General features: G+C 38.9%; 2 protein-coding genes and 1 long non-coding RNA gene across 3 annotated transcripts; 2 read left to right on the top strand and 1 right to left on the bottom strand.

Annotated features, from left to right (window-relative positions):
- Positions 1-54,160: 54,160 nt before the first annotated feature.
- On the bottom strand, positions 54,161-57,307 carry LOC108166549 (uncharacterized). Its single transcript, XR_001776900.1, has 3 exons — positions 56,559-57,307; positions 54,350-54,432; positions 54,161-54,240 (listed from the first exon to the last, which is right to left on the bottom strand). It is a non-coding gene; the product is annotated as an uncharacterized LOC108166549 (long non-coding RNA).
- On the top strand, positions 55,184-61,681 carry LOC108166548 (arrestin domain-containing protein 3-like). The gene is made up of 6 exons (XM_017306465.1): positions 55,184-55,558; positions 57,315-57,372; positions 57,487-57,634; positions 59,088-59,184; positions 59,572-59,828; positions 59,955-61,681. Exons 1-6 carry the CDS (start codon positions 55,303-55,305, stop codon positions 60,567-60,569), a joined length of 1,431 nt encoding a protein of 476 aa, XP_017161954.1. The 5' UTR covers positions 55,184-55,302; the 3' UTR covers positions 60,570-61,681.
- A 533-nt stretch (positions 61,682-62,214) lies between these two features.
- Positions 62,215-65,406, top strand: LOC103470654 (arrestin domain-containing protein 3-like). Its single transcript, XM_017306620.1, has 6 exons — positions 62,215-62,595; positions 63,494-63,551; positions 63,652-63,799; positions 63,890-63,986; positions 64,401-64,657; positions 65,011-65,406. Exons 1-6 carry the CDS (start codon positions 62,340-62,342, stop codon positions 65,308-65,310), a joined length of 1,116 nt encoding a protein of 371 aa, XP_017162109.1. The 5' UTR covers positions 62,215-62,339; the 3' UTR covers positions 65,311-65,406.
- The last annotated feature ends 6,683 nt before the right edge of the window (positions 65,407-72,089 follow it).

The following is a 72,089-nucleotide window of genomic DNA, read 5'->3' as shown; positions in this document are numbered from 1 at the left end:
AGTTATGTTAATGTCCTCCGTGTGAATGTAACACTTGGATGGGACAAGATTTCAGCAATTAATTTCTACAGTCAGCGGAGAGACAAGCAAATTTATTTTCCCCCTCTCAGGGAATTGGTGGTGGAGGGAGCGGGGAGGGGAGAGAGCATTCTGGAGCAGAGAACAAGCTAAACACAAGACCTAAATAAAGCCTGAACAATGGGAGCCAATGCCTCCTCATTCATTCAATTGACAATGTTTTGCAGCTTAAACCTGTTTTATTAATTATGTTTGACATTTCCTTAATTAGTTTCATTTACACCAAATCAATCCCTGCTGCTGAACAGCGTCATTTATCATTTTAAAAAATTTGCATAGCCAGTGCTGACTTTTTCTACTTAATTATACATTAAAAGTGTCAGCCGTGCTTGCTGCCTGGCATTATCTGAGGCAGAAAGGTTTGTGGCTGGACGGGGGTGGCATTAATCATCAGGGCGGGAGCGGGCAAGGGGTGCTCCCGGTCGCCAGCGGGAGAGCCAAGCGGGGCTTCTCATTTTCTTTGCTTTGATGCTTCCGGGGCAACTGTGACCTCAGTGACCAGCGGGGAGAGGCAGACAAATCAACGACCTCCAGCTGCAAAAAAAAAACAAAGCAAGGGAAGGGAAGAAAAAAAAAAGAGCAACATCTTGTTTACAAATCATAGCAATGGGAAGTAGGGAGTAGAACCAGTAAGAGAAAAACTGGAAAGATGTGTAGCCAAACAGAAAATACCGGTTGAGCTACAAAGTGTAGTATGTAGGCAGTAAAGTGCAAAAGTGATCCTACCCCTTATACCTTTTTTTTGTTACATAAATACCCATTAATTTGGTATAACTTACGAGGAGTTTTTTTTGTAATAGACAAACACAAAGTAATGTGGTTATACTAACGATTTCAAAATGTTTCATAATTAAATATCTGAAATGTGTGGAGTGCCTATGTACAGAGAGCAATAATCAGAGAAGCAGCCTAGCCGTGCTAATAGCAGAGAATCAATTTATCTTTAGAGGAAAACTGTTTATCCAGCATCATCAGTGGCCATTGTAACTGGCTTGTGCATTCAAAACATGCTCTACTTGGAGAGCAACACATACAAAAGGGCGATTGACAGTGCTAAGATCTTCCACCTGATTTTGGAAGGTATTCTGGAAATACACTGGAAGTGGTGTATTTCTGCAGATGCCAGTAGGAATACAGAGAGGGAGCAGAAGAGATAGATTTTTTCACACATTATCAATCTCACATTCTACTGCCAGGACATAGTTTTATCAAACATGTAAAAAATAAAAGTTACATACTGCAGCTTTAAAGTTGCATGATGGAATACAATGGTGCACACTTAGCTGTGCACATAAATATTCTGAGGTTTATAATAAGCACCCAAACCGGAAGAACTCTTCCAACAATTTTTAGTATGAATTTGAGAACCGTTTCGCTACTAGAGATCAATATGTGACAACAAGAAAAGTTAGATGCAAAATATTTCTGGAAAAATACAGTACAACAAAATACTTTAGATTACAGCCTGTTCATGAGTCACAATGGCCCAATCAGCGTCCATAAATAAAATAAAAAGTGGCAAAACCTGAACATTCTGTTCAAGTCTGAAAGTTAAAATTTTCACACATAATAAGATTAGTCTTATCTTGTGTGAAATTAACTTTGCTACTCATCTTACTGTGAAACATTCTGAAAGCCATATATAATTTGACTTCCACTTCACAATTGTGCACCCGTTTGTCTTGGACTACCAGATAAAATTCCAATATTATACAATGAAGTTGGATTGTTGTAAGGTGACAAAATGTGAAGACTCTTCCAAAGCCCTCTAAATGTCTTTAGATTATTCAGGTTCTATTTGTCATCATGCACACATTTAAATACATTAGTCATTTTAAATGTATCCACATTTGTCAGCATTTGAATGTATTGTTTTTCAAAATGAGAAAACATCAGCTCTCAAAATACTTGTGTCGTAACAATGAAATGATGCCAGTTTTCATTGGTAAAGCTCATGGATCAGCACTAACAACCATATGTATTCCACTGCAAGTCCAACAGCAACTCAGCTGGCTGAGCAAACGGGCTGAGTATAGCTATTACTTTCCCTTCAGCAAGTTTGCGAACACAAAGCAAACTGACAGCTCAAATACCTGGCAAGCTCACTCCTGAGTAAATCTTCCGAGTGTTGAGGTGAACATGGCTTTACAAATCACCCATTCAGGAGCCGAGACCGAAATTGGCAGGTAGGCAGAGCCGCGGTGTCGGGAGCGAAAATTACTCTGAAATGCGAAGCAAAGTGAGAGGCTGAGTGAGTGAGTCTCTGACTGGTGAAAGCTATGGGTGTCTCAGTGCAATGTGCTCACCTGGCAAATCAAACAAGTGGTTTTCTGGAGGTGAGTCAACACTTTAGTACTTCGGGAGATGGAAATATTTTATGTCGGGTTAGGTTCTGAAACACATGCAGGGCTGCAGAGCGTGCTCACACACGTTATGAATACCTGGATTTATGTTTTAAATGTTAGAATGCAAAGTAAACAATTGATTGCATTATGAGAGGAGGTGATAAGGTCAATAGGAAGAGAGCTGATTTTGGGTCCAAAGCCTGAAAAAGTCCCAAAGCAAGTGAGTCCTCCAAGTCGGTTTGAATTGGTTGTATCAAGATGTCCAGGGGACTGTGTCCGTGGCGTTGCTTGAAGCAGCCTCAAGGGCAACACAAAAGAGAGGCAGACAACAAAGAACCTGATGAAGTGGCTAATGCTCTGGCATGTCCCAGCAGAAGAAGCAGAGGGGCGGCCAGAGGCGGCTACATCTGCACGCCTCGCTGCTCCGTTCAGCCCCTGCTGAAGTGCTCCCTGGGTCATTAGATTAAGAAGTGCAAAACAAGGGGCTACAGCTGTGATTGCAACAAGCTAGGTCAATATTGGAAGAGACAAAGAGGTAAAAATCAGGAGAAAGTAAGGCCATCTAATCGACTGGGAACTGCTCAAGAACGAATTCTTAAAATGTGGTGGGTAAAGCACCAGAGTATAGCATCATCATTATTCAAGGAAGCCCCCAATCAGCATATTAATGTTGGAACACCGAGTGCAAAAGTTTCTATTACTTCATTGTGGTTGAAATAAGACTTTTTCTTCCACAGATAAAAAATATTCTAATTTATATAAGTGATCACTGAAAAATAGAACTCCTCAAGCTCTACAACTCCCTCTCCAATTCCCCGGCCGGAACCCCTTAAAATGGAAAACATTTTGACTATCAAGGATTATCCTTCTTTTCTCGATATATGAAGCGCTCTTTAAGAAAGCATAATGATGAATTCATGGACCTAAAACTCTAGGGTGGTTTCTACCCTGGCACAAAAAGAATCACAAGTAAAAGAGGGTGGGGGAAAAAAGTGCCTGTTTGGATGGCATACATTGCCATTACTCTTGTATTGTGTCTCCACTTTTCATAATGACGGGGATAAGTGTCCTGCTCCGAATGCGTATCCGCTGACAATAGAGGCAGACATTACTTGGTTAAAAGCTCAGGGTCCTGTGGGTAAAGAGGCCCAGAGAATAAAGAGTATCCGTCATGGCTAACGAGCTATAAGGATAGCACATTGCCTTTATAAATCACAAGATCTTGCTGTTTATTTAAATTCATTGGTGCCTCATTATAACTGAGCTATGCACCTTTAGGTCCGAGTTGATTAGGAGTGCCATAGCTCAAAATGGCTTTTAATTCAGTGAAACGTAGCTCTGACCTTGGTGCCGTAACCCTGACTAAAACACGCCACGGCTCCCACATTAATAATGATGCTACCTTTACTGGGCCGGAGAGCTGTGCCGCTGCTACTTAAAATATGTATTATTAGTTACCAGCGACGGCACATTTATCACACCAAATTACCCTTCGATGTAAAACTGCTTAATTCTGGGTCCCTGTACCCCTCTGCACTATTACCTGCTCTTTAGAAAGGCCTGGAATTAAATGTAGGGATGAAATGTCAGGGTAATGGGGAAGAGGATGCGGGTCGATGGGATGCACACTTGATCATTCCCTGGTGGCCTTCTCCACATCCAAGCGATAGACTGAACGTGTCTTCCTCATAAACGAAGTTTCACTGCGTGCCTTGCTTTGCAGACCTTTGAGAATGTAAATGAGGAATATTACTTTGAAATACACTTTATGCTGTTCATTAAAAGTGCATGCAAAAATAAAGGGAATCACCATGGGTGCCTAATGAGAACTTTTGGTTATGTTTCAAAATGTGAATCATTTTACTATCTAAAAAAAAAAAGTATTATTTAGCTAATATTTATATCAATGCCAAAGGCAATTGTATAATTTGAGACTAATGATCAGCTGACTTAACAGCACATAGGGTGTCATGCAAAAATGTTCACACCTCTTGAACTTTTTCAGATTTTGCCATGTTGATGAAGTACACTTCAATTTATTCTAATATAATAATTGTAAAATACCAAAACAAATTACTGTGTAATTTCAAAATGGAAGATTTATTTTATTTTTTTAGATTTTTTTCCCCTCCTTCTTTTAATCAAATATCTCAAAATAAAATTCAATGAAATCAATCGTCTTTGGCTCCACAAAATGCAATGTTTATTGCATGTTACGCAATTGGTTACTGTATTAATAAACTTGATTTGAAACTTAACTTCAGACGTTAACTAATTAGTAATTAGTCGCTTAAAATCTCCCCACTGACTCCCTGTACTACACCACAAACTATAAAATCCAGATTTTCACATTCAGAGCGTACAAATAAAGTAGGGAGGAGTTTAAAAGGTTGCACAGGTCTGCCTTATTAAAAGATATTTTGCAAAGTTTCTAGGTATTGATTGGGAAAAAAATTTGCATAAAATATAGTAATTTCTGAGCAATAAAATCAGGATTTAGGTCACTCTTTCATTTGGTGTACTTACATTTAATAAATTAGTTAAAAGTAGATTTGGGTGGAGCAAAGTAACATTTTGATTAAAAGTAATTTTGTCCCAAATAAAAATAAAATATCTCTACATTAAACACCTGTGCTTAGGGGTTAATTTGTACCACTCTTTAACTGAGGTCAGGGTCACACGCAATCAGCCGAGGGGCAGCACTTTGCAAACCCTTACTATCTGAGTATTGTGCAAATGAAAACAACAGGTGGCACTGGAGAACTTAGTAGTAGGTCCAGAGTGGCACATTTTCCCATGTGAAAGAAGGTGCCCTGATCATTGTACTGAACAAATCATTCCCTTACATAAACATGGTGGTGGCAGCATTATGCTGTGATGATGGTTTGGATGAAGAGCATGGATGGAGAAAGTTCAATGAGCAAAGCTGATAGAATACAAATGCACAGCACAGTTTGATTTTAAATTAAACATTTGATGTATCAGTTTGCTTATATTTCAAAATTAGATTCTACTTTGTGTTGGGACACCACATAAAAAAAATCTTTGAAATACACAAACGTTTGTGGTTTAATGCGACAAAAAGTAGAACAAAATAAATAAATAAAGCTGTGGGTACTTTGTCAAGGTAATGCACAGAGCATCTTTATTTGTCAGGATTCCTCCTTTACCATTCTATGACACATCCAGAGGGGAAACCAGCCTGCAGCAACTCACCACATGTCATTGTTTATCCCATGTGTGTCCACCGGAGACTGATAACTCTGACCAATCGGCTAAATGATTAGATCAATTAAGTACTTGGGAGTGGGCATCAACATTAGCCTGCCACAGCTTCAAGACCTGTGGGAGTTAGCCCATCAGAACTGCTTCATTAGCTCTCTGGACTCTACCCAAAACTAACCCACAAAGACAAAAAACAGAGGGCTGTTTGGTATGGCTGCAGAAGATAATGCCAGAAAGAGAAAACTAAACTTTAAGAAGTGAATTATATTCATTTCTACATCAGTTCACCTCTGGGGATCAATTGTGTTTATGTGGTGCAACATCTCAAGAACACGTAAAAACAATACAAAGCGATCTAACAGATACATAAGTGAGAGTGTTTTGAGTGCTAGCCATATTATCTATTGTTTTAGGACCAGTGGGATTGCACTGGTAAACAGAGTTTAGTCTCTCTGAGGAAGACATCAAACAGTCCAGTAATAATTCAGATTGCCAGGGACAACACTACATGGGGTTCGTAGATGAACACAGACAGTGCTGGCATAAACACATTTTTCGTATCAAACGTAGCAGCACAGTACATAAATACACAACGCGCACAATGCATTCATAGTTCCTGCTCATCTGAGCAAGTGGCGCGGCTCGAGCAGCCGGGGAAAAGAGATGTTACGCGCATTCTATCAGATGTCGAATCAATTAGTCACGACCATCTTTCCAGAGTCAGAAATAACCACTCGTCCCTCGTGTCTCCAGGGAGTCAGGGATAGGCCTGGGCAAGGGAGAAGAGATGGGAAGAGATCCAGAAAGTCCCAAAGGAGAGTAAAAAGGAGGAAAATGGGAGAGAAAAAAAAAAGGATAAATAATGCTGTCTGTTTTAGACAGCACATTACTTCCATGAGAGTTCTGTGCAAATACACAATTGCTCATCCACATACTTTGCATATCAGAGGACACTGTTCCCACACAGCGGAAACTCTCCGGTCATTAACATGTGATGGCATTATCTCTCTAATAGCAACATAAGATCCCCTTTTATAATCCTGCAGCATCAACTATAACACAGCCTCAAACCCATTTTGACACTATCACGGCATTCAACGGAGGCCTGTTTGTGTTGTCTTCCTCGCCACAAAGCTTTTAATCTTTTAATCTGAACCATAAACCGCGTATATGCAACACAGACTACTTTGCTAAAAGGTAAAGAGACACGATTAGTCTGCATAAAGGAGGACACAATAGAGATCGTTTCCCTGCAGGCTAAAAATAATTTAATCTGTCATGTAGATGCACAAATAGCGCTCTTACACCTGAATAGCATTTATTATTACCAGGCTAGAAAAGTCATAGCAGACAAATCGGTTTCTGCCGCTCTGCAGTGGTGCCGAGAAGAAAAGCCATTGTGTGTGTGCTCAGATTTTCTTCCTCCTCTGGTAATCTCTGAAAGGCACCAGATTTGAGCAATTTGCGTTAAAGACAATCATTTATCGACAATTCTTGTAATAATTTCTGCAGTGTAAAGAGATGTGTAAAATGGATCATCTGTCGTGTTTACAGCTGAATTGTATTCTTCAATACTTTTTTAATAATTATACAAGCTGGACAAACAATACAGTTCCACTGCATAATACAGACATACCACAAATTGTCACAGTGGATAAATTCAGAGTCACACAAAGGCTTTACAAGGCCCCAAGCATCATTAAATGTGCGATCCCACTTCCTGTTAAGCCAAACCAAAGCATCTCTGACCTCCATTTCATATTTTCCACGTTTGATCTTTTATTTTTAGCTATTTATCCATTTGTTTATCTTTACCTTTTTTGCCCCTCTGGACCCGTTAGCCACTGAGCCAATTGTTAAATTGACAATATTACAGAATATGTAAAGCTTGGCAAAATGATACTTATTAAATTACAACCCCTTAAAGTGCTTTTTCAGAATTTCATTCCATGGTAATATCAGTTTTTTTTGTTTTTTTTACAGTGAACAGAAAGTACGAGAAAAGTGTTGCATTCAAAAAGGCTATTACTCTTTCATTTATTTACATGTAGCCAGGCATGGTGTGTTTAAAATGATTTACTAACTCGAACACAATTTGCATAAATTATTTAATTTTATTTACATTATGATTCTGTCATAACTTTCAAGCTATGAAGGTCCTTTAGAGGTACACCTAGGCCTGTCACAATAACAAATTTTGCTGGACGATTAATTGTCTAAAAAATTATTGCGATAAACGATAATATTGTTTCAAGACCTTCTGACACTGATTTAATGGAAATTACGTAATACTGCATGCTATTTCCTGCCATAGATAGATGCACTTTATTTTCAAAAGAACACATAACACTGGAACTGATAAACTAAACAAACAAAACAACCAAAAATAAAATGTATTCTCAGTCTCCATAATGTTTATTCAACATTTCGTGCAAAGAATATAGAAATGACAAGGGGAGGAGTTGGAGCCAACTGCTACCGCAGTTGATGAACCCGTTAAGTTTTCAGCTGCTCTTCGTTGACTTGACAAATAGGTTATAATGATTTTCATTCAGTCAGGACTTTACGCTAACTCTAGCCACATGCGTCACAGGTAGATTCTAGTAAAGCATTGATTAATGCCTCATTTTAAAATTAGTTAACTGGACTAGTAGCCATTATTTTGTGCCCAKGTGGCTGGACACCACACGGCACGACGAACCCGATCGAACCATTATACCTAGGATTTCTGTCGGCTAATGTGTCTCTCAGGTTTTGAAAATGGGCCGACAGTCAGCCGACAACTCGTGTAGTGTGCGCTGAACATTACACTAAGGAAATGAAGAAGGGAGGGTCAGTGGAGAGCACCGGAGGTGAGCCTTTTTTTATTCAGTGTCATCAACAGAAAGAAAAAAAGGCAGGAAGAGACGATAAAGCCGATAATTAAAATGAGCTCGATAGGTTTAATTTATCGTGCGATTAATCGATTAATCGATTTATCGTTTATCGCGACAGGCCTAGGTACACCTCAATAAATTAGTATATAATTGAAAATACACTATTCACTTTAGATTCATTACCCAGAGTGATATAGTTCAACTGTTATTTCTAATACTTATGACGATTGTTGTCTTACAAATAATGATTATCTAAATTAACTTATTTTTGAAAATTATAATATTACATAAGGCCAAAAAAGAAAAGTTTAAGACAGAAATCTCTAGCAGACAGCAGCAGACAGTCCTTGACGCCCTCCACAAGACACCTAGACCACATACAGACATTGCTAAAGAAGCTGTCTGTTCAAAGAGTGTTGCGTCCAAACCTACTAAAGGGAAGTTGAGTGGGAGGAAAAGTTGTGGTTGAAGAAAAACCAAAAAGGTTTACAAGCGACGGGTATAACTATTGATTATTTTTGGAAGCAAAATTTTTGGCTTCTCTGCAAGTTATAATCATTGACATAAACTATTAACTATTTGCCTTTTTGAACAGAATGACTGAAACAAAGAACTTTTAAATAATTAAATTATTGACATGCTCCTGTATATGTATACATCTATTGTGTCTGTCAATATTTGTAAAGGAAATCTGATCTGTTGCAACCTCCAAAAATGGAGGGGGTCATAAACAGCTGTAAAGTTCACTTGGACCTCTGGCCCACCCAGGATAAATACCATCCTTATTTACATTAAACCTCAGTGTCTTCTGGTTGTTCAATTTTTAATTCTTAGACAAATTTTTTTTTTGTTCTACACACCAGGAAGATAGCAAAGTATGACGTAATGCAAACCTGCGTTGCTTTCTGTTCAGCCGTGACGTCTGCGTAAAATACACTTGGTCATCTGATCTTGCCTACTCTTAAGACATTTGGTGAAGGTGAAGATGCAATCCAAAGTTCTGTGAGCACACTGACTGCATGCTGAAAAGGAGAATATTGTTCCTATTCAAGAGTTGGCAAAAAAGCAAACAGCAGATAAATGACATATCAGCAATCACGAATAGAACAAACAATGAGACAGCACAGTATGGAAAGATGCACAGTTTAGATCATTTATCTCTCAAGAACTAGAGGAACAAAAAGCTGCATTTGTTTCATTCTTTTTTCCTTTCTGTGTAGAAACTAGTGCTTCGTCAACCCCCATGAGGCTATAGTGAAAACTGTAAATCTTTGACTATAGTACTGTGGTTCAACCAACCTAAAAATAGCATGAATACCTGCATGTTAGTGTCAGCATGCAAAGAGCTTACATGCAGATGCTGGGAGATCTGTTCAGGTCTCAACACTGTTCAGCTTTTTCATGGTGAAACTGGTTTAATAAGCCAAAGACAGAAGACTCCCCCCTGAAAACAACAAGCCAACCCTCTGGGTATAAGCATTGTTGGCTGAACATGGCCGAAAGCCCTAGAGGATGTAAGGAAAATGAGGTAGGAAAAGCAGCAACAGCAACATGTGCTCTCTAAAAAATCACCTCCAAAGAGGCCACAGACACACCTCAATCCCCTCTGATGTCGTTATTTGTCTTAGTTTGTGGAAGGCACTTCTTGTTGCAGGGGGCTGGCGGAGGCGGCGAGTGGCATCAGAAAAGCCCCAGTCCCCTGTTCTGAATCCACCACATTAGATGGTGTGTTTGTGCCCTAGGGATTGTGGCGCCTCAGCCTCTGTTTGGGGTACTTTGTCAGATGACTCGGTGTGTGTGATTTATGAGCTCAGGAAAGGTTGCATTTCCAGCACGCATGGACGTCCGCATGGTAAATGGAGAAATTCTGAATTTATTAACATACAATGAATGATGATTAATGTTTTTTGTATAGATCATGCTCTCTTTTCAAATGTCTCAGTGTGGGGGTGATAGATGCTGTAATAAAGTTTGCATGAGCGTTAGGCTCGTGACTCTTGCGTACATGTACAGTGGACTCGTTTAGTAACGGTATCGCAGCATTTCGCAACCAACGTGCACAAAGAACAACCCTTCTTGGGCATTTACCATCTTCTTCGAAAGGTAAAGTTTTCCTTTCTAAGGCAAAAGCACCTGTGCGTCGTCAATGAGAAAATGTATAAATTAAAAACACACACAAGCAAAAAACTGTGAGAAAAAGAATGCAATTTAGACCCGTATCAGGGTACATTTAGAAAGCCATTCATCAAAATCCCCTCCATTATTAACTTTTGTATTCTACAACACATCTTGTGTCCCCCTCATCAGCTTTTTCAATATCTTCTCAAATACATTACTGCCAGTGTTGAGTGGGTATGTTCACCCAAGGCCAATTACTGCAGTGAACCATAAAGGTAAGCAATGCTGAGGAGGGCTCTGTCACATATTTGCCTTTGTGTCCCAGCCAGACCCCCACAACGGCAGATGGGAAGAAATACAGCCAATGTCAGACATCTTTTTAATCACAATGACAACTGAAGAATCAATATGCAGAGGCATGTTTCTGACAGGTTTTGGGAAATAGGCGAATGTGACTCAACCCACATGTTTGCATCTCAAAATGGTGAAGCAAGGTTGACTTCTGCTTATGCAGTGACCTTATCATTTCACCCCTGGAATAAGGTTGAATATTGCCCTATGCCTGCGTGTGAGGAAAGTATAAAAAAAAAAAAATGACAGGAGAGATGAGCAAATAGTTGGAGGGAGCATTTTGTTTGAGAGCTTGAAGTGTGTGCATGCATACCTTCATGTGGTTGCAAATAGATAGTTTGCAAATGTGTGGCATGCATGTGGAGCTTGTGTTCTGTGCAAGTGTGACTTGCAAGAATACACCGTGCGAGCGTATGCACGTGCCTGTGAGCTAACTTTACATGTATACGGTTGCTGTCAGAAGAAGCTGACTGGTGATGAGGGATGGAGAGAATCAGAAACACATTGGGCTGGGAATGGGGTGTGAGCCGCAGGGTCGCCCTGGCACCAAACACAACTGCCTCTCACATCATTACCCTCATTCCCCTAATGCGCACAACACTTAGAGCTACAAACAGGCTTGACTCCAGAGCACACATATAGGCACACAAATCTACAGAGCTGCACACTCACACAGCATCCCAGACTCAGACATACATATTTTCAAGCACATACACAAAGACTTTTGCAACAACCAGCATCTTGCTGTGAAGTGCTTAGACACAACTTTCCTTCATGTATAAGAAAATCACAAACTCTAAATTTGGCCCAAAATTGAGATGACTGATTCCCATAACCTCACAGACATTAGTTGATTCAATTACCAATTACAAAAACAACTTCACCTTCCTCCAAAGTATTCATTCACCTTGAATGTGTTTCACTTTTTGTGTCATTGCAACTTCTAACTTCAGTTCAGTTTTTTTGGATTTAATGTGAAAGACCAAAATAAAGAGTTGTAAGGAATATGATTAATTGTTTTTACCTTTTTTGTAGCTTAAAATCCCTTAACTGTCGCCCAAAAAACATTTACATGCAAGTCAATGAGACCATGAAGACAACAATGTCCTCAAGACAGTTAAGGGGTCTTTAAAGGTCTGGCAAACATTTGCATTAAATCCTCTTTACCCTGATACCCTATAAAGTCTAGTGTAAAATCTAGAGTTTCAGAAGTCGTACAATTTCTAAAAATTGTACGACTTCTAAAAATCGGTCGTTAAGTGCGTGGTATGCAGCCACGCAGCAGGAGCAGCATGGCACACATGAACCGATTTTACTCGTTCGCATTCAGATGTCAGATGGGAAATCTTGCAAAACCTCTTCAAGACCAAATGTAAGTTCAGATTGAACAAAAGTGGCCGACTGAAAAGAAGCAGTGGCGACAGCTTGTGGACTATATTAAACAGAAAAAGAAAACAATAGAAAAAGACATTCCCAACGTACTGGTGTGCCATGGCAGTTGTTTTGTTATCTTTATTTTGAATTCCCCACCATGTTTCCGTCATTTCGTTTTTTGATTGGCCAAACATCACATTCGACGAGCTACGTTCTCGTTTGTCCCCATGAGAAACTTCACACGTGGTGCGACATTGGGCCAAGACAATGCAACATGTTAAATATTCCCAATTTTATCACGGATTGGTCTTGATATACTTCTGAGCACACCAGATCAAGCATGAATACTTTTGCAAGGTATGGTCTTTTTCCTTTTCACACTTAAATACAATTACAAAATACCGTTATAGCATTTTAGACAAGTACAATATAACTGAGTACTACACAAGGAAACAAATCCCTATTCAAGTACAGGACCCCCATAAAATCACAACAATTTCACAGTGCCTTCCTCCTTTCTTGCTGCATGAGAGGTTTTAAGAATAGTGGGATCAGGGAGCGGTTGAGCAAAAAGAAAAAATGGAAAAAAGGTAAAGAGAGGAGAGCGGAAGATGCGATGCAGAAGAGTGGAGGTAGGAGGTAACCCAAGCATAAAATAACTTCAATCTAACATCCTTTCAAAGTGGTGGTAGGAGGCAAATAGCAATCCGACCAATGCCACGCACTCAAGGGGGCTTCCCCCCACCCATCACTGACCCATGGAGGAGAGGATCATGGGAGAGAGGGGATGAGACAAACCCACTTCAATTAAGCCACGGCGACGTCTCGTCAGCACAGCAGATGAGGTGTCAGAGAGTTCAGCTATGGATGGATCACAAAAAAAAAAAAAACACTTTCTTGGCTCAGCAGAGTTACGGTCTTGAACCTTTCCTTCCATTACCCTATTGTCTCCTTCGCCTCCGTTTCACCTTTATTTTATCCAAATTTCTTCCTGCTTTCCAAGCGGATCGGGTTTAGCGTGGATGTCAGAAGCCTCTCCTCGCAGGCCGCAAGGATAGCAGGCCTGATAAACCTGTGATCACATTTTTATGTGTTAGTCGCCTTCTGTCTGATCACACCTGGAGATGGGATTTAAAAGGTCAAAACAACATGCGCATCATTGCTTGGGGAAGAAAACTAAATCCAATTATGTTTTTAAGAAAAAAAAGAAATAAAGAGATGAGTACAATAAAAACAAAGCCAAGTTGCCAAGTAACCATAGTACACATAATGGATCAAACATTTGAAGATCCACAGCTGTGCAGGGAGAATTTCAGTCCTTAGATTAAGAGAGGCTGGAAAGGGGGGCGAGTGCATGAAAGGAGAGGACATTCTGGGAGACCCAAAGATAGTTGCAGGGAGGGTGCTCTTGTCCGGGCTTTCTAGAAGATATCTCTTTCTGTGATTAGAACATTACCATAATATCGGCTTTGTCACCTCGCGAAAATGTTAAGAAAAGCGCCATCCATTCCTCTATTTTACATGGAGGCGTCAAGAAGGCAAAAAGGCATCCTGAGGTACTGAGGCAGCTTTCTGCACTCTCCTCATCCCCCCAATCCAATAAATATCTGCTTGGGAGATACAAGCTGGATTTGGCTCACATTCTCGCCTCTTCCCCTAACGCCGCATGGCTGCCGGGTGTCGGAGCGCCAACTCTTCCAGCCCAGCTGCACTGATTAGCACAGGCAGATTATTAGCCCTGCATCTCCTGGAAGTGCTGCATGGTTCTTTTCTTTTTAGCCCCTTTTTTGTTTCACTTTCAAAGAGGCATGTCCCACCCAGTGTTCCTAATTCGCCTAATCGAAGCATACAAAAGACAAAAGTGAAGGACACATAAAAAACGCACACACAAAAAAAAGCAGGCAATTAGTCCCACACGTATGCAAGCGAAGTAGGAAGAGTGAGGTGACACTAATTTGTTTTTCGCTGCTTGTGGATACACGAGCAAAAAGTGATTCATCAGCATTGTGAAAAGAGCTCTCTCATCTTTCATTCCTCGTCTTTCTTTCTTCTTCCCTCCCTTCCTCCACCCTCTTCCACTCCTCCATTCTCTAGCACCTGTCCTGCTGCCAAAATTTCACCTCCCAAAACCCGGGACATGGACATCCCGCTCTCGAACTTGTGCTATGCCTTATCTGTACTACACACACCAACATCCAGCATCTGAGGCATCCTTCTCCCCGTGCCAGAAATATGTCGGCATCTCCCTCCCTCTCTCACGCTCTCTCTTTCACCCAATTCTCCGTCATGTTCTTTTCTCTCTCTCGCTCTCTTCCTCCCTCTCCAGAGCTTTGCATTTGAAATTGAACAGACACACAGCCAATTTATCATAGGCTGACACGTGTCATGTCCAAGGCCTAACCACAGGGACTTACAGTAGGCATTGCATTTATCCCCTTTGTTGTCAGCAAGGACCAAGACAATACCAGCAGCTATTAAAAAAAAGGGATAGGGAAAGAGTAAGGTGGAATGAAAGTGATGAAAATGTATCGTTAAATGTGAAGCATACCCCTTCTGAAAGGTTACAGACCCCTGCAAGGTTGAACCCAGCACGTTTCCTCCTAAACCAGCAGTCAAAAGTATGGTGATGCAAGGCATCTGTGCATAACCCTCCGATACAAAGCCAGACAGGCTTCAGATGGATTAGATGGAGAGTTAGCACAATATGGAATCCGACCTTTGTGCTGCCATTCGCAGTGCAGTTTAATCCCAAGTAAAGATGGCTGACCAAAAAACACCGCTGGGAAAAACATTTCGAAATAATCTTCAAACAAGAATGTCCGCACCTGGTTTCCACTCAGCAATTATAAGCTACAATAAAGAAAAGGAGAGATACTGGAAGCTAATCATTCTGAAGACGAAAAAGCGACAAAACTGCCACTGCGCATCATATAAAACCTTTCCCCCCCTCACCCCCCCTCAGTTTAATCACATTATCTCTGTGTTATCATTCCCTTCTTTGAATGGATTCTTTAAAATAACACACGTCTTTATCGTGGGACTGCGAGAAGAAGGCAAGAAAGATGACCCTGGCTGATAATAGCCGCGCAACAAAGAATGTGTATTCTCAGTACGCACACTAGGTTTTAAAAGATCAGGAGAATTTGGATGGAGGCTAATGACGTGAGGGTGGAGTGTGTCTTTTAAAGTTACAAACTACAAGGTTTTAATAAGCTTCTCACACACTGACTTCAATTTCTTTCACTTTCACAATAATTTTATCAGAGTGCATGTTAAATAGGCAGCCTAAAGGGAAATTATTATTCTAAACAATGCCTGAAAGAAAATCTTCACAATGGTCACAGTAAGTACTTTTTTTAAAGATATTTTGGGGTCCTAGGTGCATCAGTTGTTTAAACAGGTGTACCATGTACACAGCTGTCCCGGGTTCGATTCCCATACGCTGTGTGTCTTCCTCCTTCTCAACGCTCCTGTCAATTGGCTGTTCAATAAAGGCTACTAGGGTCCCCTTCTTTCAGTTATCATTAGGGATGGGACTTTTTTTTTTTAAAGGTTTTGTTGGTTCTAGTGGCCTTTATTTGAAAGTAGTTTGATAGGAAAGAGGGCAATGAGAGTGGGGGAGACATGTGGCAAATGTCACCAGGCTGGGAATCGAACCTGCAACCACTGCCACGAGGACCAAGGCCTCAATATGTGGGTTGTGCTTTGCCCCTGTGCCACCACAGCACCCAGGGGTGGGACTTTATTAAAAAGTTTTAATCATGTCACATCACTAATCATAACTAGGTCTGTAATTGATTAAAAACTAAATGTACAGACAAAATGAGCAACAATTAAAAACCCTTTTTCTGCTAAATTAATGAATAAATGGACGAGCTCAACAAGTCACAAATAGAGCAGACTAAAAGAAATCAATATATTTTTTACTTAGAACAGCATACACATGGTACATAATCATTCAGTCCTAAATACTCTGAAACTCTACAACCCCAAAACGAAGTTCAATGCAAGCAGGTGATTTGATCTAATTACAAATGTAATCTTTCTATGAATAAAGTTCTGCGAAGACGTCTGAGGATGTTACGGCTCAAACAGCCTCATGAAGATCAAAGAACACAGCAGATAGGTCAGAGAAAGGGTTGGCTCAGAAATTTAAAATCATGGCTAGGTTGTAAAATTAAATCCCAGGCTTTGAACATCCCACCGACTGCTGTTGAATCCATTATCTGAGAGTGGAACAACTCTAAATGCACTAAGACATGACCGTTGACCTAAGCTGAGAGGCAATTCAAACAAAGAAAGCATTAATCATAAAAGCAGGCCCTCAGTAACTTGGAAAGAGTTGCAGAAGAACGACTCCTCACATTGCTCAACCACATTATGCCACAGCTGAAACATGGTGTTGGCAGTGTCATCCTGTGGGGATACCTTCATTAAACCACAACAGAAACGAGGGGATGGTGAATGGAGCTGCATACGCAGCATTCTTGGAAGAAATCCTGCAACAGACGGAGGGAGACAATCACACTGCAGCAGAACAGCAGCCTTAAAAATGGCCAGACATACAATTAAACGACTTGCATCAAAGCATAGTAATGTCTGCTTATGAAATCAAACCAAAAGATATCAAAATCTGCAGCTATCATAAGACAGAATGTACATAAAAATAAAAGAAGTTATAAAAAAACTACTGGAAAATACTGGAAGTATGATTCTAATATTGCTTTTGGCTAAATGTATGATGTTTAACTTGACATCATACAATGAGAATGAGAGGAAAAATAAAAATAAAAAATAAAACAAAAACTAGGGATCTCTGGTTTAATGACGAATGTTTTCACTATAAAAGCACCAAGGCTTTCCTACCAGCTCCATGTTGAATCATGATTCAAATAAAGTCACCAACAGCCGGGTCATATTGGTTTAAGAGAGCAGGCGAGACTTGATTACACATCGCCCAATACACTACTGAATTATTCTACTATCATAGCGCTGTATATTTACCCTATTTTTTACTTTCATAGCACAAAGTCTGATGTTGACTGCTATTAAATTTCCCCCGAGGGCACACTCCTTCACTCACAGGCTCCTATCAAATGAGCCAACAAAGCATATCAGGGTGTCGTGTCTGTGAAACACTGCATCACCTTTGTTCACTCCTCATCAACCCTCCGCCCCCATGCTATTACCTCAGAACTATTCCCTATTCCCTGCTTAACCCTTGTCTACAGGGCTGGTGTCACACGGAGCGCCACTCCGCTGCTCTCCATATTCCACAGTTTCTCACCTCTGCTGACATCTAACACTCGCCTGTCGCCTCTGACATGAGCGCATGCATACAAACGCGCTCTAAAGCACAAGCCACACACACTAATTGCATTAAAACGCACACAGGCACACTGCAAATTAGCAACACACAGTGGTAACTTTACACATGGGCAATGTGCCTGTGGAGGGTTTGATGTCTCCAGATCTTTGCCCTTCATAACAGCAGCAGCACTTGTCGGTCCCAATGAACTCTGGCCCTCGTGCTCCTCCCAACACACACACATACGCAGACACGCGCACCCACGCAAACACACCCACGTTCTACAAACACATAGAGAGGAGAGTGAACTGAAACTGCTTTGAGTTAACTCTAGAGGTGGCAGGAGAAAGTGGCACGGAAAATGTCTGTGCCAGTTGCCTGCTAAAAGCACCTTTGGGACTGGTAAAGTTTGATTTGATGGCTTTGCTTGTTAATTAGGGTTTGGAGGTGACTCCTGAAATAAAAATGGGCAAAACGCTCCCAAAAAAAAAAGAAGAAAAAAAAATGAATGTGCCAATTCCCACATCTCTTCCAACTCCACCTTCCAAAACATGCGACCCATATACAGGAGAACCAGATGAAGAAAGTAGAACAATCAAGTCATTTGAAGTTATAGGCCACTCCGTGTGTGTGTGTGTGTGTGTGTGCGTGTGTGTGTGTGCGCGCGCTCTTGTGTCAGTGTGTCTGTATGAAGGCAGTGCCAATGGAGGCAGGGCACCCGAGTCAAAATAACGACGTGAAATGAACTGAAACTTGCATGTGAACAAAGTCAACAACAAATAAGAGAACAAAGACGAGGATGTTTCCTCCTTAATTAATCACAGATTTGCGATTTGTTCAAGCACATCATTTTGCAGGTCATCTAGCAATGCCCCCTGCTGGCCTGGAGAAATGTTGCACATGGCCATTTCTACCTATTTAATACTGATTGGCTTAAAACAAGGTTGGACAGGGGGCTAAAAAAGGCTAAACGCAATAAGGAAACAATTTTTTGGAAAAGGAAATAAAATGTAAGGCATGGAGTATTTAATCTCCAAGTTGTCAATTTTGCTATTTGATCTCAGTTAGAAAATGTCCTGCTTCTCTCTGAGAAATCATTCTACTTCAGGCTGCAGGTTGCAAGCGCCTTTTTACGACAGAGAGGGACTCTTAAAGCACATCCAGAGCTCAGCGGTCCAGCTATTTCTGATTTACTGTGTGCGTGCCGTCCTCCATTTTATTTTACAGCCGGCTGGCATGCTGCTGGAGAAGCATTCTGCAAGGGAGAGGAAAAAAAAAAAATCACCAAGGTCAGGTTCCACCGCCACTAAGCTGAGACGCACTCATAATAACAGATACACATGTTCTCTCTTTATTGTGCCCATCCAACCTCAGTGCTTATTCTGCTCTGCCTTACTTCCCTCTCAGGTTGATTTCAATTCATTTCAGTTTATTTATGCGGCACCAATTCCTAGAAAAAAAAAAAAATGCCATCTCATACATTCCTTCATAAACAAGTTCAATTTATATTCGGAAATGTATAATTAAATCATCACAATACAAATCAAGATTATAGCCTTATGCAAATTCAGTTGCATTCTTTCCGGTTAGATGCTAGTTACAATACAATGCAATCAATTTCAGTTTATAATGCCATTTGTAATGGAAAAAAAGGTATCTATGCAAAGAGGCTCAGCTGATTGCATTGAGTCACTGATTTGAGTTTTTTTTTCAGCAAAGTTTAATTTAGTTAAGTTGTAATGCACTTTAATTTTCAGACAATTCACAACAGTTGGACACATCATTCAGAGACTAATGGCAACACAGAGCAAAAAGTGCAATTAGCTTTTCTCTCTCATGTACATTTATTTATGTTTTTTTTTTTTTATGCGAGTTTCCCTTCGAATTATTTTTTTTTTTTACCAAATTTTAGAAAGTTTACTAAGCCTCATTTTTTAATTTGAATTAATTTATTGTCGTTATACTCGTAAACAGTGATATCAAGTTTACTTTTATCAATCATATTTTTATAAACTGGTTGCATTCAAATTCTGAAATTACATCATGCAGAGTTAGGAGAGGGTCAAATCAGTAGAAAATGCATAATCCAGAAGATGATATACATAAGGTACAGTTATGATGGGGGCGGTCAGGAACTAACATTGTGCTGACAGCATGTAGAGCAGTCACTAGATATCTTTAATCAGTGAAATGTATTTCCCTCCTGCTCTGCCGGGGAATTGTTCGGCGGTCAGACCTGCCGGGGCGACACAAATGAATCTTGGCGGAGGTGAGGACAAAAGGCGGCCGTAAGGTTATGGCATGTAGATGATTGGAGCTCGGCCGGGCTTGTGAGGGAGCTGCCATGTCCCATGGAGCAGGTGTCACTGCCAGATGATAGGGAGATGGCACTTCTCTGCATCAATGTGGATTTGTCTCTGCAGTTATATATCTCCCTATGTTCATTTCCAGTTAGAAAATATTTTTATATGCAAAAGGAATAACGCAATCAAAAGATATAAAACAAAATCAGGATTTTTATGTCTTTTAACTTTTCCTCAAGTTAGAATTTGCAGTCCTAAAATGTGTAAAATTAGTTCATGTCAGAGCACAATAGGGGAAATTATTCTCACTTGTTCATTAATGCAACAACAGATTTTATTAATGAGTGAATTTACAGCAGTGCGTTTAGTCTTAGCTGGAAGCAGTGGATTACCATCATCTCATTCTGATTATTTAGGTGAAGGCACATTGTGCTTCGCTTTGCTGCTCACTTAACCAATCAGAATCCAAGGGGGAGTGGGAACCAGCGCTAGAGGGGTGTGGCTTTGGATGCCCCATGACCCAAGCCCCTCAAGGCTCCCTGCTCCAGCGAACGTCTGCTGCACTATCCTCCTCAGTCCAATTTCTATTTGATTTCAGTGAGAGAAAGGGGAAAAAAATTGTTTGTAAGGCAAAAAAAAATGCAGCGCGGCCCAGAAAGGTTTCATCAAGCAGTGATTCACAAGGTCTCCCTATTCAAGGCAAAAGAAAATTTACAGGTCGAGAAAAAGGCCAACGCACCAGGTGTGGTAAAAAACTGTGGTTGAGCAGGGGAGGATGGCAGAACGGAGATGAGGATGAATAGTGTGTGGTTGTGTGTGTGCGTGTGTGTGTGTGTGACTGAGAGAAAGACAGAAAGGGAAACTTGGTGATTGTGTGCTGAGGCAAGAATGTTCTTAATGGGATACAGGTGACAACATGCTGACCAGAGCCACTGAACAATGATTACTCAGGGAGCTGGAGGTCCATGTGTGAATGTGTTAGAAGGTGTAGGCGTGAGTGCCAGGGAAAGAACGGTGAGGCTTGAAAAACAAACCGGCCAAGCTTACAAACCGAACGCCGCCAAGACTGCGAGGAAGAAAAATCATCAGAAGCAAAAAGGAGAAACTGTGTTATAAATCAGCGAGGAACTACTCACCATTAACAATTTTGCTATAAAAAATTTTTTTTTTAAAAACTATGCATGCACGTAAAATTATTATAATAAAAACATTGTGGACAAGTAGTACAGAAAGTTATGTATGATGAGATTGCTGTCTTCTAGTTGCCCTCAGCACATTTAGGCCTCAAACACACATCCAAAGTCACAAAAATCAGAACTTAGAAAGAAAAGGAGCTCTACAACACGTAGCATTTCCCATAAAAGTCCTGCAAGGTTTCTTGCAGAAACGCACAAGTGAACTCAAGTTCAGCCAAATTATTTGCAATCTGTGGACAATGCAGTTTTACACAAAAAATTTGTACCTATGTCTTAATGATTGCTATGAATTTTATGAGACATTAATTAAATATATACATAATTTTTGATCATATTGATTTATAGTACATTTATATAGATGTGTATGCTTATTTTGTATTCTGCAAAATCGCAACAGATATGATTGTCAATGATCCGACAAGAAAACATTAAGTAAATTATTGACACATTTAATGTTAATAGTTAGGGTGAATTGTAAAATGTAATATTTGATGTAAAAGTTTAGTTTCATATACATATTAAATTAATGACTAAAGTCTGTTGACATAATGTGGAGTTTTTTTCTCTTCCTTTAACCTTAAGGTAATTTTCCTGTGTAAGAAAAGTCATTTCCAAACTACTCAATCATTCTGCAGTCCAAAAAACCTACTTAAAAAAAATACATGCTGTAATATGGTTTCCATAAATTTCAAAATCAGTTCAAAATCGTTTTAATGTATATTGTAAAGAACTGATGTAAAATGTTATCGCCTAAACTAATTTAAGGGGGACACATTTGTAAAACAGCTTGTGCTCTTTCTGACTTTTAAATAATCCATTTTGACATTCAATCTGATTGGTTAATTGTTTAGTTTGATTTTTCTTCAGCTGATGAGAACAAGAACTGTAATGAGTAGATAAAACAAGTGCTCGTTTCCATTAGGCTTTCCTTTGTGAGTACCTTGACCTCCGTTTCTCCCGCAGTCATTTCTCCTGAAAAGAAAATAATTCAGCTGATCTACTAGCATAATAAATTCTTGTATCATCTCTCATTGTGTGTTTTATTGTTATTGAAGACTTGTCAAAATGTATTAAAACATTTTTTTGTAACTTTTTCATTCTACCAAGTTGTGAGAAACGTGTTGTGGGGTTAAAAGCATATCATTTATCAGAAGTCTATTTTCTGTAAGTGGTCTCGCTAAAATTGAAACAGCGTTACATGGAACACTGGTGCCCCCTAGTGTTAATTATAATGACCTTTGATTGGTGCAACTGATTGTTAAACTATCTCCAATCAATAGCAGCTGCCAGAAAATATAGACTGCATTCTTTCTGTTTTAAGCTTTTCTGTTACTTTTTACATTTATTAAATAATAAAATTATCAAGCAGTTTTCAGCTTGTTTTACTATTTTTTTTCTATAAGTTTCAGACAGTTTTGAATTTCCTGACTTCAAAATTTGTTGATTCTAATATCTCTAAAATCTTAGGAAGATTTAAAAAAACATTTCACATTAATTTTTATAAAGGCGATGGAATAAGAGTTGTTGTTTTTTTTTTAATAAAACCTCATATACGTGTAACTTTCACAAATTTACAATTTCATATGGTGCATATGTTTAAAAATGTCAAATTTAAAAACAAAGAAGTCAATTGATAGCTTATTATCTGTTCCTTTTTGTTTTATCATGTAAATGTTGCTTTTCATACAAGTGTATATATGTTTGTTAGTGTACTGCTGGATGAGGCTTTCTCCTGTTTTCTGCTGTTATTAACTTTTAACAGTGCTATTTATAAAGTTATCAATATTTATAAGCAAAAACAAATCTGATTGCAAACTTGAAAGATGAACAAAACATACAATGGTGTTTACCTCTTTGTGCCCCGTTAAATGGCACATTTTAACCCAGTAGACTTAGGAATAAAATAAAAAATAAAAAAAAATAAATCTGGTCACCAAATAGTGTTTTTGATGTGCATGAGGTAATTTTTCATATGGACAGACTGTGCCTGAGTGGGACTGCATTTTGAACTTCTACCCTCAGCTTGAAGCTGTGGAAATTAAGTTATTTTCATCTTGCAGCCCTCTCTCCCCTCCCTCATCGCCCTCCTTGATCACAAAGAAGCCGTCGAGCTAAAGATGTTAAAGCACCCCAAAACCACCCCAGGCCCCCCTCTGCAAAGCATGCCATGTTTCTTATGCAAATGTCAAAGTGAAGCACTTTACAAGAGGACTTTTAAAAAAGTATGGAGACCCCGTCAGAGCAGCTGGGCTTTCTAACACTTACTCGCTAATTTCTCTGGGTCAGCTGTGGAGGAATGGAGCTGCCAATCATTTTCACATGTAGCAAAAAATTTTGCCCGTCGACCAACAGGCTTTACTTTGCTGTCGCTATGGAGACTAATCCGAGTCCACAACTACCGTTCCCCCTGGCACTTTCTGTCTGTATTCTGTGTGTTGACACCATCAGTCAGTTGCTGAAACCAACTGATCGCTTTTTCTTTTTTTTTTTTTCTTTTTTTTTTCCAGGGGCTTACTGAGAAGTTCTCGAATAGAGTTCACTGTAAGAGTTCACCTAGAGGGCTTTGACAAGCTTTCTAACTTTTTTTCTAATTACTTTATACTTTTACAACCATTAGTGCATAAACTAATCTTTTATGGAGAAGTTTTGTTAGTATCTGTAACTTGGAAACATTGGAAATGCTCAAAAGACGAGGAGCATTTTCATCCTTTTTCAACATATCTAATTGTCACTGCTTTCTACATAACATTTGAAGAATAGAAACAAACAAACAAAAAAATAAATACCTGAGCATGCCAGTCAGAAGTACACAAAGAATTTGCTCAAACTTGTAAAACAACTCCTTTCTACCCACCTCATTTTGATTCGGCCTAGGGGACATTTCATACCTGCACATAATATATCCGTCTGTCTGCCTAAATCTTTATTTAGCCCACTGTTTGCAATAAAAACACACTGTTTCAAACTTTAAAAATGTTTAATGCTCCAATAATGCTTCGAGAATTGTCTATTATTGCATCTTCTTCAGTTAAGTCATGGTTTCAACTGGAATCACAACTAAAGTAAATTAAAACATGAGTGTATATTGAGATTTTTTTCTGGGATATTTTATCTGTGAAATAAATAAAAAAATAAACGTGATTTGTTACGAGTATAATTTTTTTTTTTCCCCCCTAGAAATAGCAACACATGAAATGAAAACTCCATGGTACAAACTCCAGAAGGGTTGAAATTCACTGTGAGCCAATAAAAACACACTACTAACTCAACTAACTTACATAACGTTAGGCTCGCCTGTACTAAAAGGTTTAATTAGAAGTGTGACAGGAAGGGACGAAATGGCAGACCGTGTTTTCCTTATAGTCAAATTCTGATTCATATTTCGTAAACTCACAAATTCCACATAAGCAGAATTTTTCCAATCATCTGCAAAAACATTCATTGAAGAAAGCTACAGATCTGGGGGATGGACAATTAAAAACCAACTAATTTACATACAAGCAAGTGTAAACGTGTTGATTTCCAACAGAAGCATTCTGCGGTCATCTGTTTAAAATGCTGTGCATAGATCCTATAGCTTCTCTCTGGCAAATCAAATATTCATGCACTACCTTGTTGTCTCTCATCCTCTGGGTAGAGATGGAATTACATATGCCCCACACGCATCTTCATGAATCATATATTCCTGTATACCTAGACATGCTTATAGAGGCCATTATGGAGTTCATACGCAAATACACGTGCAGATACAGATCTACGTGTGAATACAACTGTCCAGCTTTCAAGTTTAACTCGGAGCCTCTGGAAAAGAAGTTGGGATTTATGAGAATGGGAACAAGTGGCTAAAGGGATGCAGGATTTATTTCAGGGCAACGAGAATAAGTATGGAGGAGTGTTTGTCACATTTCCGAGACGATGGCCTTTTCTTGGTGCTATCGCTGCAGCCCCCTTCAATTAAGCAGGAAAATTGATGTGTATCATTAATTATGTCAGTAATATCATAAATCATCACTGGGTGCAGTAATTAATTATTTTCTAGTCGTGTGAAGAACATGACAGAGTAGAGATAAATAAGGGGCCAAGAAAGCTAAGGAATTGAAGGGGAAGGAGGATGGAGGAGGGAAAGGGGAGGGATGGTAGGCCATTCGTCCGTCAGTAACTTAGGAGGAGGGGTGGGGTGGGGGTGCGCTCTCACACGCTCTATTTACCGGACCATTGGGATGTGACGGGAACGTGACAGCCCCCACCACCACCCCACCCTTCCTGCTCTCACTTACCAGCCTTCTCATGGAGGAACGACAATTAGGCCTGAACGAGACGGGCACTTCCTGGAACAGATGCTGGCGTTCCCCGTGAAAAGCGACCCTCGTCCTGCCTGCGAGGTTAAGGTGTGTGGAGCACAGTTACCGTCGCCTTTAAACGAACTAACAGCCTCGTGATGGACCATTTATAATCAAAGGGCAGCCTTACAGAAAAAAGTACGCCTGTAAGGCCAGTGGAGCTTGTCTGAGAAGCTGAATGCATTTTATTGTTCAAGTCCTGCTCACCATTATAGAGTGGAAACTTTTTTTCTTTTTGAGGCTCGTATGTGATAGAGGTTTACAAAGCACGTTTCGCAATGAAGTTTATGTACAGCTTGATGTGGTTTTCCAGGTGGTCGAGTCAACACGAGCAAATACATGCAAAATGTCAATTTTTTTTATTTTATTTTGAATATTTGATAAACTCTAAATCCCAGCACTATGACAAGAGTAAAAGTGACATCATTAAAGTAGAGGAACTAAAAAGTCCATTAAAAGTATAATTTAACTTTTTCAACATATCGAACTGTCACTGCTTTCTAAATAACAGTTAAGGAATAGAAACAAAAAAAAACACATGAGAATGCCAGTCAGAAGCAGACAAAAAATAAAGAGGAAAAATTTCATTATTGAAGTAGAGGAACAATATTTTAATTGCAAGGTAATTTTGACAAATTACTGAACATGAAAGAAAACGGTTCGAAAACTTAGTGTATTTATTCTATTTAAACAGTAACTTGTAAATAAAAAGTCTAAGCTACCTTGGATCTCAGCTTTTGTTAGTAAAATACTACAACAATCTGTAAAATCCGTTATTCTGACTTGTTTTCTATAGCAGCAGAATGATAACTAATTGTGTGAGATTTTACACAACTTTCAATCGAGTTCCTTACAAATATAATTCTACTCACTGTTCCCCTTATGTTTTCTGAATAAGAACTGCGGTGTACATTTGCTCTTAGCTCCCCTGACTCAGTACTTTGTAGAATTTACATTTGCAGCAAGTCTTTTGGGGTACACATCTAGAGACTGAAAGCTTTAACCAGAAGTTTTTGCAAAATAGTTTGAGTGTCTGTGAATCGGAATTGTCATTCCTTGCCACTGATTCTCTTTAGATGTTGGTATGGACTTTGACTATGACATATTAAATATAAATTTGCTTTGATTTAGATGATTCTAAGCTGTATGTTTAGGCTGAATGTTCTGCTGGAAATTGAATGCCCAGGTCTCTGGCCTTTTGCTGCACCCAACAAGTCTTCCACCAGGATTGTCCTTCATTTAGCTCCATCTATCTTCCCACTAACTCCGATCATGATGCATGCCGCCTCCCATCAGGTCTTTCTTTTGGGATGGAGAGGTCAAATTCTTTTGTCAAATAAATTTTTGACCTAGTTTTATGAAAGTAGTTCAGTTTGGTAAAACTACGTATAGTTTTCATTCCACGTTTTAATCATGCACTACTTTGTGATGGTCCACCACATCAAATACCAGTAAAACACACCGAAGTTTATGGTGGAAAATGTAGAAGTACAACGGGTGTGAATACTTTGCCAAGGCACTCTCTCTGCCTTCCACCTACATTATATAAACTCTGCATCTCACACGGCACAGACTCGCTAAAGTGGGAGGAAAGGTGATGGAACACGAACTGTACCCTGGGAGATTTCAGCCTCCACTGCCTTTAGCTCAGTAAGTGTTGACTGACTCACATGCTCGCATGCCTTCTCGCAGACCTTTGTGGATGCAGAGTATTGATCCAGAGGATGGGGAGGAGATGAAGGGAGGGGAACCTGTGCTGAGAAAAAGTAAACATCGCTCCAGATGACAAAACACTGATCACCCCGGAGACCCAGACCTTCCCTGCTCTCTCTTTCTCTATCATTTATAGCGACCTTCGGCACCCTAAGCTAAAGAAACGATCCGCCTTGCTCTTGTGCCATCCGAGTCGATAGCCTGGTGCGTTTGTGCCCATATGCGTCCAGTCAGGGATGCTGGCAGCAGAAAAACACATCCTGTAACTTCCTCATGTGAGGGAAGGTAGTAGCAGCGTTGAGTTAAGAGTTGTTTGGGGAACATAGGCGTCTAAGCCAGTGTTTAATACAAAAGTGTGTGCCACAGATTTTAATCAATACCAGGCCTCTTTTGTTCATAGCCTGCTGAGGAGAGAGCGGCGGCCCTTCTCTCTCAGAAAGGTTAATGCTGGGGGTCAAGTGATTTCACACCCACAGCAGAATCCTCCGTGTCACAGCAGCTACCACGCCTCCAGCCGCCATGACACCCAAGCATCGTGATTTATATGTTGTGAGAGAGCAGTGGGATTGGAGGTTAGGGTGGGCTGTGTTATCGTATGATAATGCTGTCCCTCTGCACTCCAGAGAGAGGAGGGAAGCAAATGAGAAAACACGGTAGTCTCAACCATACTGGAACACACGTGGGTGTTGTTTTTCCTCGTCTTTCCTCCGTCTCCTTTGACAAGAATCTTTTGTTTCGGTCAGCACAAACTGCAACAGAACTGGAATTTCTGGAACGACTGGTGTGAATCTGCATGTTCATCTGCGTAAAGGCACGGATGTTTAGCGAAAACATCTTTAAATTACAAGTAGAATCAAATTGCTTACACTGCAAGTAATACACGACGAACACCTCGCAGAACTTTTACATATTTTAACCACCAACAACTTTATTGTATTTTCTTGAGATTTTATGAGGCTGACCAACGACCTGCAATGCATAAAATGTATCATAAAATAGAACTGTCTTTAAAATGTTTAGAATAAAAGTCTTACCTGAATTCTTGGTCTGACACTGCCAGTGTCTACCACATTTGCAAATTTATATGCAAATGTGCAATTTCTTCATAATAAATTAGCTCAAGCTTTGTCAGAATAGATTGAAATAGTTCGTAAACAACTATTGCCTTCTTTTTCTTTAGGTCTGGACTTTGACTGGGCCATGAATAGGATTTATTCTGAAAATTAGAGGCACATTTAGTGTTGAAGTTCTACTGAAAGATGAACTTTACCCCTTGGGTGTTTTGCAGCCTTTAGCAGGTTTGCCCTGTATTTAGCTTCATTCCATCAATTCTGGCACTCTAAAAAGCTCACTTGTTTTCCTATCCAAGCAGAGAACCTTCTTTTTGAAAAAAATATGTAAATAGACTTTTTTTTTTTTTTTATTCGGTGCTTTTATCAGAACGTGATCCAAACATACTTTTCAGATCCAAAGTACCTTTAAGCAGGTTTTAAATATATTTTTCACTAAGCCCACATTTCTGTATTAACATGTGTCAGTCTAATCTAATGTTCTTAATATTATTACATGTGTTTTCATTAGCTGCAAGAGGAAAATCTCTATAATTAAAAGAACCATAGGCTTGAAGCATCAGTCTGAGTATTTCATCCATATGCGTTTTACATAGCTAAGTGAATAAGTGACATGAACTTTTCCAAAATATTCTAAATTACCGAAAATCATGGTGTCGATCTGTTACAATTCAACAGCAATTCAAAGTCTGAAAAGGTATGGTGGATAAACTTATACATTTGTTTGAAGCTATGTCAGAAGTGTTCATGATGACCAATATTTTTTATGCTTCTTTCCACACCTAGTAGTGAAAGGGCTAATGCCTGCATAATGTGAAAGGGTTGCTTTCATGAGGTGCCACCGAAAGAAGAAGCACCAGAGGAATTAACGTGAGGACTTATCTCACACAGGCCATTATTTAAATCCTCAGTTTCCTAAACACACCACTCCTCCAATGAAGACGACAATAAATAATCCTTCCAAATAAAATCTATTTCCTGCAAATTCTCTAGGATGCAGCCCATCATTATCAGTAGGAGTGGACAGACAGCAATTAATAACACAGCCAACAATCTCTCCAAAAGCATCCATCTTACTTTCATTAGGTCTATTGCTGCGTGCGTGTGTGTGAGGCACTCTGTAAGAGTATGTGTCTCTGTAAACCTCAATGCATATAGATGTGTTGCTGAGAGATTCTGCTCAGTCAGACAGAGACCCAGCATTTACTCTGTGGGGCCAGGACGTATGCCGTTTCAGATTCATTTTTCTTCTGATCCCTCCTTTAATTTTTGCGACGCTTTATTAATCTTCTACCAGAACCACCTTTGATTATCCTCTCTGGATATCCTGCATCTCCTTTATACTTACATTTGGAAACCGTGTTGTCAGTCCAAAAGGGCAATTGCACTTGCAATGGCATCCTGTGGGTCTCCTGGGGTGACAATAGCAATTAGCTTCAATGACGGAGCGATATAAGGGGCTGCTGATTGACAGTTGCCCCCAGAGAAGGGGCTGACTGAGGTGACAGCTGGGCTCTTCGCTCTCCCTGGTCGCCCCAGGCTCTGGCCCCATGTTATCCCGAGCTCCAGCCAAACTCTTCCCCCAGCAAGCGGTCACGTGTCTCGTTCGGTCCTGCTCGTTGGCCGATGTGTTCCCCATCAGTCAGGCTTATGTCTTGTTATATCCCGTGTGTCAGTTAAACCCACCTTTTCACCTTGCTCCATGTCTGTTTCTTGTTATTATAATGCAGCACAATGTGACTCAACACTGACCTTTCTTTTTCCCTTTTCCCCTCATCATACTGTGTGCGTACTCCCATCCGAAGCATGCGTGTGTGCATCTGTGTGTGTCTCTATCCTCAAACGGTGTGGCGCGGTGGTTTGTATCTCGTCGGTGTCAAAGCAACAGCTGCGGCAGCCCTGACACATCAGTGAGTGTTTCTTCAGTGGAAGCCCGAGGAAATGAAGCGCTCCCCATCTATTGATCCCTCTACACTCCACTGTGCATCAGGGAGACTTTGTTTTCACTGCCTAACAGAAACATAGCTCCATCAATACCGTACAGTACTCCTGCTCGACACCAGCTTTTCTCTCCGCGCTCGGCAGCATCCCAGGAGGCATGTGATAGACTCCACTAACTGTACACAAACTGTACGGAGAGAGAATACAATATGTTTGTGTGTATTGTGATGCATTTGTCAAAGCACAGAGGGAGCCTTGTGATGGCAAGAGCAATTTAAGGAGTATAAAAGACATATTGGCAACAATGGTTTGTGAATGATGTATTATGTAATCTGCCCTGGGAGTATATCTCTTCTACTCCATCTCCTTTACTTTTTCTTCCCTTCTCTTTCATCTTTTTAGCGTTTTTTTTTTTCTCCCCTCCGTCTTTATCTTCCTCGATGTGTGCATGCGTGAGCATGTTTGTGTGAATGATTGTGTTTGTGTCTGGCTTTTAAGGCTCGCTTCCACACGCATCAAAATAAGTGCCAATAAACAAATCACTGCACTAAATGGCATCAAGGTCACATCAATCTCAAAATAACAATGCTGACTGGGTTCACTAGAGTCTATTACTTGAGGAGGCACTGGGCCAGGCTTCATGCTTGTGTATGTGTGTGTGCAAGGAAACGGACCTCTGTCAGCACTGATGGTGCTCCACCACCCTTATTTATGGCATACTGCACTCCACGTTCAACATTCAGGCCCTGGCTTTAAAGATCTTTTGTTTTTCATCATGTCATCATGAAAATTTTGCATAGCCATTATGTCGTAACTTTTCAAGCTTCTGATAGGCTAACTAACCATATTTGAGATAACTTAAGGCACACCTGTGTATTTCCAGATTAACGAACATGTCATTTTTATCTGTTCAGACAATACGCTTGAATAAACACATACAATTCAGGAAGGTCATAGAAATTTAAGGCGTTTTGGTTATTGTGTGCATTAAGTCCATAATAAAACCAAAAAGAAGGGTGTACAAGGCTGTATGAGGCCTGAAGCAGAATCTGACTTGGGGACCCCTCTTCCTGCTAAAAACGTCAGCACCTCTAACAGCTTCTGTATTACCGTATTTTCTGCACTATAAGGCGCACCTAAAAACCTTCAATTCCCTCAAAAGCCAACAGTGCGCCTTATAATCCGGTGTGCCTTATATATGGACSAATATTGAGCCACAACAGGTCTAGCACCTACGCTAAGCAGCCGCCGACTTCATTTTCGCCCGAAGAAGAAGAAGCGCGCGGTGCATGCTGGGATAGTTGGTTTGTAATCTATTAATAAAGTCTGACTGAGCCATCTACCTACCGACCTGATAATCAAGTCGTCTGCAGGTCATTTAGCACCACGTTCTCCACGAACATGCTGTGAGCAAACGGAGAAGGGTGACCATCGTCCGGCCACGCCCCGGCCCAGTCGCGGAAGGCTCTCCTCGCCGACCCGAGTCGGACTGTTTTGTTGACATTCCCTTTAGTACAGCTCCATCTAGTGGATGCATAACGTAATTCCAGCCTCTACTGTAGCGTCTATTCTATGCGCCTTATATATGAAAAAAGTTTTAAAATAGGCCATTCATTGAAGATGTGCCTTATAATCCGGTGTGCCTTACAGTGCAGAAAATACGGTACATGTAGTGAAATCTGGAAGAGGGGGAGTAGTTTCATTGGCCAACCTAAAAAGCAATCAGTTATAAATGCAGTTTATTAATTCGTATTTGTGAACAAACAAAGCTCAAACTCAAAGATTAAACTCATTGCATCAGATTGTCGCTATGGTAACAAAACAATCTAACTACGAAGATTGTGCTCTGAACCTTTACAAAGTAAACTTGCCAGCTCCTTAAAATCTTACATTTAAATGTTAAGCAATTTAAAATCTTTGAATGTATGTATGCTGAAACCATTAAATCAAATTTAGCAGCATTGATCATCTCAATAAAAAAATGTTACATTTATGTATCTGTGGCCTGTGTTAAAATATTACCATTTATGGGGCCCTGAAAATGAACACTGCATACAAGCATTTACTCATTCATGCTAAAGAAAATGTGATCATTTGAGTCAAAACAAGCTCCCTGTCTTTGTTAAACTAGGCCAAGTGCATACCAGCTCATCTAGCATAGTTAGAGCAAATTTTGGGGGGAATTTTTTTTTTTTTAGCAAATACTGGTTTCTCCTCTGCAAATGAACATAGAAGCGGTAAGCAAAGATGTGCTAAGTAAAAGATAATTTGCTACACTTTAGCAAGTTAGGCTCAGTGTGTATTTTTGGCTCAAATGCAAATTATTTTACTTAAGATACTACTGTTGTGCATAGACAAGTTTCAGGTATCAGTGTATGTCAAGGCCATAAAATTTTACATGCCAAACCAATGAGTTTTTCCTTTGTTTTCATGGAGATTCCAAAGATGGTGGAGGAATGATCAGTTTTCACTGCGAGTATGGAACAAAGCCTAGCAACAATTCCCCTCCCCCTCTTGTTGCTGTCCACCAACAATCGTTTGGCTGAAAAATGGCTACTGCACTTGCCTTTTGCTTACTAGAAAGTCAGACTTAGCTCTAAGGAATCGTATGGGAGCAGAAGAAGTAGACAGCCATGATAAGGAAGGTAACAGTAAACTATCCATTACTTTTATAAAGTTACCACTGGTTTTAAACATTTTGGTCAAGCCTGGAGTCAGTTGACTGTAGAGTATCAGAGCAAACACCACGACTAATCAACATGCCAAAATCAATGTTAGTTTTGAACTTCATAGGGTATGATAAGTTTAAAATCTAACTTTGCTCAAGTCTACAAATCAAGATAAAATAACAACAAACATGACTACATCACAAGTAAATGAATCAGTATGATTAATGTCAGAATTTTAGTAGAAGTTGGAATCACTGTTACTGGAGGTGCACTGATAAATCTACCCTGGCTTCTTTAATTTTGGGAGATCTGTGATCGCCCGAAACTTGCATCTGAAGCCAACATTATCCACAAATCTTATCTACCTCCAAAAAAAGACTGAAAATCAACCACTTTTGTCTATTGCTCTGCTGTGAAAGAGTCACACTGACAGACCCACCCATCAAGTCATGTCCGCATGTTCGCAGTTAACAATAGTTACCCCACTGTTGCCAACTCAGCGACTTTCTTGCTATAATTAGCAAATTTTCAGACAATAGAATTGGTATCAGCAAAAATCGGAAACGGCAATTCAGACTTTTTTGAAACTTGGTGATCGGCCAGAAATCAACAATCTGTGCACCGCTACTTGTAAAATTTCATTCTGTGAAAAATTAAGGTAGTTAGATCATGCTATGCACTTTTGTTTTACTTTTATTGTATAAATGCTATGCCTAGCAAAACTTCCAAAAAGTTTAATAATTCTTGGGGAGCTGTGGTGGCGCAGGGGCAAAGCACAACCCATGTATTGAGGCCCTAGTCCTCATGCTGGTGGTCGCAGGTTCGATTCCAGGCCTGGTGACACTTGCCGCATGTCTTCCCCCTCTCTCATAACTCTTTTTCCTGTCAAACTACTTTCAAATAAAGGCCACTAGAGCCAACAAAACCTTTAAAAAAAAAGTTTACTAATTCTCAAAGAACATTGTAATGAAATCTATAACATAAATCACAAACTGTGTGTAGCTGCAGTTAAAAATCTACATAAAAACCATACATTTTGTGACTTGTGTTATAAATCTCATTAAAATGTACTTTTGCTGAGAATTATTGGACTTCGTAATATAGAAATGTTTTATGGACATAGCAATATAGCAAAAATACATTTTTCAAACTGAGCGGCAGTCACATAGTACCAATCAATGAGTAACGGTGGCAATGGTGGTAGGAGTTTGTTCTGTAACAGTGTATAGCCAATTCGAACCCTAACTTTGTCTGTTGCAACAGCTTTTATTAACTCAGATATACATGGCTTTAATGATGAAACCCTTTATGGACCCATTCCTTCTATTTTTCTACAGTGAAAAGAGAAAATAAGGAGAAGAGAGAGTAAAACAGCGGAAAAACAAGAGATAGCTATTAAGGGTGAGAATAAGATATGGTAAGACAGGGAGTGATATTTCTGTGTGTGGGAGAGGTGTAAGTGAGAAAAAAAGCACCTTATTAAAGGACAAGCTTTTCCTGGTTTGCACTAATTAATTGCGCAGCACCAGTGACTGCTAATTTGTTGGGAAAAATGCATCCCAAAAGCAAAGAGGGCTCCAGCTTGAACTTTGCTTCAGAAGCACCTAATTCACCAGTGACTGCAGCTGTGTCCCTCTCCCGGACTGCAACACTATTAAATTAGAGCGCCTGGACCATCAATTTAATAAGCGCTGGAGCAGATCATTTGAATAAGGACAGTATTAGTATTCTAGTTGAGCACAACTAAGAGCAGCTGACCTTTTTCCACCACGGAGAAGATCCTTGAACACATCCAGCTAAATCAGAGAACACAGTAATAAGCCCGTCGATGCTTAACATTGTCAAAAGGAAGGATGATTTTTTTTTTTCTTTGCTCCCCCGCTTCTTTGGCCAATCACCCTTATCCCTATAGTATGGCAAGTTACTGTGGTCTATCAAGGCAGCCAGGGCCTCTGCAATTTAAAACAGAGGGATAAACGGGGAGAGAAAATTTAATAAGCGAAGACGAGGCGATAAAAACATGCTCACACAGTGCCAAAAGAGATTTATGATTAATTATGCTATCGCCTCCGCGAGTCCAGGGCGTGCGTGTGCGTTCGCACGTTCCGGCACGCCGCGAACACAGACGCATTCCTCCCTCTCCAGATGCCGAAATTGATTTATGTGCACGTTGGTGGTGTGGAATTGATCAGTTCACTTTAAAATTCCCCGTGAAGTCCTACATAACAAATCAGATCCCGACCTTTAGCCCTGACATCTTTAGCTCCTGATGCACACCTGGGGGATGGCCTATTACGTAGAGCCTTGACACATGCTGTTGCTGTTTTTGAACAGTAGCTGGGGTAAAACATTAGCAGTGGTAATGCATCGGGCTGCCAAATAGATCATATGCAGTGACAGTTATGGTGACTGTCAGATCGTGGAGAAAGTGATTTAACTAGCTTTTTGTCTGCATGAAATAAACATCGCATGAGAGGTTAAATGCTCCATCATTTGACTGCTTGGAGATGATTCTAGCTCTTCCTAAGTAGCCACAGCGCTAGTAAGCACTTGCTAAATGATATGAAGATACAGAAAGAAGAAAGAGAAGCAGATGAAGAAATGCACATTTTACACAAGGTAATATTATTATGACAGACAATGAAGCAATCAGTGAGCACAACTGCTCAAGGAAGGCAAGCAATCCATAGCTGGTCATATGACTGCTCCGTATTATTTATTCCAGGGATATAATAAATAAACAAAATGGCTTCTCATTCACTCACCGCGCAGCACTTAAAATGCTGCGGACAAGAAAAATCCATAAATAATGGGGGAGTTAGATGGTAGATATATATTAGGTCTGGGAAACGGTTGGGCTCTGTGTTTTATGGGGCTAGTTGCAATGTTGATGAATATTTGCCGGTTCGGAATCATAGCTTAATGTCAGGCCACAATTTGTTGCAATTAGCGGGATGATTTATAGGAACAGTGAGGCCGAGTGCATGGTAACAATTAGCGGAGCTTTTTCGGGGGGCTTTTTATTAATGGTGTGTCACACCAGAAGAAGGTTTCACCCAGAGCGAGTGCATCTTGCGGGCCTCTTGATGTGTGGCACGGTTCGGCCACAAAACGGAGCGCAAACAAGTCAAATTGTCTTTTTTTGTTTTCTTTCCCTGCCTTGTTATTTGCATTTTTATTTGATCGTGAGCACTAAAAAAAAAAAAAAAAAAACTGATTTAAAAAAATATATATTTGGTTTTTTTTACCTCTCCTTCTCTCTTTTATTTAAATGGGAATACACATTGTATATTTAACTATAAAAAAAAAAAAAAGAAACTATGCTATGAGACAAAAGGAACCAAACAGCTGTTCTGTCTGGCAATAACAGGGTTCAAGTGGAGCGATATGCCCCTAAACGGCTAATAAACGGCACAAAATGAGCCTGCAATTAAATTTATACACTTGATTGCACTGCTGTCATGTCCACTACAGGCTTATCGAACACCTGGGATCTATTTCCTAATAGAACCTTGGGGAGAGTAGGAAAGAGAGAAAGCAGGGGGAAGAAATGAACAAAGCAATAGTTTATTTTCCTCCCTTGTATTTTTCACAGGCTTTCTCTGAAATTCTTGGCCATTTTTAAAGAAACGCAAAAAATTTTTTTTTACTAATTTCTAACGCAGCTCTTGCTGTTTTATTGCACATCCTAAAGTCTGTATTTTGAATGACTGACCAGAAAAAGTTCAGATAAGCACAAAGTTTTTTGTGAAATAACAGCTTTTCTTCTGATTCCATTAGTGCTGACGCAGCACTGTAACACCACGTACCTCGAGCGATATCCTGAGTTTCATACTGAAAGAAGGTGTCAGATTATAGTAGTAAAACTTCATACATTAGACAAAATTGCTACATTATTGTGAATAAGTATCTTTTTTACCTTTTTGTTGTTCTATGGACGAGGCTCAAAAGCAAGATTTTTATATTATCATAATGTATAGTAAACTAAATACATGCAAGGCTTTTTTTGATTTGATTTTACAGGCATGCATTTAAATCTAAACTCGTATGATAATTTAAGGTAAAACAAGACAAAAGATAAAACACAATATGATCTCCAATACCTAACATCGCTTTTCCTCAATTTAAATAGCAAAAGTCAAGAATAATTGCATGCTGTTTTTTGTGGGGGCAGGGACATATTTAAATCTAAAGTCACACTTAACAGACAAAAGTTAAGATAAGTTAAGCTACACTAATATCTGTAATGGCTAATATTCCCCAAAAATAAAGCTTTTAAATTCTTGTCAAAAATGTAATAATTCAATACAAATATTTTTTAACGGTTTAGAGTTGAGCATTTTTAAATAGATCTTTTAAGATATTTTCAAATAAACAAATTTTAGTACACTTAAATTTAGTGTTATAGCAATCTTACCGTTTTAAAAGATTCAGTTATTACAACAAGGTTGACTTATTTATTATGTCAGATTGCAATTTTAATGACAAACAGAGAAAATGAACGTTTGCTTTTATTTTTTTCCTTCTTCCTTCGTCTGGGTGCACATTCCCTCTTTGACCATCACTACTTCAGAAACCGCATGGCGGTAAGCCAGTTAAAATTCGGCTAACTCTTTTTAATTGTGGGGTCGCTCATAATACCCAGCAAAAAAAAACATTAGGCACTGAACTGAAACTGACAGGGGCGGGATTCTCACCAGCAAGAGGAGCCTTTCAGGGATACAAAAGAAATGACAAAGCACGTGGAAGAAAAATTACAGATATCACGAAGCCAAGTTAACAGGCAAATTTTAATCAACAAAGAGTGTTTAATATTTTTTCTAATTTTCCTTGTACTGAATAAAATTTTGATTGAGTCTTAAAAAGGAAAGAGACTGATCGCAATCAAAACCATAAATAAGTCGGTCGTGTGCTTATTTAATTATGTTCTGTGACCTTGTCACACAATTACATTGCAAACTCTGCTTTTTTTTCTCTATTTATCTGGTTCACTGAGTAGCTAATGGAGTGTTAACTTGGCCAAGTTTTCAGAGCTTTTGCATACCATCATAAGGTAACCAGATTAGATGAATATGCTTTCACTACTTATTTGTTAAAGCTAATTTTCCATAAGTTGATGCGTTTTTACAGGGGTGTTTATTAGGAATGTGCAATATTCAAACTATTACCTTACGATTATCTTTTTTTTTTATGACAGCTGACCAACAATTATCATGATAGCTTAAATAGTCACCTGTGAGAATGGCCATAAATCTTGTTAAAATAACCAAAGCCATCAACTGGGCTTTTCCTTTTTCCCCCCCATCAGGAGCAACCTGTCTGTATGCCCCCGCCATCTGTACGTAGTTAGATCCATGCACTACACAGATGGCTGCCAAACACTCCTGAAGTTGCTCTGTCCGCACGTCTAACCTTACAAAGCAAACTAATTAACAGTAAAATGCAGAGAGAAGGAAGAAGCAGTTTAAAACAGAGCTGCAGTGACTATAATGAGGAGAGAGAGAGAAGAGCCATCTATGTAGCAATGCCGGAGGGATACGAGGGGGAAGCGCCTTCACTGAGGCTTTAGCTTTACAGCCCTCTTAAAGATCCATATTAAATGAAGGCTACTTATCGCCAAGCCTCTGTCCCAGTACACAAGCTTTTAACTGCATGGCACGGGGCAGAGGGCACGCATCTCAAGGCCGTAAGGGGAGTCAGGGCTAGGAAGGGAGAAAACCTTGATTTGCTAAATTAGACATCGCCAAAAGCACTTCCTCTTTCACTTTATTGCCACACTCTCTGGACTTCAGTCTTAATTAATGAGTATCGGGTACATACGACAGCTTAAACATGTCCTTACCATTGTTAAGCTATGATTTCTTGAAATGGTTCAAGGAAAATATTTAAGCATGCCAACTTGTCTTAGTACTCATATCACTTTAACTTTTTTTTTTTTTTTACATTTTGTCACATTGCAACCACAGACTCCAAAGTATCTATTATTTTTCGTGAAAAACCAACAGTATGTAATGTATGACTGTGAATTGGAAGAAATATGATATTCTTTTTTTTCCCTTTTGTCAATTTTTTATGCAAGATGTGGCATGAATTTGTATTTAACACTGTTGCAAAATCAGTTGCAAGTGTTTTTGCCCACTCAAGTTTCCAAAAATCTCAAGTTCAGGCAGCATTCACAATAACTGAACATCAATTTTCAAGCTTTGTCAAAAAAATAATATATATAAAAAATCTTATTCTTATGAATACAGATTTTCTAAAAGTATTGTAGTACCGTCAGAGTCACCTTGTCCTGCTGCAAGGTGACTCTGACACAGCATCAAGTCTTTTGTAGCCTCCGACAGGTTTTCTTCTAGGATTTCCCTGTTTTTAGCTACAGCCATATTCCCCATCAACTGTGGTCTTTTTTTGTGCTTGTTAAAGAATAGTATTCCCACAGCATGATGCTACCACTACAACTTACTACACTGGATATGTGTTCAGTGTGTTAGTTTACTGCCACATAGTTTCTAGACTTGATTTCATTTGACCAGAACAACGCAGGTTTGCCAAGTCCCCATCCTACTCGCACTCTTACAATGCTAAGACAAATTATTTAGGCTTCTTTTAAACAATTATAATATTACATGTTTTATAGCGTCAGGCTCTGCAGAGTGTACAACTAATATTTTCTGTTTGTCATCCAGTCCTTTTTGAAATATTCTGTCACCTGAGCCGGGTGACCTCCTCGGCTCTTTTAGAGTCAGTGAAGGTCTCTCCACTGCTTTTCTAATCAACGCTCTGTTAAACATCTCCACAACTTCACCCTTGACGTTTCTGTTGTGTCCATTGGTCTCCATGATGCTGTTTGTTCATGTTACAGAACAGTTGGATTTATTTATTTAAGACTTTTGTATGCAACGGAGATCAAGATTTTATTTGCAGGAAATTGATAAAATGTGTTTGTTCCATATGCAAACCACACTTTTTTGGATTTCATTTTGAGAAAAAAAAAAAAAAAAAAAAGAAGCCCATGTTTCTTTCCACTAGGTAATCTCTGGTTTGTGTTGGTCGAGAACAATATTCCCAGATAAATGCGCTGAACTTTGTGGGTTTTTTGAGGACAAAATCTGGAAAGGTTGAAGGGAAACTAATACTTTTGCCAGGCACTCTATGTTCATATTTTCTTTATTTGCCTTGACCAGAGAAGGATGTGCGTATTGTTCTGGATGTTTTCTTTTCCCACCACCAAGATGATATGTATTTTTTTTTTCCCCAAAAAGGAGGACAACTCCTTGGAAAGTTAATTAGTAGGGAAGCAAGCGATGGAAAAAGCAGAAAAACGAGAAATGACCCAGCCGCCAAAAATAATAACATTTTCATTATTTATTTCATTATTCATTTATGGATGTGTTCACAGAGAATTAATAATAGAAGTCCCTTGGAGAAAATGTTTGTGCTGGAACCCCATTACATGCAGGCCAAGTCCGGTGGCACAGTTAGTTAACATGCACAAACGCACTGCCCCTGACAAATAACACATCAAGTGGAGCCCTGGATTATTTTGTTCACAAACTTCTCTTTCAATTTTATGTTTTTAGCTTAGAGGATTCAGCCAAGGTTAAGGTTGCATTCTGAAGCTTGGTGCAACCTTTACAGAAAAAATAAATCTAACAGTTTAAAAGAAAAAAAAAAAGAAATAGGGCAATCAGCAAAATGCTGTGAGAATTGCACCACAGCAACCACCACATACTGAAGTGAGATGTCCATATCTTTCTGTGAAAACTAGTAATGTAGCACAGAATCAATTAGACGTCCCTTCGGAGAGGAGAATTTGCCCCATTCCGTTACACGCCTCAGCTTTTTTCAGTCCAAACGTCACGCTGAATGATATTCCCTGATCTGGCCAGTGTTTGCTTTTCTCACTGTTTTCTGCAACACTTCCAGGCCAGCTTAACATTTAATTTCCCCCTGCTGAGATTCCGAGCACATTTCCAATACACACCCAGGAGAAAATGAGTCCGGAAAAGAACTCTAGTGGCAAATCATTCAAGGCTGTCCAAAGATCTATTACAAAAGCATATTTTATTCTCACTTCCAAGGCAGACATCTCTCTCAGAAAAAAAAAAAAAAGCGGGACAATGGCAACTGGGACTGCTGGTTCTTCTCTTGCCATACTATTTTCCACTTATCAGATACATTTTTCTCACTAAATTCCCAAATACCCACCCATTGCCTGGCTTCACTATACGAAGGGAAATTGGGAGCGGATGGTGAAGGACAAAGTGTCTTCGTGAATATAGGTATGCATCTTTAAAGGATTAGATGTCTGTTTGGGAGTAAACGGACGAGTAAAAAAAATAAAAAAGAAAAAAAAGAAATAAAGAATAAAATCACTAATAAGAACAACAAGAAAACCTTGGCGAAGTGTCAGTCGGAGCATTTTTACATTATCCATACACGAGGCCTTTTCTCTCTCTCTCGTTCTCCTTCTCGGGCTGCTCTCAAAGCGCCAGGGCCACAGCCATGTGTGAATAATCACACAGAGGGCCTCAGCAGTGCCCTCGCCATTTTACAAAAGGCTGGGTCCAAGGGCAGATGGGGGAGGCAGAGGTTCAGGGAGTAGAGAGATGGGGAGGGTTTTTTTTTTAAACGTTAACACGTTGAGGATTTGGATATCCTCACAAGCTTGTCTCATTAGCAGCTAACTGGCAAGACTTTCCCCTGTCTTTTGTTCACCTTGTGTTAGTTTTTTTAAGCGGGAACCCAAAGTGGGGGGGGGGGGGGGAGAACAAAATGGAGGCAGCAGAAGGTCTGACTAAATTTCTGGTGTTTCAAAATCCGACAAGAAAATATATCTGCTTTAGAGCGACATCGACGACTTTGTTTATATGCTAATATGTGTTCTGCAGTAAACCAGATCCAAAATCTCTAAACTTCTAGGAATTAGAAAGAATCTAAGAAGAAAATAAAATAAAAAAAATTACAGACAATTTTCACAACTTTTCTCCCCACTCATGTTATCTAAAATGACATTAGAGAATGTCCAATACTTTTCAACAACTATTTTTGGTATTGTAGATTTCGACAAGGATTAAACAAGACCACATGAACAGAGAGCTGCAGAGGAACAGACGAAATAAGACAACTGGAAAATAAACTTTCAAGTGACTGAGAGCATAACATGCACTTTTAGGTAGTGAGATTCACACTTAAAAAAAAAATTTAAAACAATATTTCAAGGAGGGTACAGTTGGTTTTATGCAAAACGAAAAGCATAAATTACTCCTACTGCTGCCGAGATAGAAAATCAATAACACATATTTAATATTTCTTTATTGTTGATTTTTTTTTTTTGACTCACAGACTTGAGTAAAAATTTACAGTAAACGCCTGCTAAATTTATTAGCAGTGCTTTAACTTGTGCTTATTTCACATAATATCAGTTTTTCGCTTTCTGCTCAGTGCAAAGCAACACAAGTGTAAAGAGCAGAAATGGTCCGGTTAATTAGCCGGGCCATCTGCTTGAGTGCTGTCTGTTTGACAGACATGCTCGCAGCTTGCCAACTTTAGCTTTGAAATAGTGTTACCTTAATAGAGTGACGGTGGGTGCTCCTCTATATTCCACACCTTGAATGCGTTTCATGGCCAAAATTGCTTTCACACAGTCCAATTTGCGTTGCTTGTTAGCAAGAGATAAAAGTAGAAGGATCTTTCAGCCAGCTGACTGGCAGAGCACAGCAAAGAATGATTGTTTTCTTAAATTATTTGGTTTCAGAGCCAAATAATCCAGCACCAAGCATCCCAGCTGTACCCAGCATGTATTGGACATGACTGAAATGATGAAACGGTACAACTGGAATATTGGTGTCTCTTTGTGATGCATAAATTTCCAGGATATTTTAGGAAGCATTAAGTTGTACTTTAAAGTGCTCTATAAAAACGTCTTTATAACCACTATCCACACGATCACACTGCGGTATGTTTTTCTTTTCAAGTTGGGTTGAAAGAGAATGTACGCGATGAGTTGAGCAATGAGGAGCGCATCTGAGGAGTGCATAAAACTGGTTTGATGCTCATAAACATCACAGAGGAAACATGCTGGAAAAATCTGCAAATGTTGTATGAAAGAGATGGTTCTGTTTTATGTCAGGAGCGATGTCAGAGAGGGTTACGAAGCTGAATTACAGCCTCCATATGCTGTTTAACACCTGCGTGTGTTTATACAAAAAAAAAAAAAACTGCATTAACAAGCTTGACTCATGAAAAAAGGCTTTAAAAAAAAAAAATCACTTTAGTCTTTTTTAACTCTCCGTCATCAATCTAATAACTTTAAAGCATCTCATTTACTACATTTTCACATTTTTGTAGAATAACAATGTACATCAAAATAAACAGTCATGTATTCTGATCAGGCAGATATCTTCAATGGAGAAACGTCGCAGGAGCAATGACCCACGTGAAAAAATAAAAAATAAAAAAATACTACAGGGAATCGACAGCAGGCACACTGGTATTTGGCTTCATCCAACATGCAGCAGATCAAGGGCCTTGAACTAAAGCGGTATTGACAGTGACCCCACCAAGACCCAGCGACTGAAATAGCTCTAAAAAGGTATTAGCAGGGACCTCTGTATACCCTCCAACTCTCAGTTTGGGTCTAAAGAAACACAGCTGCTTACAGAGGTTTTCAGGGTGGAGGGCAAACCCGCGCGCCACGGGGTGCCACCGGTTAAGCTAAAGGGTGAAGCAGGGTCACCAACTCTAAGAAAAGCAGAGGAGCATTTTTAGTGGCACTCTTTCATTGCAACGGCATCTAATAGTTTACTGCTTAAAGATTAAATCTTAAATGTTAATAGTTTTTCTAGGTATACAACCCTAGGCTTCTTTACAGGCTAAGAAAGACAAACAAAAAATATTTAAAGACTAGAATCCGACTTGAAAATCCAGAATTTAATCTTTTAATCTGCTGTAGTGGGGGAACTGATAGATTGCCTGGATATGAATTTCTAGATAAAACAAAAACAATATTGCAAACTAGCAATTCAAATCTACTTAGAATAAAATTAAAAGGGCAACAGAATTAAGAACAAAGAAAGAAATGGAGGTTGCTTGTATCATCAGCTGCAGGAAAAATTCCTGACCTTTGATTATTTAATAACAGGTTTATTAGCTGTAATGATCCCATTACTGATCCTGTGATCACTAATGGGAGCAGTGCAAAAATATTTACCATTAAGGGACACTGAAAAAGATCAAAAAGGGGTTTTGGACCGAGGCAGATACCAGAAACAATGATCAATTGTTGGGATAATGAAGTTGTCCTTACATTTTTCACATTATATGACTTTAATTTACATACACACATGTCATCCCTTTATGTTCTTTTTGAATGTGAAATTAATACATCAAGGCCCACTTTCAAAATGACCACTATCGCTTTCTGGGTTAGAAACCACTACAGTGGAGTCGTACTTATGTTGGGAATTTTTCCCAAGTTTTACTAGTTCCAGTCTTTCTGCCAATTCAACACAAGCTAAATGAGTTCACTACGGAGAAGGAAGGCTAAATAATATCAAACATTTTTTGGGAGAATGTTTTAAATCTATAAGACTGCTGGCAATGCTTTAGGCATGCTTGGCTTTCTGGCTTGAATTTTCATGTAATGTTGAAGTTGTCACCACCTGCTGATGCACAACAGGTATTGCTTAGGTTGGGTGCTTAATTAGACTGTGAGGATGCAGATTTTTTGTTCTGGAAAAAAATATATATATATAAAATTGTGAAACTAGCACATAAGTTACTTACTAAGCTATTATCTTATAAAGAAATAACACTAAACAGAGCTTTTCATTTAGACTGAATTTTAGCACTAATAGACTTCTTGGCCACACCTCTCAACAATGTCAGATGTAGATGTTTGCCTCTCTTGAGCCATTCCTTTCAGATTAATCTGCTTTATCTCTAACACTTGGCAAGCATTTTACATTGTTGGTGGAAATACTTTGTTTTCCTTCATCTTCTTAAACTATATTGATAGACATACAATAATCTTCTCAAAATCCCATTTCTCAAAAGAAGTCCATAATATTTGGACTTCTGTTTACAGTGGACGGCTGAGCCAGGCTCTTCTGGAGGATTTTTCCTGTTATGAGGGAATGGCTCCTTTCCCCCCGTCACCACATTCTTGTTCAATATAACGCATCTAAGGAAAGAACTCAACGTGATCAACTCTGTCTTTAACTGATTATTTTTTTACTAATCAACATTTAAAATTGGCTGAACTAAACAAAATTTGAATTGGAGGCAGACTAACTGATTAGATTGATTATATGGTTTTAGATGTAAACTGTATTATCTAGTACAAGATGTTTAACAGGTGCAGTCTAAATTTTAACTGAATAGTAAACATTTTTCTGAGTTAAAAAAAAGCAATACGAACAAAAATTTATACGTTTTTCAATGTTCTTCAACTAACAAGGCTCAAACATCAAATTCTGTACTACGAGGGATTTGCTAAGTTGTAGAGACTCTCATGGGTGAAACGTTCAAAGTGGTCAAAGTCTGAAGAAACAATTGTGTAGGAACTTCAACTCAGACGACTCTAAAATATTACAATAAAGTCAGGCATTTTTAGAGTAAAATAGACATATAATCATTAACCAACAGAAAATTATGCAATTTTGCAATCCCACTTCTTAAATCGGAAATTTTTAACATTATACTTGTCATTCCACTTCATCACGGTTAGCTTTTCAAACAAATCATTGTGGTATGTCAAGAAGCTGAGATGTCCCTTAAAATGAATCATTTACCTTTCCATCATGCCTCAACTAGTTACTTAGCTTTCAAAGCAGCCCGTCTGTCAGTCAAGTTAAAGGAGAGTGCGAGATCATGAATTTGTAATATTTGTACTTTAGTTTTTTTCTAGTTGCAAAAGTGGAAATGAGTTCATCCTTATGTACAGTCTGTATCCCATAACGAGGTGAATCCAGTCTACCATCACTCAAAATGTCTAGCCAGGTATTCCTTAACCTCGACTCCATGTCAACTGATCTGATCCAGGGAAACTAGTCAATTTTAAATCCGGCAAGTCGAATACCAATTGAATTAATCATATAACAAACCTCTACACAAAAATATATATATAAAAAATACAAATAATGCTTCTAAATGAATACTACTGGACTTCATAAATGAGATGCTTTAGTGTGAAAATTGGCAGCAAAACAAACTTCATAAAAAAATATATATATAATATACCTCTAGTTAAACTGCATGAGTTTTATTTGTCCTCCAAGAGTCTTATGCAGCTAGCTTGGTGTTTCGTTGTGTGTGTGGAAGTGCGAGCAAGCGTGGTGGTTGTCTCTGTGTGACTGTGGGCGTCTGGAGGAGAGAGAAGCCTCATCTGTTACCAACCCAACCCGGCCGGCCCACCGCATGAAGTAGAACGACAGGGTGTCACCACCGACGACATTGATGGATGCCCTGGATTCTGTAGGCAACTTGGGCAATTGGACGCATTAACAACAGGCACCTGCTTTCTGCCGTACAAATCTATTAAAAGATAACAGCGGCAGCGGCTCCCACACTATTAGTAAATTATAGCGCTGTCTGAATGTGAGGTAAGTGTGGGGCTCCTTTTCCCCACCTTTACCCCCTTAGCAGGCTCTCCAGTTTCCTACTTTGTCTCATTGGCAGTCTTAGAGCACCACCCAGTGGAAATAATTGAATATTTTTATTTTAGAGAAGGAGGTATTTTTGAACCAATAGGTAAGTAAATAAAATACATAATGAGTCAATATTTTTGTCTTTGAAACTTCATGGTTATTGGGCAAGAACCTACACGTTGCATTTTACAGCAGGAACTTCTTATGGCTTTCTTTCACCAATTCAGTAATGTCACCACTCAAAGGCAGAATTTGTAGTGTGAACAATTCATTGTTGTGTGAACAAATTCTTCTACTTGAGCTGTGGATCTTTGCAGCTCATCTGTAGTCACCATTGGACCTCCAGACTGATTGTTTTACTAACCCCCGTCTGCTAGTTGAGATAAAGCCATATCTCAGTAGTTTTACAGTTACGCAAGACTCTTTCCGTTTTCAGATACTGACCTGAATATCCCTCTGTGAGAAGTGTAAAATATGGGTTTATAACCTAATCCAGCTCTACACTTCTCTACAACTTTCCTCCTGGCCTGTCTAGTATATTCCTTTGTTTTTTTTATAATAATAGCTTGATTTATGATAAGATTATACAGATGGATTTACTCATTTGATTGCACTGTAATTCATGTATTCTGCATTCTGTAATTCAATGTCCAAATGTTCCCATAGTGGGACAAAAATGAATATTTATATTTTCATTTGTTTAGGGGTATACAAGTAAAGTATATAAGGTATATAAGTTGATTTGTGCATCTTCCACATTTCTTTTTCAAGTTAACTTTTTATAAACAACACCTTTACAAAGCTGAGTGAGTTGACTGGCTGGCAGTGTGAGACTGAGCGGCCGATTTAAATCCATTATTGCCAACCAAGACCTCCTCTTAAAGCATTAACACAAAGACCTGTAATACCCCCATAACACTCTCACGACTTATCTAGTGCTATAGCTCTGTTGAACTGAATAAATGTGCGTTACATAAATGTGCTGTGGATAAATCCATTTCTGTGTCTTCAAGGGGTTATGTGTTTGTGAGTTGGCCAAGAATAAAAGGAGGACAAGACCAATAAATACTTTTACAACAGGCCATTTGTCAGCATGTGTAAATGTCTCCAATTCCCAATAGCGCAGGGGTAAAATTTACAGTCTCTCTGGAAGTGACAGTGCACAAAAAAGCACCACTTTTTTACTCCCTCTCATCTCCCTTAGACCACTAAAACCTTCCCATAAATCTCTGCTAGCCTCCAGATGACTGCTGTTGTCAGATATCATGCCTTGACAATGCCTTTCACCATCATTGTCTTGACAGAAATATGATATGTGAAACTGCAATGTCACATCACTTAACGTGATTTAGCCTAAGCTAGTCTGCTCCACTTTAATCAATCAAAAATGTCACCTTTTTCCCTGTAATGACGGTCGAGGTATAGGATCCTTGTGTTGGGGTGATCTATAAGACTTATCGGGCCTGCTGACTTATGACTACTGCCAGCTAATGTACTGAAGGAGCTTCCACTCCTCCTGTCATATGGGTTTCTATCAAATTGGCAAATAAGTAGGCCATACTATCTCATGGGAAGGCAGGAAAGACAATTTTTGAAATGTGTAAAACCCTAACACCTATCTTAGTGTGGCACCAGATAAACCCGTTTTGAAAATATTTCATTATTATATTGCTAGACGGTTCATAAATCTCAAATAGCAGCCTTTAAGGTTGCCTGTGCTTTGTAAATTCTGAAAGAGTGTAGTGTGTCTTAAAAAATTTAAAAAAAACCTCAATCCAACTGCTTGAAATTGCAGTTTAACGGATTGCTTTGGAAGAATACAATTTGAATATCATCATCGTGGCTAAGATCAAGTTGTGTTACATTAAGGTAAATGTAATTTAACTTGGATCAGACCATTTCCTTTTAACCCCAAGTGGCCTGATATAATTTGTTTTGTTTACCCGAGTACTAATTAATTGGAATGATAAAAAAAAAGTACTTTGTATTTAACACAAAGTTTTCCACCAAGCAGTCAAGACATTTTAAAATAGTACAACAGGATTAGACTTTTTTATTTCATTGTAATCGGTCACCTGCTGGAGTTTCTGGTGTTGTTGAATTTTTCTCTATTTAGATGTACAGCAAGGGTCTATCAACTTAAGCTACTCTATTCATCTTTTTTTGTTATTTGAGTTCACTAAATCTATGTTAATCTAAGTTATAAATAGCTGACACCAAAATTTTCTTTGAGTACTACTAAAATCTTTTTTTCTGGGTAGATACTGCAGAAAATAACTGCATGCTCTATTAGCAAGTGCTTGGCAAAGAATATCTGCGCAGTGCTAAAAAAAAAAAATATCCAAATTTGCAAGGCGAGCACAATTTTGCAGGAGGATAACACACTGCTGTCCAGTTTTCTGTGAGGTAAATTTTTATTATTGCACTTCGGCTGTCTTAAACTGTTGACATAATTGCTACATTTTGTGCCGAACGTAGCACGGGAAAACTTGTGCTTGAACAATACTGTCCTATTCTGTTTCATTTATACTCAGATGTCAGACTTTCCGAGTTGAAAGTGAGACAATTTAACAGAAGGCTTATCCAAAAGGCATCTAATGGATTTCATAAAACAGATCCATTATCATCTAATATTACAAATAAACCATTTTGAAAGATTGCCTAAACATTATCTAAATGAATAATTCAAAGCTATTATCTTATTTACACTGAGATGACTTGATCCAGATGTCAGCAACTTTACATTAATCAACCCAGTCTCTGGAAGCAGTTTCAAATAAAAATCTTGACCAAAGTTTTTCAGCTTTTAATGCCCAGCTGAGCCCAAGTTTTTTGTAAGACAGGGGCTTTTATCACCCACAATAAACAAACAAACATGTAAATGTACAACATCAAACTCAAGATTTCACCGGGGTGGTTTGCAAAGGGATTTATATTATGACAATAAATAGTGAAAAATCTTTGAGATATGGGTCTTCCAGTCAGCATTAAGGCTAAATAAAGCCAATCAAACGTCCGTGGCCTTATTTGCAATAAACTGTGCATCACCAATGTGATGCTGAACATGTTTATTTATTTACACTCTGCCCTCTGTTCTAATAAGACTGTGACCCTGCACACACATACAAACACACACTGAAATGAGAGTTTGTGCATACACTCCCAAAAGCAATATTACCAGCACGCGTCCATCCGACAGATATTGGAATTTTCCGAAAGAGCAAACCAATAGATAACCTATTACAAAAACTATAAGAAATCAATACCTAATTTCTTTGCATTGATTACCACTTGGGCATTTAACATGCACCCTGTGGCCACAGTGTGTGTTCCACAATCTCACATCCCCACTGGCCCTCATGAGTATTAAAATTATTGATTCAAAAAGAGGACTAAAAATGTCAAACTGTTCATTAATCTTAATAAAGACTGGACTTGACCAAGGCCCCCTTTCTCCCAATGCAGGGATACAATCCACACATGTAAGATCACCAATCCCAAATAGATTAATGAGGGATGTGATTTAAGTCTTTGCCATTAACAAATCAATTGGAATAGCAGTATTTGATAAAAGTGCTTCGGTTTTCATCGCTTTCGTAGTTCTAAAATCCAAACTGCTCAAACAGAAAGCGCAATGTTACCCGGAACAACAATGGCTTTACACAACACACAGCTGAGTGCAGGCTGCATTGAAACTGAACAAGCCAATTACTGCACTTCAACAAACCCAGCGACACAGATAATGATGCAAAACACACGTTATGCAAACAGCGCATCAAGAAAGACAAACATTTAATCACAGCTCATATTATAGCCCACATTATATTAGAAAGCATTATGCCTCTTACCTTCAGAAGTTCCTTATTGACTTTTACCTTGCAAAGTTTGCAAACAAAGTCCTACAAGTTCAGCTCCCTCAGCAGCTTGGACTTGATGGCCATCAAAGACACTCCAGAAAGCCTTTTGCGACCGGTACTTGTCCTGAGTTCATTTTTTTATATTCTTTTTGGTAGTGGAAAAGTCCTCTCTCCCTCACAATTTGTCCAAAGGTGAAATCCCTTCGAGTATAATTTTCTCCTGCTTTCTGTAATCAATCCCCATAATGCAAAGTATTTTTTCCTCTGACAATGAACTTGAATTTGCGGCGTTGTTGTTCTGTTTGCTCACCGGCGTCATCTTTAGCTTTTTTGGTTCATTGCCTTTAGTTAGCTAACGTTAGCTCGGGCCAGCATAGCTGGTAGAGGACGATGCTTACAAACTAATGCTTGATAGCCACTTATTGGCGGGACTTTTATTATTAATTTATTATTATTATTATTATTATTATTATTATTATTGCAGGCGCTTCATTCTCTTCGTTCTCTATGCAGCCCCGCTGGCTGTCATTTCATTGCCTGCCCGTCCAACTCCGCTCGAAACAAATCTCGCGCACTTCTTTTCTGTAATGACGGCCATCTTGCTTACAGCACAGACTGCACTTTTTTTACGGAGCCCCTTAGGGGACATGTGGAATTTTTTTTTTCTTTTGCATTATCTCGCTTTTCCCAACTTTTGCGTTCCCTCGCAATATGCTTACTGCAATATTTTGCCTGGTCTATTTTGCATACAGAACACAAATGTCAATTTAAAATTTCAAATGTATACACATTTAAAGTGCCTCAGTGAAAATGTGTTTATTCTTTCTTAACTCTTTTTGATGCATAAAACTAATTGTAAATCAATGCATTCTCTACATGTTTGTGTCTGTTCGTGTAAGGTTGAGATGGACATGAAAACGGCCCATCCATTTTCTTTCACCCTTGTCCCTCAGTGGGGTCGGGAGGGTTGCTGGTGCCCATCTCCAGCTAACGTTCCGGGGTACACCCTGGACAGGTCGCCAGCCTGTCGCAGGGCAACAAAGAGACACACAGGACACACAACCATGCACACACACACTCACACCTAGGGGCAACCTAACAGTCATGTTTTTGGACTGTGGAAACTGGAGTACCCAGAGAAAACCAACGCATGCAAACTCCATGCAGAAAGACCGGGGCTGGGAATCAAACCCAGAACCTTCGTGCTGCAAGGCAACAGCTCTACAAACTGCGCCACTGTGCAGCCCATGAAAATAGCCCTTCAAACCATTCAGACTGCCTACACAAAAGAGACACAATCACGTGGGATTGGATTCCCTCCGGTAGATTTTCTACCGGGCCAATCAGCAAACAGAAGGAGAAGTTTTGAACGATTATGTAGATTTTCTGCTCTGTTTTAGTCTGCGTGTAGTTTAGCAATGGTAGTGGATGAAGTAAACAAAGCTGTTTGGTTCCTGTTGGCCACACTTCCACATATTGAATAAATATTTACAGCCACTTAGTTCTTTCGGCACTTCTCTCTTTGCAATGGGGGATGGCTGTTTACATCACAGGCAATTTCCGGTAAGCTTCATAGTAAATTTAAAACAGAAAGCTATAATTTCTCAGTAGCCAAGAGCCCAGACTCTGTACAAAGCAAATAGGGCAGGGTAAAATACAGTTTTTTTATTATGTTCATGTATATTCATTACTCCAAGGGTGCCCAAGTCTAGTGCTCAGGAACTACCATCCTGAAACTTTTAGATGCATAAATGATCATTTTTACTAAACAACTTTTATTTCATTATGATTGGATGGCTATGGAAATTAAGAGCAATGCCCTGTGTAGAGTATGTATGTATAGCAACAACAACACACAAAAAAATTTTGCCAGTAGAAAGGTCTCCTCTCTGCCCAAAATCCCCTGGGCCAAGATTGCACATACAGTAGATGTGGCTCAGATGAGGGGAAGTAAGATTCTGTGGTTTTCTGATAGTCTGCTGAAAATGTGAAAATGTAGTAATGCAATTCATCTACTAATTTGTATACTCATTTCTTATGGTCTAGTCCTAGTGAATATTCAGAGACACAAAAACACAATTCTCTGCCTTCTATCAAAGAATTGAAGGACTAGTGTCGCAGCCATCTTAAAAAAACTCATTCACGCATTTTCTTTTGTCGAATTAATAAATGCAACAGTGCCCTCACTAAAAAGTAAAGCACATTAGTCCAGTTCTAAAGTACTCCCAGTATTTAGGCCTTTGCACCAAAATACATTTCCTTCCTTTAATGTGCCAGTGCAATATGGCAATTTAAAGGCACATAATTGGATGAATTGAGTTTGATTACTCACATTCTGAATTTTCAAAGCAAGCAATTCATAAAAATCGAATGAATTGCTACTTTAAAGATAAATCTCACATGTATTTTTGCATGTTTTTAAAGCAAGCAAAAGACTCTGACTTACAAATAACACAAATGGAAAGTCAAATTTGGAGTAAAAAAGTTTATCTGTGAATATGTCCAATTTATTTTTGGCTCAAATGGAACCTCATACACTTTAGTGAAGTGTTGGGAGTCCATCTCCCTACAAATCTTGTGTTTACAACAGAACAGTTCCTTCTGGAAAACAGCCTTTCCTGTTGGGCGTTTCTTGCTTATTCCATTTGTATGGTGTCTCCTAATGAATGTTTACAGATGAGCTTGTACACAGATCACGCACTTGTGTTTGGTTTTTTTTCTCTCTTTCCGTTGATACCACTCCCATTCATGCAGTATCGCTTCCTCTTACAAGTGAGACATCAAGGGCAGGGTTTAAGTAGGTTCTTGTTATTTACTTTGGGGTTAATCTTAATCATCGTGTTTTCATAAGAAATTAAATGTGTGGTGAGGTAATTTAGAACTGATGCTAATTTTCCAATTTAAAGAGGACATGTAGTGTAAATAATGCATTCCGATACAGCAAACGATATATAACTTAATTTTTTAACGTTGTTTAAATCTGCCATCTTAATGACTTTTTGCCTGAAGGGATCCATGCAGATTCGACTTCACTTATGGTCAGAAAAGCATATAAATCTCTTCTGGATTATTTTATGAGTAATGTCAGTTTTAAATTATTTTTTTTCCCACAAATGCAGCTTTCTGCTTAAGAATGAAGGGAGACGCATAAGGTTCAAATTTTTGTTTCATAGAGCTGGGTGCAGTCAAAAAGAAATACAAATAAATCAAAAACAGTTGGCAGACACACATTATGACATTTCAGTTTCCTCCAGCAGAGGGCACTAAGTGACTCTAATAATATCACAACCACATTATCCTGTATGCTGGACTTCGTAATGACCACACATACATATTTAAGTCTCTCAGATATACAGAATCATGTTAAATAACAAAGCAATATTAGTGTGGATAATAATTTTACATCAGAAATATTTCTAATAAAAGAAGCAGTGATCAATATCTACATAACATACAAATGAAATAAAGCTTTCCATATGTGACCATTTACAAAAAAGGTTCTTGCAACATTTTTATTTACATAAGTGCTATGTTCTATTTTTGAAGAAATGCTCTGTCCTTGTTCAGTGTATCTGGCAGAGTGGTACTCCCACTAATGGTGTTGTTTCGGGGGGTGTACCTGTGTGCATGTGTTTAAGAAAACATTATTGTAGATGTGAAGTTTGTCAAAACTGAATTATTTGTTCTTTAGATGCATTTTGTGCAGTCAAGTAGTTGTCTCCTGACTTTTCTCCCTTCGTTCATCTGTACATGTGCAAACTCTACTTCTGATACTTCCATATTCATCTGCCTGTCCACCAGACAACAAGCCTCTGTCTAGTCCACATCTACAAGGAATGGAAAAGGAAAACAGTAAACATTAAAATAACCATCACCAGTCATTTATATACTTTTATGAGTATATAAATCTATTTGTTTTTGTGTGTAGCAGCACACCATATATTTGCTCCATCTTCCTAGCCAACCCATCAAAGAGACCTGGCTTAGCAAACAGTGCTTTCCAGAAGATGACTGTTCAGCTGTTGAGTTTGTGCACAAGTTAAAAAATCAGATACTAGGGGAAACTGTTCATTTCTATAGTAGAAAACTGAAATGTTTAAGTAAATATTGAAATAGTTACATACTGCCATCATCTATTAAGTAGTGCTTTTAAAGTGTATTAATCTTGTGTACAAAGTAAATTGGATCATTCAATCAAATATAAATACATAATTTTTTATTCAATATATTTACAATCTTTTTATTAAAATTTCATGTAACATAAAGTAAGTTGTGGCTGCACAGTGGTGCAGTTGGTAGAGCTGTTGCCTTGCAGCAAGAAGGTTCTGAGTTCGATTCCCAGCCTGGGGTCTTTCTGCATGGAGTTTGCATGTTCTCCCTGTGCGTGCGTGGGTTTTCTCGGGGTACTCCGGTTTCCTCCCACAGTCCAAAAACATGACTGTCAGGTTAATTGGCCTCTCCAAATTGCCCCTAGGTGTGAGTGTGTGTGTGCATGGTTGTGTGTCCTGTGTGTCTCTGTGTTGCCCTGCGACAGACTGGCGACCTGTCCAGGGTGACCCCGCCTCTCGCCCGAAACGCTAGCTGGAGATGGGCACCAGCACCCCTCCCGAAAAAGGGTGCAAGAAAATGGATGGATAAAGTAAGTTGTTTTGTTTTTTTTATCTGATGGCGGCTCTTTTGACCCTCCATACTGTCCCTTCCTTTAAATCATTTGTTTTCCAACAGGGGGCAGTAGAGGCCTATGATAAAAATAAAACGTGTTGTCCTGGGCGTGTCTTTTCCCACAACCTGGGTAACAGTCTCACCAGAGCCTTTAAAGAAATATAACTCTCTGAGTGGTCGTATGCTTTTGTGTTGTTCTGTCTTTCTTCGTTCTCCTTTGTGCAGCGATGCCAGCTGTGAACAGCTTTACAATCAACTGCGACGCGGTGAACGAGGAGGGGACGTTTTCTCAGGGAGACACTGTGACGGGACAAGTAATTCTGTCCTTATCTAAGGAAACCAAAGCTCAGCGGCTGTTTGTGAAGGCTAAAGGAGACGCAAACGTCCGATGGACGCAAAAGCGCGGCGAACACACGCATACATACTCGGCGCACCGGAGATATTTTAAACTGAAAGAGTTTTTAATCCCAGAAGGCACGGAGGGTAAGCTCTGGTAGCTGCATTGATGTAGAAAGTACAGCATGCTTTTGGTCTCCCCTTCATCTGAAGGCCTGATGCAGTTTTGTTGTTAAAATGGTCAGCTGTCTTTTTTTTTTTCAGCTGTGTGCATCAACTTTCACAAATAGATGATACTGAAACTACTAGAAATGCAGTGCTGTAATATTATGGTGCAAGTTCTACTTGTGAAAGTTTTAATGTTAAGAAACAAGCTGTCAGTCTACAAAGTCATTTCTGTGGCTTTTCATTTGCGCAATGTGGTTTTCTGCTGAGAAGGGCAAAACATGGCAAGTCTCTAGAAAAAATTCGTGGCCTGTGTCTGGATGTCTTGTGAACAGGAATGGGCGCCCCTTGTTGTGTACACAATGTGAGCACTAAAACGAAATTTATTCTACACCACAGACCAGTAAAGCGACAGATCAAGCTGGAAACTCTTCCACTACAATTGGATGCTAAATAAATGGGCTATTTCAGTGTTTTTGAAAAGTCTGGACAGCGTAAGATAATCTCAAATCTAAAGTGTTTAATATTTTTGACTGGTCAAATCACTAGCGGAACGGGTCAGCGTCGGGGCGGGGGCGGGGGGAGCGGAGCCAATGACCGAGCCCCTCACATGCATCACCTGGGGGAGGGGTTTGGGGGTTGGGCAGCTTTGTAGTTTAATTTTTACCCAGGAAGCACAATGGCTAAACCGTGAGTGAAACAGTAACTGGGACTGACTACTATATATTCCATTGAGGGACAGCAACTTTAACATTACATAAACCTTTCTGAGCAGACGAGGGCGCACTTTCTCTGTCTATAATCAGATATTAAAGCGACTTGAAACCATTCCTCCCTCCCTGGCACCGCCAGACCCGGGCCCCCATGGGCACCCACCCAGATGGCAGCCACCCCCCCAGGCACCCCACATAGCCCAGCGCCTGGGTCAAATCCCAAATTTAATATTGGAGGTTAAAGGTCAATCCATCCACTGTATACCCACCTGTCAGTGCAGTGTGGCGAAGGAGCTGGTGCCTGTCTTCGGCAGTCATAAGGCAAAAGGCGAGGTAGGCCCTGGACCCGGTCACCAATCCTTTACAAAGACACACAGGACATTCACACCGAAGGATGATTTTAAAGACATCAATAACTCTAACGGTCATGTTTTTTTTTTGGACCGTGTGAGGAAGCTGGAGTATCCAGAGAGAACATGCACAGGGGGCAACATACAAACTCGGTGCAGAAAGACTTCAGGCCAGGAACCGAACGGATGACTTTCGTGCTGCAATTCAACTATGTCAACTACGCCCTGCAGAAAGTGCTTTAATGCACTTTTAAAGATTTAGGTAGCCAGTATCAATATTTTTCAGAAAACACACGCAAAAGAGAGTATTATGAACACTTTCGTGGCATCAGGGCCACTGTAGGTTGAGACACCTAAACAACGTGAAATTGCAGATTCTTTAAATCCTTTCTACTTACACAGTTCACTTTTGTATTATACTCAATGTTTCTTGATTTTGTTTTTATGCAGAATGTACTTGCTAGGGTGAGGGTGTGATTGTATGTGAGGCAAAAGAAGGAGGCACTTTGCATGCATCGCCATAGAATATTAGAATTACCTAATTAAAACTTATTACAACTTCCTCATCAGTGTAATGAATATCACTTCACTATAAAAACGTCTGTGTGAAATAAATGGATCAGAAAGGCTTTATAATTTAACCAAGTGTACCAAATTTCTTATCTGGATTTCCAGAAACTGTTTTGCCTGAAGGGACCCATGTCTACAAATTCAGCTTTAGGATCCCATCTGAGTAAGTATTTTTCAGCTGCTCTATAGCCACCTCTGATTGGAGCTTATCAATGAACGTGTGTCATTATGTTCATTCACTAATGGGTCAAATAACCATGATCGTTTTGTCATACAGAAACATGCCATCGTCTTTCAGAGGATCTCATGGAAAAATTGTCTACAAACTGGAGGCCAAACTGTCCAGGAGCTGGAGGATGGATTCCACTGCAGAGAAGGAGCTCAATTTTGTCTCAAAGTCCTTCCCAAACTTCAACGCTCTTTTAGTGCGTATAATATTCCAGGATATATTCAGTCATCAAATAAGTCGCCTCAAATCCTGCTGTTTTACTTTTGCATTTGAGACATTTGTGGATATTCTATTTAAATCAGGGGTTTTCAGTGTTTTGTAAATTCTTCTGACAAATCTAAACGTTCTCTTTTTTTTTCCCTCCTTCCAATAAACTAGACTTAGTACTACATAAATCGCGAATTAAATCTGTATTCGAGTTAACATTTTTCTTTTAAACATATGCTTGGATACAAAAGTGATGGGCAACTAATGCCACTGTTATGAATAAACTGTTATTTTGTGTAAAATGATGCAGTACTTAAAATAATGTGGAGATCTTTGCTCACTGAATCTGTGCATTTCTAACTGAAATACATCCAATGCCTCTTTTTATCAATTTGTTATACGTTTGATACATGTTGATGTGTATTTAAAGACAACTTTAAACTAAACATTTTTTTTACAAAAAATATCTTACCAAAAATCTCACTTTCAGTACCTCCCCCCAAGCTGAAGACCTCTGATTTAAGTTATTGTTCTGTACGCCAACACAAATGATTCTTAGAGGGATTTTTTTTTTTAGCTACAGTGGACAGTTTAATGTTATATTAAACTAGTTTATTTATGACATAAATAAACTAGTTTATTTATGTCATATTTGCTGTTTGCTTATTTATGACATAAATAAACTAGTTTAATATAACAAACTAGTTTAGCAAATGCTAATGGACTAGTTCTAGTGTTCTGCGGATGGATTATTTTCCTTTTAATTTCTAATACTGTGTGTATTAGGCTACGCTAATAAGCTTCTGAAGTTTGCAGGCAAATTAAAAGTTGATTTCCAGCTCAGCTTTCCAGTGTTGATGTCTGAATAATGTAATTCAACAGATTAAATGTATCTGTGAGGTTACCGTAACATCATTATACCTGCTGATATCCTGTTTTATTTTCTCAGCTGACAGCCCGCTCCGTGACCTGGCTATGCGTGTATTTACATTTAGAGTGGGAAATGGTAGCATGATCATCCAGCCAGGATGGTTTTTTTTGTTGTTTTTTTTGTACAAGCAGGCACCTTGGGTCACGTTCAGTATAACGTAGTGGCTGAATGAGGATATAAAGTGGCAGAAGTGAAAATTAACTACATCCTCTACCATTTAAATTTATGGCAACCATATTGGAATTCTAACTTTAGGGACGCCAACTCATGTTCAGCTTTGGACTTTTGTCTTTTAATTATCTTCCTATAACTAAAATGCATTATCAAGTGGAGCGTGAAAACGCCCTTTATGACGGTGCTGCTTTGAAGACTCAGTGATGCGATATCACTGCCCTAGATTACAGAGAATAGACTATTCAAATCTATTGGGGGGAGAGGCTCCACTATTAGCTGTGCTATAGATGTTGTCTTCATGATTTTGCCATGACTGTGTTCTTTTTCTGTCCTCCAGTCACCGCAAGTCGGTTCCACAGAGAAGGAGATGGGGATGTTCTCTAAGGGACAAGTGCACATGGATGCCACTGTTAACAAGACATTGTACGCCCCAGGTAGTCTGACTCTTTTTTTCAATTGTAAGCTGTTTTAAATGCTAAAGATGGGCCATCAATTTAATTTAAGTGATGTTTACGCAGGTAAATATAAACAACAGTAGATTAATGGACCATTATAGCTTTGTAGCTGTTTTTCTAAACAAAAAGTAAGATACAAATCTAACAGCGGAAATATTTTCCATCAAAAAAAAAAGCGCTTACTCTAAAGCTAATTAACTACAGCAGGCTTTCAAGTATTCTGAAGAAAGTTTACAAATATTTTTAACAGCAGCGGTATATGTATATTTGCTGTTTGCTTATATAATTAAGATTTATAGCTTGAATTCTACGCAGCGATTGAAAACTTAAAGAAATGTCAACAACCTGAGATGTTTTTCCTGACAGGTGAAACCATACTGATATCTACAAAAGTCAACAATGCTTCTTCTCGAGACATGACTCCCAAATTTAGCCTGGTGCGGAGTGTTCAGTTTCGCGCTCAAGGAGACACCAAAAATGAGGAGTACACTGTCGAGAAAGTGGCCGATAAGGTTATGAAACCCCACACCCAACAGGAGGTCAAGTGTGAGATGAAGATTCCCACTGATGAGATGCTTTCCATCGAGAACTGCGAAATCATCTCGGTGACACACCAATTAAAGGTACAACACAGAACCGTGTCAAAGAGAACTTTTTATTTTAAAATATGCATACTGGAAACTTTTTGGTTTTTAACTGTTTTTAAGCCGTTTCAAATTGAATCATAACTTTTTCATGATTCCTCACAGGCATATCTGGACATCAGCTTTGCCTTTGATCCAGAGATCATCTTCCCAGTGCTTATTTCACACCCTACTTTAGTCTTTGGTGCTAATAACAGTGGGCCTGTGGGTCCTTATCCTGTTGCCGCTTTCGGTGGTCCAGCCAACAGTGACTTCCTTCCCCCTGCAATGGCTGTTGGTCCTTACCCTGCACCCCCGTTTTCAGGTCCCTACGGCTACCCAGGTGCCCAAAGTCCTTCTGCACCACCACCTGCATACCCAAGCAATCCACAAGCTTATTATGGTCCGCCAGGACCTTATGGTCCTCAGCCACCTCCCATATATGGGGCCCACAGCAACCCAGTGCCACAGGGGCCTTCTCCATATGGATCTCCATTTTCACCCTCTTCATCCTCCACCATGCTTCATCCTCCACCGCCCGCGCCCATGTTCGACGTGCCCCCTTCGGGGCCCCAGGTCCAGCCACCTTTTTCCTCCGTGTCTCCTTCAGCTCCCACTTTCAACCCAATGCCTTCTGCTCCAGACATGACTACAGACTTCCTGTCTCAGACAAATGATGCTCCTCCGGCATACACATCGCTTTTCCCATCTTCGACTCCGGAAAAGTCAGATACAAAATAACCACACATCTAAATTATGACTAAAATATATAGGAAACCACGAAGGCTTTACCATGCTCCCTAAGAATCCTCTAAATGTGTTGTTTGAGAGTGACATATTAAAGCTGGTGTAATCATTATTAGATTTATTAAGCATAAGGAAGTATACTGGAAAAGAAAATGTTGCCTTGGCATGTCATGTTGCAGATGATTTCTGATGAGTTTCAGTTGCCTTTGGCCTTTTTGTCTGGTGCTAATAATGTAACTAAGCCTATATTCTCAGGATACCGTCTGATAAAATGCCTTAACATTTAAAATGTGCTTTTGTTTTTAGCATAAATTTATACCCGTCTACCTCTATATAACTTGTGTAAAGCATGTCAAAAGCTTGTATTTTATGGATTTACTATGTTAAAATAAAGATCCTTAAATTATTTCTGTTTGTCTTTTTATGTTAGATTAAGGATTTAGTAATGCAAGAGAGTTGTGATAAATTGATAAAGGTATATGATGTCATTTGAATAAATTCATGCTAATTCATGCTAAATTCGTACAACTTTGCCTGCTAACTCAAATAGTGGTACACATTTCACCAGTCTAATCGTTTAGGTATCCAGATATGGCGAAGATGTTTTGCTGTACTTCAAACCAACCATCAGAATGGGATTTGAATGCTTTTGAAAATGGAATAATGTAACTATATTTGTGTGTTTCAGTATTGATTTTCATTTTTGTTCATTGAAAGGTCTTGCCACAGTTCCTTTGTTTAGATTCTTGGTTTATTTATTTGTATACTTCCTCGTGCATTTGCATTTATTTTCTTTTAGATCATTGTCAGGCCTTTTCCCACGTTTTGTAGTTTCTTTGATCTTTAGTTCACGTCATTCTGTGCCTCCACTGTTCCTTATTTTCCTTTGATTAGGCAATTTGGTTTCTTTATTTCCCCTTTTCCTTGCCGCAGTATTTAAGTTCCTGGATTGCCGCTACATCTTTTTATGTACTGCTACCTTCCCTGCTTTTTTTTCTTTAAGTTCTCATATTTTATTCTACAGTACACTATTTTTGCTAGTCTGTCTCTGTGCCTAGGTCCTCTTTAAACCTAAAAAAAAAAATAAAAGGTTTTTGGTGCCTGAAGAGGTGGTCTGACAATCTCTGAAACTTCTGTTCTGCTATAAGCAAATCTTAGGTTTACAGAGAATTAACCAACAAGACAAAATATCCAGTAGATGAGAATAAAAATGCATTTTTGATGTTGGAATATAAAAAAACAAAAGGGACAGATTGGTTTGAGATGGTGGACAGGTAGCAATAGTTCAAATAATATCTGATAACAAGACATGTAGATAATGAACATCAGAGGGATTCACTGTTTCTCCTAAATTTTAAACTTTTTTTTTTAAAGGTTTTGTTGGCTCTATTTGTAGTAACACTTCAGGTAGATGGTGGTATAAAGAATATTACATCAGCACACATTTGGCCCCTTTGTACCAGTTGAGCATCAGCTCGCTGTTGAACATCTCCATCGGTTACTGCAAAACTAAAACATAAAAGGTCATAAATATCTTGGTTGACTAATAACTACCAGTGCATTACCTCAAAAGCTATTTTTTATACACATATATGAAATGATAGTTTCACTCGCCCTACATCTTAACCTGAAAACGAATTGGCAAAACAATGGACATTTCTGAACTGATCCTGGATCCGCCCCCGTTGAGGCGGACCCGGATGCAATGTCGCGTATTCAGAAACACTCCTGGGACATTTTACATCCGCAATAAGAGACACTAACATGTTCCGAATTAACGACTTGAGAATCATTTGTGAGGACGCGAACAGAGATGGCCCTTTTTCCGAAGGAGACACGGTCACAGGTTTGGTTTCTTTTAACCTATCAAAACAGACGAAAGTTAAGAGCGTCAGTGTGAAACTTAAAGGAGACGGTCAAGTTCATTGGACTGAAGGAAGTGGAGATGACGAAAGGTCGTACAGCGCAAGTAAGAGATATCTTAAAGTCAAAGAGTACCTGGTGATGGAAAAGACAGAAGGTATGTAAAATAAGTGAGTATATACCTCCTTTTAATTCTGGGGACAATTGCCTTGATCCTAGTCACATTTCTATGGCGGTGTTAATATGGAAGTACATTTAACGGAGGTCATATTTTTGGGTTTTCTAATAAGTCGCTAATTAAGCATAATTTTAAAACAGCAGCAGTCTTTGACATTCAATATTCTATCCAAGTTATTGCAAACTGGCAGTAAATTATGCAGATTTGTTTAGAATTTATTTTTGACATTTTCTTCATAACTGGAAGTAAAGCGCAGAAAAAAGGTAGCATGTAGAAATAAACGAATAGAAGAAAATGTTTTAAGAGAAACTGAATGTTAATGTCTCTTATCAGTTTGGGCAGAAATAAAGTGTGTGACTTTTGACATACATTAACAGAAAACAGTTTGTTCTACATTCAACAGACTACAGAGGCGTATTAACTCGTCTGTACACAATTCGCTGGTGTCTCAGTTTTTACTCAACGGTCTCCTTTTTTTGGTTCAGGATTGTTGGTTACTCCCAACCGTGGAATTTCCATTATTAGAGAGACCATAGAAACTTGCGTCAATCCTTGTGACAGACTTGTAAAAATTCCCCTTTAAAAAAAACAAATGAGAGCCTTAAGAACAAAGTGATTTTATATTGTATCAATAAAGATATAATTAACAAATATGTCATTTGTTAATTTTAATTATGCTGCAGAAATAAATATTAGTCAAAAAAATCGCTGATATATAGAACCTATCAGTCTGCAATATTACACATGTAGATACAGTATGACATCTAAATGTCACAATTTATTTTCACATTTTATTTTCGCACAGCACTATTTTTGTTTTATGATTATTTTCTAAGCCTTTCACTGAAGTGCTTAATTTCTCTTACCTTTTACGCAGGCAGTGTACTTCCCCAAGGGACCAATCAATTCATGTTCAGGCTTCGGATTCCACAGGAGTAAGTAATTTTCTAACATATGCCATGAAATGGTGAAAATGGAGTTATTATTTCTGTTTACAACCACGTCCATACTTGTCTAACATGTTTGCCCTGTCAGGGACTTGCCATCATCCTTCAAGGGGATAAGTGGCAGCATTGTTTACAAGGTTGAAGCACAAATATGTAGGAAATGGCATTTGGATTCTACAGTGAAAAAAGAGATCCAGTTTCTTTCAAGGTCCATACAAAACACTCGCCAAGTTGTGGTAGGTGTGACTTTCTGGTGTTGTATCACATTGTTGAACAAGCTTATTGAGAAAATACTCAAAAGATTTATTTTTTGTTGCATATTATAGTGTCCACAGTCCAACTCGGTAATAAAAAAGATGGGAGTTTTCTCCAAAGGTGAAGTCCAAATGACTGCTTCGGTAAACAAGAGTTTTTGCTTTCCAGGTACAGTTTAATTTTCCTCATTCATTTTAGGGGAGAGAAACTGTTAACAGGACAATTCCACAAATCTGGCTTTTATGGATGAGTGGCAGACAGAAACCATGTACTTAAAGAAAGTCGTCTTTTCATGTCTCTAGGTCATTTTGAGGTGGCAAAAGACCTGAGATAGGTGTCAAAGTTTACATTTGAGCAGGACAATGATCCTAAATCTTCAGCCAGTTTTTCTACATTCAACTTAAGGATGGCCCAGTTCATACTTAAAAATAGATCTAACTATGTACAAGTAGCAAGACCTGAAAATGTACATTAGTAAGGCTCTCCTTCCATTCTGCCTGAAATTTGTGGGCGGTGTTTACATTGTCATTACTGGTCAACAGTAAGTTTACTTACATTCAGATTTTTCTGTCATTAAAACAGGTGGCACACTAAGTGCTTTTGCCAAAATCTCCAATGGTTCATCCAAGTCAATGAAACCAAAATTCAGTTTACTGCAAAGAATTGTTTACATCGCTGGGGGTTCCAAAAACATCAGTGAAAAATCTTTATGCAAAAAAGTCGGAGACGCCATCAAACCAAACTCTGAGGAAACTGTGTCCTGCACCATCGATGTTCCTCCAGATGCCATCTACACTCTCAATAACTGTGATCTTATCTCAGTTGAGTATTACCTGAAGGTATGTAACTATCCACCGGTGCTACACACATTTCTTTTTACCTTGGGTTTTCTGTCCATTCAACTTTTCATCAAGGTGCTTCCATATGAAATGCTGATTACAACCAAGGTTGACAGCAGCATGTCAACCTTGCTGGAAAGTTATCTGTCATTTTGTTTCCATAGTAATTTTTTTTAATTAACTATAATAATATCAAAATTAACAGAAATCGGTAATGAAATAATCTGTATGAGTCAATCAAAAGGTTACGTTTTTAAATCGAATTAGAGAAATAAATTAAAATTTTCATCATAGCCTAACTGACATGCACCTACACAATGTAAACTGATTTTATTCATGTCTGCATTCACCAGGTGTACTTGGACATTAGTTTTGCCTTCGATCCAGTGGTGGCGTTTCCCCTGATAATTGCTCCTGCCGTTGCACTTGATCACTGTGAGGACCTGGGCCCTTACCCAGGTGGTCCTGCCGGGGCCCAGAGTTACAGTGACTTCTCGTCTGCAGCTGTCTACCCTAGTGAATTTAATCCTGTACCTATAAGCACAGGTGCCTTTGGGTACCCCACACTGGAAGATCAACCCCCGTTATACAGTTCTCTTTTTCCTGATGGTCAAGGCACAACTGGCAAGAGTGAACCAGTTCAAAAAAGCTGAACTTAAGACATAAAACGTAGTCAGAATTGACAGTCGTGTCAGTTATGTCATTTTCTTTAGCAATCTACAATAAAGAACTTTCTGGTCAAATTAAAACCTGTTTGCTTTCTCCTGATTTCATTCTTTGTGGAGTACTGGAAAGAAAAATAATCCACTAATATAATTCAGAACCACAAAAGGTTTCCAGCTCCTTTTAGTGATGAGTGGGGCTTTCAAACCCAGATGGTAACAGTGATCCACTATGAAGGCACATTTATGCTCACTAATGTCATTAGTTATCCTTGGAGTATTTCCACTGTTCTGGTTTTGCCAATCAGAGTAGTAAACAAAATGCTTTTGATTACTGTTATGGTGCTGGGATGGAGGTAGCTGTAGATATCAGTATCACTGTGATACGGACTCCATAGAAAAGTTTTCCTTGCAGCCAGGTGGTGGTGAAAAAAAAACAATCACTACAACAAAATCAAAAACAAAGAAAACAGGAAAAATACTAGGGCAAATAAAAAAAATGAGCAGATTAAAATGACAAAGTATCAGAACCAGTGACCTTTTGAATTGATCTAGTGAATGGTCTGAGTGATGAAAGCGTTTTTCCTTGATTAGTTGGTACTTGATTTTGGCTGTCCCAAGCGAAATAGTGTCATGTTGTGGGTATCAATTGGACGCAAACACAGACACCTGGAGGCAACAGGTGATGTTAAGTAATTAATGGAAAATAAAGAAAAATCCAAACTTACAAAAACACAAGAGGCGGAAGTGAAATAAAATATACCATACAAAACCAGACAGGAGACACGCGGAGAGAACGGGGAACCATTGAAGAAACTGAGAGATGACAAGGAGTGAATAGACTAACCAGCGAGGAGAAACTGAGAGGGAGCGAAGGAGAGTGCACAGCGGACTAAAAAAGAAATCTAAAGAATCAGACACAAGAAATGATTAAACTAGATTAACTAAGAATAACTAGAAGAAATAAACACAACTAGAAACACTAAGAAGGACTGAATGCAAGTTTTTTATCCATCCATCCATTTTCTTATTTTCTTACACCCTTGTCCCTTAGTGGGGTTTGGGAAGGGGTGCTGGTGCCTATCTCCAGCTAATGTTCCGGGTGAGAGGCGGCTACACCCTGGACAGGTCGCCAGTCTGTTGCAGGGTAGTTTTTTATTTATTTATTTATTTTAAATATATACTGCAAACCACTTGCACAATTGGTTTGCAGTTGCAGTTTTGTTTATTTTATTTTTTTTATTTATATATAATGCAAACTGCAAACCACTTGCACAAGTGTCCACTGCTGTTCTGCATCTGAACCCCCWCAGCCAAATCACCAACAAGACTGGCTACGGATACCGACTCAAGAATGGGGCCACCATTAATGTTACCCTAACCCTCCTCTACATGGATGACATTAAGCTGTACGCCAAGAGCGAGCGAGACATCGACTCACTRATMCACACCACCAGGATCTACAGCACTGACATTGGGATGGCATTTACCAAACCAATCCTGGCAGAAATCGGCGGGTCTACACCATCAGGTGGCGTCTGGTGCTCCAAGCAAAGAGGCCGCAGGTTGCTAGGATTCACCCTGCGTCKACAGGGCAGAGGAGCGCAGGGACCTGTGGTAGTGCCTGTGGTCATCGGGGCTCTTGGGGCAGTCACCCCCAAACTGGAGCAGTGGCTAAAACAGATCCCAGGAACAGCATCAGACATCTCAGTCCAGAAATGTCAGGTTCTAGGCACAGCCAAGATACTGTGCAGAACCCTCAAGTTCCCAGGCCTCTGGTAGATGACCCGAGCTCAGAGGATGAAAGAGTCCACCTGCGGAAGGGTGAGAAGGGAATTTATATAAATATGAATAAATATATATATACACATTGTCTGAGTATCTCCAAGTAGGTTTGATTTTAACTAGCGTTTCACCTAACTACATTATTTTTTTATTATGTGCACAACTATCAAACATTTCCCAAATACAATGTGACCCCAACACTGAAACTGTGAGTTTCTGTAACAGTATATATTGAGTAACTGAGGGAAATAACATAAACATGCAATATTTAGGGCTCTCTAACAAGCATCATGATGTGCAGAAGTGCTTACATCCCATAACTATTTCTAGCATTTGCAATTCTGCAGCCACAAATTCCAAGATATTTTACAACAAAGATGATTACTTCAGATCAACACAAAGTGCTGCATAACTGTAAAGTGTAAGGAAAATAATTTGCAAACTTTCTACCGTTCTGATAACATTTTAAAACTTAGAAATCTGACTCGTCAAATTTCTGGGCCTCGTCAGAGAACTTAGGAAGAGGAAATTTAACAAGGCAAGTGATATGAGATCTGAACCTGTCCGAACAATATCAGATGATACATTGGATGCTCACAGAAAGGAACATTTTAAGTCTGCTTTCAAAGCAGGTGTTTCTGGTTTTTAATAGAATTCCTTTAACTCAAGAATTAAAGCCAGTTCTAGGAGTTTAAGAGAAATGGTGGGGTTTTTTTTCATTTCTGCCTTTGCAATGATTCTGCTTAAACATCTCTTTCTGTAAATATTTCTGTCTTTTTTCTGTAGCCTATACTTGGTATCACAAAACATTAGGCAATATCAAGATCGAATAATGGTAATATTAGCCTAAATGCAGCCAGTGGCAKGTGGGCTATAACTAGCATGTTGTCTTACATTGACTTCCTCCATTCAGTGTGCTAAACATGGTTAATAAATAAACAAAAGGAAAAAGCCTACTTTTAATTTGTTCAAAAAACATATTTCTTCTGCTCTTTTGAAATACCACTTATTTTATACTTGTTAACAATGGTGTAGTTGGTGAATTTTTCAGAAAATTTAGTTCTTTTTGTCTTTAGTGGTAGATATATTATAAAACACAAATTTAACACAAAAGTAAAAATCTCGATTTAGACATTGTGGCAGTTTGTTACCAGAAAAAAACCTACTTATCTCTTAACACCAAATTAATAATAATAGTTTATAAAACATGAGCTCTTTCAAAATACTGCTTATCAGCTTAGATACAAGAAATTTATCGTTGGTATATTTTGCAAAAGTGAAAATCAGATGTTTACTTTGTGGAACTTTGTGGAACTTGGTTACCAGAAAACGCGATCATCTCTTAGCAACAGATTAACAGCATAGCAACAAAAATTCWTATTGATAAAAAATCTAATGTTTCTTCCGCTCTTCTGAAATACCACTTATTTTCCACTAGCAAGAATTGTGCAGTTGGTGAATTTTGCAGAGAAGTTATTTTTTTTGTCATTAGTGGCAAATATTAAACACACATTCAACACAAAAGTAAAAATCTCGATTTATACTTCGTGGCAGTTCGTTACCAGAAAAATCCCCGCTTATCTCTTAAAACCAAATTAATAACAAGTAGTTTATAAAACAAAAGCTCTTTCGAAATAATGCTTACCTGATTAGATACAAGACATTTAACGTTGGCAAATTTCGCAAAAGTAAAAATCTGAAGTTCACTTCGTGGCACTTGATTACCAGTAAACACACTGATCTCTTAGCAACAGATTAGCAACAAAAATAGTTATTGGTCAAAAAACATAGGATTTCTTCTGCTCTCTCTCAAATGTTTACTTTATGGAACTTTGTGGCACTTGGTTACCAGAAAACGCGATCATCTCTTAGCAACAGATTAACAGCATAGCAACAAAAATTCTTATTGATAAAAAAATATATGTTTCTCCCGCTCTTTTGAAATACCACTTATTTTACACTAACAAGAATTGTGCAGTTGGTGAATTTTGCAGAAAAGTTATTTTTTTGTCATTAGTGGCAAATATACTAAACACACATTCAACACAAAAGTAAAAATCTCAATTTAGACTTTGTGGCAGTTCGTTACCAGAAAAAMMCCCGCTTATCTYTTAAAACCAAATTAATAACAAGTAGTTTATAAAACAAAAACTCTTTCGAAATAACGCTTACCTGATTAGATACAAGACATTTACCGATGGCAAATTTCGCAAAAGTAAAAATCTGAAGTTCACTTCGTGGCACTTGGTTACCAGTAACACCCTCATCTCTTAGCAACAGATTAGCAACAAAAATGGTTATTGTTCAAAAAACATAAAAATTGTTCTGCTCTTTTGAAATGGAGTGGAGCTCCATGGAGCGGCGAAGTGAGAAGGATGGAAAAAAGAGAGTAAGGAAAAGCCAAAAACTGGACACATATTTTGTTCGTCGTCTTGGAGATGAAGCGGAGTTTTTTGTTGGCAGCGATTCAGACCCGCCAAAACTGCCAGCCCAGCCAGGGAGCCAGGATAGTTACAGGTAGCAACTCTAATGTTAATCACAATGTGTGAGTTAACTGATTATAAACTGTACCAGCCCAGCCGCCGAGCTTTCATCTCCTTTTGACTCTCCTGAAGGCTGAGTTATAGTCGCAGTTGTAACAGTTCGCGTTTTTGAGCCAAGACAGCGGCTTGGCGTTTATAGTTAGTTTACATTGGAGCCGCCTGGGAGAGCGGCGCGCGTGATCCGCACCGAGTTGCAAAGATCCAGAGATGCACGAGGCGCTGCGAAACGCTGCGCATGCGGCGGCGTTAGCTCGTGCCGCTGCGTGTCGGCTTCGACGCGCACAATGAACCGAGCTCCATGCTCATGATAAATTAAAACAAATTCAATAATTTCCATTGGCATGATTTATCACTTCTCTTTTATTTCTCTTTCTTTCTACAAAAAACTGTATGATAAAAGCTTTCAGGTTGGTGCTTTGGTCTCAGCTAAGCCTTTTTTTGAAGGAAAATTTGATTTACAAAGACTTCAAAATTCATTTTATTTGTCGTTTTGTTTATTTATTTTGGATATTTGAAATGCCTTCCAGTTGCAGTGTTAATGTTCATTATAATTTAAAGTTTACTGATCTTTCAGATTGTGTTTTTGCATTATAATTTTGCCATTAACATTTATTACTTAAAAATGGTCTAAAAACAACAATAATATTGTTTATCAAAAATTTAAATTTGTTATTGTGACAGGTCTACACACATATGATATATAGTGTAGTTAGTTTATTGCCATGGATGGCATAGTTACTTTGAAAGAGTAATTTGATCACTCAATGAAAAATTCATCCATCATCTAGAAAATGTGCATCTCTTTTCCCTCCATTGTTTACGTTTGTGTCGCTGGTGTTACTTACATCTGAAACGTGTCTCCCCAAGGAAAAAGAAAGCAACAATATGTGTTTTCTAAAAATAATCACAAATACGTAACTTGGATACGTAATTTTAATCTGATTATTGGATTGTAAATAGTAACACGTTAGATTACTCGTTACCAGGGGTCAGATTAGAGTAACATGTTGATGACACCATTGTTTGACATTTTTGCTCAAGCTATTTACGGAGCTTTCAAGTTTCCAATATGTGTCCCCCCCAACGATAAACTTGTTCCTATATGCCCTTGGTTACTCACTTTCATTTAGTCCTAAATAAAAGGACTAAGCCAAAGTAAAACCAAAACTGATCTACAAAAAGGAGGAACTAAGAACCACAGAAGCAAATAAAACTCAAGCCAAACTCAAAACAACCCCAGATCCTAACATGTAGGAATTAAAATCTAGCCTGAACTGGGAAATCAATGGAGTGAGCAGACTACCTGGCTGAAGAGCAAATTGACTAATTACAAATACTCAGTGGTGGTCTTCCTCTGCACCCCGACACTCATTTTTTGTTTTCCTAAATTCATTACGTTTCACAAATCAAATAAGGTAGATCCAGGCTTTTGCTTGTCACAAACAAAACAATGAAGCTGGACATGCTCTTTTGTTGTTACAAACAGAATAAATCTTACTGTGTTTTACACAGTGTACAATCTTGACTGATAAATAAATATACATATCCATATCAAATATTTGCTCCTTCATAAGCATCTTAACTCCTTGTCGTCCCGAAAAGCGACACTTTCTTTGCTCGATATTCAGATGTGGGGGAGATTTCTCAGTAACATCCTCTCCTTTTTCTGATGCAGTCAGGAGTTTCATAAATGCAGTTGTTAAATATTTATACCTGACAACTGCAGTTAATTCACTACATATAGACTCAGATGACCAGTATTAACTTAAATGTCATTGCAGTCCCCCACCACTGCAGCACCACTGCACCACTGCAGGGCAACAAAAACATTGTAAAAAAATGTACCCCGACTGGAGCCAAATCAAATTAAAAGTGTTGTTAATGAAAGTAATGAAATCTGAATTAAGTCTTTTTTTGCTTTCCACCAAAAAAAAGGAAAAAAGAAAATTGGTGGTGCTTTTAAAAATTACTCTACAGAAACCAACGGTTTCGCTTTCCATTTTGTTTTCTATATGTTTACAAATGTTTAACTGGGAAATATTTTTGGAGGTTTCTGGCAAACAAACGCGCAAGTACTTCTCTTTGTGCCCTTGTCAACACATTCTTTGACTGAGAAACTTGGAAAACATCACATGATCATGCAGGCTCACAAAAGCTCCCCAGCTTCTCATAGCAACAAGCGAGAATGTTTGAGTCGAGTGGTGACCCTGTTTTCTTCTAATAGCAGATTTATGCTCTTTAAAACTCTTTAGCAGTCGATGGAGTCTTGGCAGAGGGGTTGTAAAGTGATGTTCTCCCCTGGCAGTGTGGGAAACAAAGAGCCTACAGTGGGGAGAAGGCTGAATATTTAATCAGGAATTTGTCTTGTCCTTTGTTGTGATTTCATTTTATTTGTTTGTTTGGTTTTTTTGCCACTTTATATAGCAAGAAGCATATACTGTA

This window comes from Poecilia reticulata, linkage group LG9, assembly GCF_000633615.1.
Source record: "Poecilia reticulata strain Guanapo linkage group LG9, Guppy_female_1.0+MT, whole genome shotgun sequence".
Taxonomy (NCBI): Eukaryota; Metazoa; Chordata; class Actinopteri; order Cyprinodontiformes; family Poeciliidae; genus Poecilia; species Poecilia reticulata.
This window is presented reverse-complemented; position numbering and strand designations above follow the sequence as displayed.

Excerpts from the sequence above, each read along its gene's own strand:
- LOC108166548 (XM_017306465.1), top strand. The coding sequence starts at position 55,303 with ATGCCAGCTGTGAACAGCTTTACAATCAACTGCGACGCGGTGAACGAG. Across the intron at positions 59,185-59,571 it reads CAAGACATTGTACGCCCCAG|GTGAAACCATACTGATATCT; the intron begins GTAGTCTGACTC and ends TTTTCCTGACAG. Across the intron at positions 59,829-59,954 it reads CGGTGACACACCAATTAAAG|GCATATCTGGACATCAGCTT; the intron begins GTACAACACAGA and ends GATTCCTCACAG.
- LOC103470654 (XM_017306620.1), top strand. The coding sequence starts at position 62,340 with ATGTTCCGAATTAACGACTTGAGAATCATTTGTGAGGACGCGAACAGA. Across the intron at positions 62,596-63,493 it reads GGTGATGGAAAAGACAGAAG|GCAGTGTACTTCCCCAAGGG; the intron begins GTATGTAAAATA and ends CCTTTTACGCAG. Across the intron at positions 63,987-64,400 it reads CAAGAGTTTTTGCTTTCCAG|GTGGCACACTAAGTGCTTTT; the intron begins GTACAGTTTAAT and ends TCATTAAAACAG.